Here is a 56,955-nt window from a genome sequence, read left to right as displayed (position 1 = left end):
CTCACCACTGTCTTGGAACTCTGCCTTCACTCACTCCTTTTCCCTCAGGAGCAAGCCTAGTGAGGGTCTGAGAGAATGACAGGGAGAGAGAGTGAGAGTGAGAGTGAAAGAGAGAACGAGAGAGAGAGAGAGAGAGAGAGAGAGAGAGAACGAGAGAGAGAGAACGAGAGAACGAGAGAACGAAAGAGAGAGAGAAGACTCAGGAGAGGAAGTTTACACAGCCAACTTTGGAGTGCTGCAGGAATATGGCTATTTATAAAGCGAGCATTCCCTTGCTAAAAACGAATAAATATGCACAATTGAAGGCATCCTGTTATTTTACGGTGAGGACTGAGGAAGTTATTTTGTGGTACACTGATAACGTTGGTTAGAACACCAGGCTATAAATACGGTCAGTGCTGCTCCCTCTTTCCAAATGAAAAACAGTTGTTGGACAACAGCAAAAAAACAAAACAAAAAAAAAGGCATCAAGTGGGTCATAAAAAAAAGATATAACATTTACAACTGAGCTCCGTCAGTCAATCTCCATTCGTGTCAGATTCACTGTCACAACTCTGCTGTGTAAGACCCCACCCACCATGGCATTGAGAACACATGTTGTCACTACACGAGGCCTGCCAAGAAATTCTTTCAAGGGCATGTTAATATTCCAGATGCTTTTGCATATAAACAATGGCAAATCGCACAGCGGAAATTTGATTTGGAAGCAGTGCAGCGTAGCAATAAAGCGATGTCTATCACATCAGCAGCCTGTCACCAGATCTCTGTGGTTGCTCAGCCCGGCTAGTCTCTCACTGTTTGTTCAGGATAAGGTCCATGTTTGGCCACTAGCTAGAGTCTCTGGGGGACATGTTTTTATGTAGAGCACTAGCTTATAATGCCTCAGTTCAACAGAGGGTCCCTCCCTCCCTCCTCCCCAGCAGTACTTAGCCATTTAGCCACCCCACTGGCCGTCTGTCTCCAGTCTACACACTGTGAGACCCAGACACACTCCCAGAGTTCACAGGCTCCAGGAGTAAACTGAGGGCAGCATGCCCCACTGAAAACAGTGAGTCCAGGGAAGGGGAGAGAAGGGCAGGGGAGAGGAGGGAACACAAATGAGCTCTGACCCTAGTTTGGGAACGTTAACAACAACATATGTTTAATGACTAGGTTATTGGGCAAGGAGTCTTTCCTGATTATGTGACTTGACCTGACCAGGAAAAACTCCCGCCTCTGGCTATACCCTATACCAAGGGCCCAGAGTTATTTGTATCAGGTCACACATGGTCAGGGAAAAACTCCTCAGGAATGACAGCCTGTGATTCAAACCTGGATCTAAGTTCATCTAAGGTCATTATCATTAACAGAGATTACACTGTTGAGCTCCCTCTCATGAACCCATCTCTCCTACAGTCCCCTTAAAGATTGATTTTCCACTGCACCGCAGGTGGCAGCCTTCCTTTTCCATGGTGAGGCAGACAGACGTCCACGCAGACGTTAACTACCGGCAGTGGCTTTAGGAGGTCCACCCAGCTGGAACATTAGCACCCTTCCCCATCCCTCCCGTGCCCCTGTCTCTGCCCCCGGCAGCAGCGGGTAGCCTAGACGCCATGACCCCGGCCTGTTGCCGTGGGATATGAGCTGGAGCCAGCCAGGCTTGTTTAAGCCTTGTTTATGGCCTCTGAGCGGCAGGAAGTGCCGTGAGGGATTCCTGTTGAACCTGTCTTGTAGTTAATTTTACTGCCACGTTTTATTTACAGATAGTTGCGCTGGGGCCTTGTCATTCCGTAAGAAACAAGCAAGCCCTTTTTAACCCCCTCCTTCTCCCTCCCCCCTCCATCTGTGGAGGAGGATGATAGTGGGAAAGCCGGTCGGGTCAAAAGGAGATGCTGGTATCATTCGTTTCAATCAGCAGGTTTTGTCCTGGGAGTTATCCCCGGGCATCGGAACTCTCTGTTTATTCCTCTCATAATATGTTTAATTCACTGGGGGACATCTTGATTAGCCAAAATGTCTGTTTTTCATTCAAGACTTTAAAAAAAAGAGACAAGGCTAACCAAAAAAATCATGTCGTATATGCTTTTGTAATGTCTGCTAAAGCACGAAAGTAAAGCTTGACTAATCAAGGTTACATTAAGCTATGGACTAAAGGTTGAATTACAGTTCACATCTACAAAGCTGCAGTAAGACCAAGAATAATTGAAATCAATGACACAGTGGCTTACTTTATTTCCCCTCACAATACAGATGTTGATTTCGACATAAATATCAACGTTTGTTTGTGTTTACGCCCTGTGAAGGACATGCGCACGTGCGTGTAAGATGTAAGCGTCAATCGAATTGGTCCAAGAGGCTTCGCAGAGAGCGGATTTCCAGTGTTCACGTGGCGTCCGGCGCTATCCCAGGGTGCCCCACTCAAGGGCCATGTTTATGTGACTGGGCCGCACTCACGTGACAGATAAAGACTGGCAGCGTAAACAGCAGTGGAGATACTGTACTGATAGAGTGTTCCCATGCTTCCGCTACCTTCTATTTACCATCTGATGAAGTGGGCAATAAGCCACGGCGAGGTGTGTGCTGTGTGTTGTGTGTGTGTGTGTGTGTGTGTGTGCGGGCATGCATTCATATGTGTGTGTGTGTGTGTGTGTGTGTGTGTGTGTGTGTGTGTGTGTGTGTGTGTGTGTGTGTGTGTGTGTGTGTGTGTGCGGGCATGCATTCATATGTGTGTGTGTGTATGTGTGTGTGTGTGTGTGTGTGTGTGTGTGCTGTGTGTTGTGTGTGTGTGCGGGCATGCATTCATATGTGTGTGTGTGTATGTGTGTGTGTGTGTGTGTGTGTGTGTGTGTCTATGCGTGGGCCTGTATTTGTGCACACTGTTGTGTGCACTGGCCTGTTGGAGCAGAATGCCTGCTGCAACAAAAGCCAATTTCAACCTGGAGTGCAAGTATTGTCCGATGGGCATCAAAGTTAGGGCCAGGGTCAGACGGTGGCACTCGGTGGAATTCCCCTCTCCGCTCCTCTCCACTCCTCTCGTCTCCTGTCCTTCCCTTCCCTCCCCTGCTCTCATCTGCTCTCTCCCTCCCCCCAAGTTGAACACTTGTCCCGGGGAGACAGACGCGGATCCCCGTCCCACAAGGTAATCAATCTCAATGAAAGCACAGCCGAGCTGAGCCCAACACAGTTATCCTCATGTCCAAAGAAAATAGCAATTAGCAGCCCAGAGTTGAACTGAGGGCAAATATCCGGTAGCACCTCCGTCCTCCTCCCACACATGCTTTAATGATCACCTGAGAGCTGCTGCTGCTGCCGAGGCACGTGGAGGGCTGGAGTGAGGCAGTAGTCAAAAACACCAGCCTTATTGAAGGCTAAGGTTATCTCATCCATAGAGTCTCCTAAATGCACTCTGGCTTTGGGTATGGAGGGGTCTTGACTTGTCTGATGCTTGAGGGATCTGAACAACATAGATCATTCCTCTTAGCTCATACCTCAGACTGTTGATGTCTTTCTCATTCCTGACTTATACAGGTAACTGCCAAAATAAAGGAAACATTTGAGTTTTTTGAGTTGCTGTGGTGTGGGGTGCATTTTCCTGGCATCGGTTAGGTCCACTCAACCCCTTAGAGGGCAAGGTATAAACAGCAATAAATAAACAGCCATTCCGAGTGATCACCTTCAACCTGTGGTGAAGCATTCCTATCATGATGGGAGTGGTCTCTTCCAGGATGACAATGCCCCCATCCACAGGGCACGAGCGGTCACTGAATGGTTTGATGAACCAAGCGTGTTCCACCACCATCAACAAAACACCAAATTATGGAATTTCTCGAGGAAGAATGGTGTCGCATCCCTCCAACAGAGCTCTAGACACTTGTAGACTCTCTGCCAAGGTGCATTGAAGCTGTTCATGTGGCCCGTGGTGGACAAATGCCTTATTAAGCATTACTTGTTGGTGTTTCCTTTATTTTGGCAGTTACCTGTATATTAACCCCATTGGCTACAGCAACATCAATGTAGACAGATCATATTCCCTGTATAGTGCACTGCTTCTAACCAGGGCCCATAGGGAAAATAGTGCACCATATAAGGAATAGGATGCCATTTGGGATGCCCTCTGATAGGAAGAGCACTTGCACCACGATCCCAGTAGCCGGCGTCTCCATCATCGCAGCACTCTGTGTCGCCACATTCCATCCCCAGGCACCGGTGCATGAAGAGCCATGGCGTGAAAGAGGAGGGCTACCAGACAAAAACGTTCACAATCCTTCACCAGGGACACCCTGTCCTGCTCTTGACCGAATAACCATTGTGTTCTCTCAGACCATGGGAATAAAGTCCATGTGCATAGCGACTTCTTTGGGGGTTGTGATAAAGGAGAGAACACATCTTTGACTTGTTTTTGTCATTTCTGCAGTGGGGATATTGCTGTAGACGAGATGATGACACATTCTAAACCTTTATTTAAGCCAACAAAGGAACAAATGAAACAACCTACTACTAAATGGAGGTGTACAGCCTCAGTGGGGAAATAGAAATTCCTCATGTCTTGAAGGGCCGATGTGAGGCCTATCTAGGGAAGTGGTTGACTGGGGCTGGATGTGTAAGAGCATACAGGCAGGCAGGCATGCAGGCATACAGGGAGGTAGGGCCTTATTGCAAACAGGATGCATGTTGTGGAATATTTTTCTTCTGTACAGGCTTCCTTCTTTTCACTCTGTAATTTAGGTGTTGTTGATCCATCCCCAGTTTCCTCCTGTCACAGCCATTAAACTCTGAAACTGTTTTACAGTCACCATTGGCCTGAAATCCCTGAGAGGTTTCCTACCTTTCTGGCAACTGAGATAGGAAAGACACCTGTATCTTTGTAGTGACTGGGTGTATTGATACACCATCCAAAGTGTAATTTATAACTTCACCATGCTCAAAGGGATATTAATGTCTGTTTATTTTTTACCCATATACTAATAGGTACCATTCTTTGCGAGACATTGGAAAACCTACCTGGTCTTTGTGGTTGAATCTGTGTTTGAAATTCACTGCTCAACTGAGGGACCTTACAGATAATTGTATGTGTGGGGTACAGAGATGTAGTCATTCAAAAATCATGTTAAACACTATTATTGCACACAGTGAGTCCATGCAACTTATTATCTGACTTAAGCAAATGTTTACTCCTGAACTTATTTAGGCTTGCCATAACAAAGGGGTTGAGTCCTTATTGACTCAAGACATTTCAGCTTTTCATTTTTTTAATGAATTTGTAAACATTTCTAAAAACATCATTCCAATTTGACATTATGGGGTCTTGTGTGTAGTAGGCCAGTGACACAGATCTCAACGTAATTAATACACTTTCAATTCAGGCTGTAAAACAACAGAATGTGAGAAAAGTCAAAGGGTGTGAATACCTTCTGAAGGCACTGTAACAAAACAGGTTATAGGGGGCACACAGACCCACTGTGGCTGGAGTAGGGTTGGCACATGGGGTTTAAAGGCCTTGTTCTGTCCGATCCAAGAAAAGGAGAAAGAGAAGAAAAAAAAGACAGACAAAGCTCTGCCCAACCCAGCCACCTGCCACATTCCCCAGTAAGGACAGAGCCAGCGGAAGGAGCCATTATTCAGGAAGCCCAGGCGGCTCAGGAGATCCTCTTAAACCCATTACCAGCGAGGGAGCCAGCACGCTTGACTTGAGCGTTTCAAAGCAGGAAAGAGCTAGCCGCCACCGTGCACATTTAAGGGGGGAGGTAGGAGGGTAGGTAGGGGTAGAGGGCAGGGGTGGGGGGGGGGAGACACAAATGGATTAAAAACAACCATTAACCTCACCGGCAAGCTCCCACACCTGCCTCACCTCAGAGATAGCGGGCGGGGGCGGTTTGGGTTTGGGCAGACTCCCTTACGGCCTACGAAATAGGAGAAACCCCTCCTCTTAGTGTTTGTGAGGGAGCAGAGACAAACTTTATCGGAAGAGAGGAATTCTGCAGAAAACTTGATAGTATTATCAATCCAAGACATGCTCACAGAACGGTCATTTCCTCAAATGTCTTATATGATGAATAATAGGAAATTGTTCTGATCATTTTTTTCATCTTTATCCTCTTCTTAGGCAAAGAGCCAGACACAGGCCCTCTGGTTTATTCACACATACACACCCCAATCCAACCCCACAACTTAAGCAAGAGACGTGATATTGGTTACTATACCCAGCCATAACGCTGATTGGTCATTCCCTACTGGTGACAAAATGGTTAAATCAATGTTGTTTCAATGTAATTTGTTGTGAACTGTTACAACTGTTGTTATGTCCACTATAGACTGGGCAGCACCTCCTACTGGAGAGTTGATAAATTTACAGCTATTCAGTTAGTCTCCCGTTCAGGGTTTTGACCAAGCCCAGCTTTGCATTGATATTTGTCACTGACTACTACCAATGTCCTATCATGAGAATGAATATTGAGATACCTCTTAATATCTAAATAGATTCACTGTTGCTAATCGAAGTCATTCCAAAAGATAGGTTCACCAGAGCAAATAAAATGTGCATTTAACTTAGATGTTTAGTTCAAACCAGGGTTCAACTAAAAAATAGGCAATACATATAGGGCTAGGGTTTCAAGCTTGAGTTGATTTCAAATGTAATCTTTAAGTTAATCATTAATATGTTGGTTTCATGTCAACCAAAAAATAAAAATTAAAGACTAAATCAAATCACACTTTATTTAAAGTGCATTGAAGTTTTGAATAGATTTAGTCCTATTCTTTAACCTAGGTTTTTGGTTGAGATGGAGACGTGAATCCCACATATCAATAATAAATTATAAATATGTAGACAAACTGGATATTGAATTGTGTTTGGTTGTCAACACAACCAAATATCAACATTTGAAGGAGATGTATCTTCTAATTGGATAGTTCCATCTGTGCCACTGACAAAGTCTGGCTTTAATTCCAGTTTGTCTACAAATTAATCATTGATATGTTGGATTCACTTCTCCATCTCAACCAAACATCTAAGTTAAAGAATAGGACTAAATCAAATCAAATCAAACTTTAAATGCACTTTACAGAAAGTTTAATTTGATTTAGTCTTTGGTTCTTGGTTGAGATGGAGACGTGAATCCAACATATTAATTATTCATTTGTAGACACACTGGAAATAAAGTCAGACTTAGTCAGTGGCACAAATTATACATCTCCTACACCTGTGTGTTTAACAACCAAACACAATTCAATATACATTTTTCAATACAGAAAATAGCCTATCAACTTCTCGACATGTTAACAGATTATACGTTGGATTCATGTCTCCAAACAAACCAAAAATTAAAGTTAAGGAATGTGATTAAGTCAACGAAACTATCCAAGCATTACGTATCCTTTACATGTTAATATTTGGTTGCCTTGTCAACCAAACACAATTCAATATTACTCTAGTAAGACAGTAAATAGCCTAAAGTTAAGGCTACCTTACAAACTAATGGAACCGTATTTATTTAACCTTAAAATGAGTAACACATCCATGGCCCTATTTTCAGGTTAACCTACCAGTAACTATACAGTAAATGTCTTCTTATGTAATCGTAGAAAGCATGCATGTTCAACATATCATGCAAAGGTTGCAGGACTGGAGATCGTCACAAATGCTGTAATAATCTGTGCAGGACCTCAAACAGCATTGATCACTTGCACTATGTACTTTTAATGTAATCTCAACAGCAATCCAGGTCATTTGGTTCTGCTATTAGATGAAGCACAGTGATAAACACAATAACTTGTTGTATAAATAATCAAAATATCTGACATTGTATTCCCATTTGAATTTTATTGTGCTATTAAATGGTTGAAAGCGCAGTGATAACACATTTAGACGACAACTAAAACCAAAAATATGACATTGTTTTCCATTGGAATTTGGTTGTGCTTTTTGACCGTTGAAAGCATCGTGATAACCCACCGGGAACTCAACAAACTTCTGGCTGTCTTTTTTGAGTGGGTGAACAAAGGCTGAAAACTCATTGATCAACGTCTCAAACAAATGTTACCCACATTTCCACGCTGAAATGGCGTGGCGTGCCCATTGAGGTGAGGAATGCCGGATTATCAGTATCACCATGAATGCAGAGCCCTCTGATTTATTAACAAGGATTTCCATTGTTAATGCCTATACATTTAAGAAGTAATAAAATCCACCTCCCCTCTCTGTGCAGCATATATGAAGGACTTACATACACAGCTAAATTAAAACACCACCATTCAACAAGCCTTGGGAGGCAGCAGGGAAATGTGAAAACAGTGCCTGTGTCTATATGTTTAAAGATGACAGTCTGGAATCTTAAGCACTTTGAAATTCGTTACATATTCTTCCGAATTGCAAGTATAATTGTTTGTTTTTACAGGACGTAACATATCATACGAAATGGCGTAGTACACAATTGTGCACAATTTTCAGGGACTGGTTTCGGCTCGTGAACACTTCTTTCAAAACTCTACAAAATCTCTGGAGAATCTCTTAAACAATGCTCTTTTTCCTCCAGGTTTTCTCAGTCATTTAGGCTGATTTAAGACCATTAAAGGCCACTCAAAGACTCCAGCTTAACCACTTAAGATTAGGACCTCTCCCATTTCCCATCGTTATCCACCACATCAAGGAGCACACCAGGACAGTCAGGCCCACCCTCTGTGCAAGACGGGGATCCATAAAAGTACCCTGTTTTCAAGTGAGGTCACTGCCAATTAGGGCCCAGCCCTGGGCCTCAATACACACCCTCAACCCAGGAGGGGCTCAGCAACAAAAACCACGGCCCTAACTCTCGCACTGACAAAAACCTCTCTGATCTCTCTTTACACACCCAGCCTGCATGGAGTGTACCTCCAGCCCCCAGTCTCCCACGCCCTGCCTCGCAAGTTCTCCCCTTGTCCCTGCACTCCACACCAGTTCAGCCTCAGCCCTCGCACTCTAACCCCGCCTCCAGCACCTGTGCCCCTCCGGAGGGGGAGTTCCGGAGAGGAAGCCCTCCAGGCACCTCACAGATGGTTCCCAAATTACACCTTCATTATCCTTCCTGGCCCTCCGCCTCACCCTCCTCCTCCAGCCAGCACTTCCTCTCAACGCCGCAACACTTCACAATGACTGTTACTCCAACACCTCAGCCGCTGATAGCTCACTGGGGGCACAGAGCAGGCAGGCTGTGGTGGACAGCCTCCCATCTACCACTCTCTCACCCTGCTGGCCCAAACACAACAACAACCCACTGTGGTGACTGGCGTCTATCAATCGGATGATTTAATTACAGGCTCATTAGAATGATATTTCCTTGGATTTGATTCCTTAGGCCTTTTTAGGCCAGTGGAGATATCAAAAGGACACAACACTCCTGATGTCATGAGAGTGGAATGTGAGTATGGAGAAATAAAACGACATACACTTATGGCTGGCTATTCAGTGTGTCAGATTGTAAATGTGGATCTGAGGCCGTTGGAAGAATACCTGCCTTGTTTGATAATGACAGTTAACCACTCTGAGTATGTATCTAAATTTCCAACCTTTTAACGGGCCAACGTGAAATCACAGGGCCCAGCACACAGCACAATTAGTTCGGGTAGGAAAGCAGAAAGAATATGCACATATCATGCATGACCTAGTGCCATTTCCAGGAGTTTATTGTAAAATGAATGTAGCGTGGCTAAGTCCCCCTTCCCCAAGCCTTCCCTTTCACCTTCACATTCCCCCCGCAGGGAAGTGGGCTGCCTGTACTGCCTGCCTGGGCTACATACAGGGTGCAGCGGAAGGGAGAGGAGGACCCTGAGGGCCTGGGGTGCCAGGCAGCCAGCCAGGCAGTAGGGAGGCAGACAGTAGAGAGGCAGGCAGGCAGGCAGTAGGGAGTCATGCAGGCAGTAGGGAGGGAGGCAGGTTGTAGGGAGGCAAGAGGGAGGCAGACAGGCACTAGGGAGGGAGGGAGGCAAGCTGTATGCCGGAGGGAAGGCAGGAAGTAGGCATGCAGGCAAGAGGGTAGGAAGGAGGGAGGGAAGCAGCCAGACAGTGGGGAGGGACTGACTGATGACTGACCACTACTGCAGTGGTATGACAGTGGGAGTGGTTGGATGAGTCATAGACAGGGCTATCTTATGGAGTGCATACATACATACATACATACATACATACATACATACATACATACATACATACATACATACATACATACATACATACATACATACATACATACATACAGTGGGGCAAAAAAGTATTTAGTCAGCCTCCAATTGTGCAAGTTCTCCCACTTAAAAAGATGAGAGAGGCCTGTAATTTTCATCATAGGTAAACTTCAACTATGACAGACAAAATGAGGGAAAAAAATCCAGAAAATCACACTGTAGGATTTTTTATGAATTTAATTTGAAAATTATGGTGGAAAATAAGTATTTGGTCACCTACAAACAAGCAAGATTTCTGGCTCTCACAGACCTGTATCTTCTTCTTTAAGAGGCTCCTCTGTCCTCCACTCGTTACCTGTATTAATGACACCTGTTTGAACTTGTTATCAGTATAAAAGACACCTGTCCACAACCTCAAACAGTCACACTTCAAACTCCACTATCACCAAGACCAAAGAGCCTTCAAAGGACACCAGAAACAAAATTGTAGACCTGCACCAGGCTGGGAAGACTGAATCTGCAATAGGTAAGCAGCTTGGTTTGAAGAAATCAACTGTGGGAGCAATTATTAGTAAATGGAAGACATACAAGACCACTGATAATCTCCCTCGATCTGGGGCTCCACGCAAAATCTCACCCGTGGGGTCAAAATGATCACAAGAACAGTGAGCAAAGATCCCAGAACCACATGGGGGGACCTAGTGAATGACCTGCAGAGAGCTGGGACCAAAGTAACAAAGCCTTCAGTAACACACTACGCTGCCAGGGCCTCAAATCCTGCAGTGCCAGACGTGTCCCCCTGCTTAAGCCAGTACATGTCCAGGCCCGTCTGAAGTTTGCTAGAGAGCATTTGGATGATCCAGAAGAAGATTGGGAGAATGTCATATGGTCAGATGAAACCAAAATATAACTTTTTGGTAAAAACTCAACTCGTCGTGTTTGGAGGACAAAGAATGCTGAGTTGCATCCAAAGAACACCATACCTACTGTGAAGCATGGGGGTGGAAACATCATGCTCTGGGGCTGTTTTTCTGCAAAGGGACCAGGACGACTGATCCGTGTAAAGGAAAGAATGAATGGGGGCATGTATCGTGAGATTTTGAGTGAAAACCTCCTTCTATCAGCAAGGGCATTGAAGATGAAACGTGGCTGGGTCTTTCAGCATGACAATGATCCCAAACACACCGCCCGGGCAACGAAGGAGTGGCTTCGTAAGAAGCATTTCAAGGTCCTGGAGTGGCCTAGCCAGTCTCCAGATCTCTACCCCATAGAAAATCTTTGGAGGGAGTTGAAAGTCTGTGTTGCCCAGCAACAGCCCCAAAACATCACTGCTCTAAAGGAGATCTACATGGAGGAATGGGCCAAAATACCAGCAACAGTGTGTGAAAACCTTGTGAAGACTTACAGAAAACGTTTGACCTCTCATTGCCAACAAAGGGTATATAACAAAGTATTGAGATAAACTTTTGTTATTGACTAAATACTTATTTTCCACCATAATTTGCAAATAAATTCATTAAAAATCCTACAATGTGATTTTCTGGATTTTTCTTTCTAATTTTGTCTGTCATAGTTGAAGTGTACCTATGATGAAAATTACAGGCCTCTCTCATCTTTTTAAGTGGGAGAACTTGCACAATTGGTGGCTGACTAAATACTTTTTTGCCCCACTGTACATACATACATACTTACTTACTTACTTACTTACATACTAGTGGTTCTGGAGTGTACAAGTAAAGAGGTGTAGGCTAACAGTGTTAGCATCTATGAAATCCTCCTGAAGTAATTACAACATTATGGTTGCTATATATATCGTCAGAGTGAGAGACATATAAAAATCAGAGATCTTTGACACAGTACAATTGAGGCCCAAATAATAGGACAGTCATTGCTTGTGACATTCCAAACTACAGCTGAGCTTGCTCTCAAGAGACTACAAGCTCTATATCCACCCTGCCCCTCACACACATGCACTTCCTCTTCCTCATCCCCTTCATCTCTCTCTCTTTTCTCTTCTTTCTCCAGCTCTCTATTGCAGTGGTTTTCAAACCTCTCCTCTTGGACACCCAGACGTTTCACAATTGTGTTGTAGCCCTGAACCATCTCACCTGATTCACCTAGTCAAGGGCTTGATGGTTAGTTGACTATTTGAATCAGGTGTGCTAGATTTTTTTATTTTATTTTTATTTTTGCAGAATAGTTCAAATGCACGGATCGGCTGGGGGTCCCCGATGCAAGGTTTGAGAACTTCTGCATCCAAGTTCATTTGGTTAGATCATCGCAAGACAATAAGCTATGCAGGCAGCTAATAATAGGCCACACTGTGGAGCGGAGGGCCGGATGTGACAGCATGCAGCGTTAGTGTCAGTGCGTGTGCGTGCGTTTGGCCAGGCTTACAGCAGGAGATAAATCCTAGCCCCTCCCACAGAGCACTGCAGCACTGACTCATACACGATCAAGGCAGAGACGGCCAGGGTCTGCTGACTGACAATGAGCACACGCAAATCCATTCCTCTATCAGCATCACACAGGCACAAATGCGTGCGCACACGCACACAGACACACACACACACGCACACACACAGCCTCACAGCCTGCTGAGCACAGCTGGTTATCCAGGGAAAGCTTCAAAATACATTAACGTAATTGTATCAGCAATTCATTGACAAAAATCTTCCACGCTAAACTGTTATGAATGAACGTCATGTCATCTAGAATTCTAGACTCTTTAACTAGAAAGATTTTCCTTTCGGTCAATGTCAGACGTGCCTGCAGGTTGCAGCGGATACAGGACAAAAGTCACGGAGACAGATATTCACATCCATGCAAGACAACCAATATCCACAGGCATTTCAGTATGAATGAAACTCTCATTCACAAATACTGTACACACACACACACCTACGTAGGCGGCAATGGATGAGATCAGCATACAACTCATTTCAGAGCTATTCAGCCCGGCTACTTTGGGAGCTCTAGCTTGCCTTCTTTTTTTATTTGTGAATGTGTGACGCTTTGCTGCTTGGCTCCCCCCCTCCTCTCCCCCTCCACCCAGTGAAAGGAGAGCGGGCCATTCATGCATTCAGTCAGCTGGGAGGGAGGGAGGGAGGGAGAGAGGGAGAGAGGGAGAGAGAGAGAGAGAGAGAGAGAGAGAGAGAGAGAGAGAGAGAGAGAGAGAGAGAGAGGAAGCGGGGGAGGGCTGTGACGAATAGGTCACCTGGATTACATCACTGCTAGAGCAACCAAGCGATGGAAGCAGTGGGGGAGGGAGAGGGATGGGAGGAAAGAGCAGACCCCCTTCCCCTCCTTCCCTCCTCCCCTCTCCCTGCTCCTCCTCACCCTCCTCTCCTGACGGCATGAGTCAGAGGCAGCCCAGTTCCCTTGATGCACTGCGGAAGCCTAGTGTGACGTCTCCCCAGCCATGCAGCCCCCCCACTCTCCTCTCCCAGGCGCTGTCCGGTGCCTACACAGACCTGAGGACCGACTCAGCACTCTCTCTCACACATACTAACACCACAGAGCATAAAGTATCATTCACAAATACATTATCCTTACAAGTGAAATGACAAATGAGATGCAGAAGACAAGGGAGGCGACAATCCAAAGCACTTCATTCATGAGCTACATTCAGATATGTCCTGCCAGATTTAGCCCAGAGATGAGAAAAAGGCATTCACCATAACAATGTAAGCCTTTTTTTAAAGTGATGCCACTGGAGAGGAGGAGTGAGTCAGAGTGGTGAGGAAGAGGAGCTGGTAGGGATGAAGATGAAAGCGAAGCTGAGAGGGTGTGCTGAGCGGAGCGAGCATGTGGGGGGTAGGGAAGCTCTGGGCTGAACTACCTGCTGTCTGCCCCATGGCAACGGCAGCCCGACGATGAGTCACCGCTGCTCATCCGTCACCCTCAGGCAACCAGCCTTCCCTCCTCCCTCCTGCCACCAGCCAGTGTGAGCTAACATCCTATCCTCTCTTCTCCGCCCACTGTCAGGCTGACCTTATCAGTACAGAGTCAGCCCCTGCCTCCCATCCCCCAACAAACTGTCACACACACACACACACACCAAATTACTCATATGAAGGGCAGGGAGGGGAGGAGAGGAGCGATGGGGAGGGCCAGCATGATGTCAGTAGCGACTGGCGACACCCCCTCCTCCACACACAAATCTGCTCGCTTTTACAATCTGGTGATCAGCCTGCAATTTACTTGAGGCTGAATTTATTTTATTTTTATATTACCTTTATTTAACTAGTTAAGAACAAATTCTTATTTACAATGACGGCCTACTCTGGCCAATCCCGGACGACACTGGGCCAATTGTGCGCCACCCTGCTCCAAATCACGGCTGGATGTGATACAGCCTGGATTCGATGCCTCCTGCACTGAGATGCAATGCCTGAGACCAACGCGCCACTCGGGAGCCCAATGTGGTTTGACGATCAATAGCTGGGTCGTTCCACGAAATGGGTGCCTTTTGCGTCCCTTTTATATTTTAAGTAGAAATTGTGTACCAACATATAATTTGAAAAGCCTTTTAAGTTATCTTTAATATAGACCACATGGAGAATTACATGAATCATACAAATTCAGCATTTTGACATGTCCCTCCATTAACCATTAACCTGTGTCACTTCTAGGAAGATTTCATCCCACTTAATCAAACCATTTCTCCATGTTTCACCATTATTTTGCTGCTTATTGCACAGGGTTGGGGAGTAACAGATTACATGTAGTCAATTACGTGTAAGGGATTACAAAAAAAACAATAACTTTAATCAGTTACATTACCTGCCAAAAAATTGTAATCAGATTACAGATACTTTTGCAAAACTACATGATTACTTTGAGGATTACTTTTACATTCAGAAAGGATGTTTGCGAAATAAATCTTTGACACGTCTCTGTTTTCTGAATGACATTCAAATCAGGCTTGAAAAAGGTGTTCATGTAAATTTGTTCCAACTGAGCGAGTTCGACCACAAGTCAGAGACCAGTATGATGACACACCAAATGTGTTTGATGGATCGTGGGGAAAGAGCAGGAATAGGCTTTTGTAGGCTACAGTCCAAGCTAAGTCTTCCAATGGTGCGACTGCTGTCAGCATCCAAAGATTATCCAACTTGAATAAACGCTTGGAGGTAAGGACGACTGCAGTGGTGTAGTCAACGGCGATACGGCTATCAGTTATTATTGATATCTACATAACGCATTGTTTTGAGTCACAATTTTTATTTATTTATTTATTTATTTTACCTTTATTTAACCAGGTAGGCAAGTTGAGAACAAGTTCTCATTTACAATTGCGACCTGGCCAAGATAAAGCAAAGCAGTTCGACAGATAAAACGACACAGAGTTACACATGGAGTAAAAACAAACATACAGTCAATAATGCAGTATAAACAAGTCTATATACAATGTGAGCAAATGAGGTGAGAAGGGAGGTAAAGGCAAAAAAGGCCATGATGGCAAAGTAAATACAATATAGCAAGTAAAATACTGGAATGGTAGTTTTGCAATGGAAGAATGTGCAAAGTAGAAATAAAAAAATAATGGGGTGCAAAGGAGCAAAATAAATAAATAAATTAAAATTAAATACAGTTGGGAAAGAGGTAGTTGTTTGGGCTAAATTATAGGTGGGCTATGTACAGGTGCAGTAATCTGTGAGCTGCTCTGACAGTTGGTGCTTAAAGCTAGTGAGGGAGATAAGTGTTTCCAGTTTCAGAGATTTTTGTAGTTCGTTCCAGTCATTGGCAGCAGAGAACTGGAAGGAGAGGCGGCCAAAGAAAGAATTGGTTTTGGGGGTGACTAGAGAGATATACCTGCTGGAGCGTGTGCTACAGGTGGGAGATGCTATGGTGACCAGCGAGCTGAGATAAGGGGGGACTTTACCTAGCAGGGTCTTGTAGATGATATGGAGCCAGTGGGTTTGGCGACGAGTATGAAGCGAGGGCCAGCCAACGAGAGCGTACAGGTCGCAATGGTGGGTAGTATATGGGGCTTTGGTGATAAAACGGATTGCACTGTGATAGACTGCATCCAATTTGTTGAGTAGGGTATTGGAGGCTATTTTGTAAATGACATCGCCAAAGTCGAGGATTGGTAGGATGGTCAGTTTTACAAGGGTATGTTTGGCAGCATGAGTGAAGGATGGTTTGTTGCGAAATAGGAAGCCAATTCTAGATTTAACTTTGGATTGGAGATGTTTGATATGGGTCTGGAAGGAGAGTTTACAGTCTAACCAGACACCTAAGTATTTGTAGTTGTCCACGTATTCTAAGTCAGAGCCGTCCAGAGTAGTGATGTTGGACAGGCGGGTAGGTGCAGGTAGCGATCGGTTGAAGAGCATGTATTTAGTTTTACTTGTATTTAAGAGCAATTGGAGGCCACGGAAGGAGAGTTGTATGGCATTGAAGCTTGCCTGGAGGGTTGTTAACACAGTGTCCAAAGAAGGGCCGGAAGTATACAGAATGGTGTCGTCTGCGTAGAGGTGGATCAGGGACTCACCAGCAGCAAGAGCGACCTCATTGATGTATACAGAGAAGAGAGTCGGTCCAAGAATTGAACCCTGTGGCACCCCCATAGAGACTGCCAGAGGTCCGGACAGCAGACCCTCCGATTTGACACACTGAACTCTATCAGAGAAGTAGTTGGTGAACCAGGCGAGGCAATCATTTGAGAAACCAAGGCTGTCGAGTCTGCCGATGAGGATATGGTGATTGACAGAGTCGAAAGCCTTGGCCAGATCAATGAATACGGCTGCACAGTAATGTTTCTTATCGATGGCGGTTAAGATATCGTTTAGGACCTTGAGCGTGGCTGAGGTGCACCCATGACCAGCTCTGAAACCGGATTGCATAGCAGAGAAGGTATGGTGAGATTCGAAATGGTCGGTAATCTGTTTGTTGACTTGGCTTTCGAAGACCTTAGAAAGGCACGGTAGGATAGATATAGGTCTGTAGCGGTTTGGGTCAAGAGTGTCCCCCCCTTTGAAGAGGGGGATGACCGCAGCTGCTTTCCAATCTTTGGGAATCTCAGACGACACGAAAGAGAGGTTGAACAGGCTAGTAATAGGGGTGGCAACAATTTCGGCAGATAATTTTAGAAAGAAAGGGTCCAGATTGTCTAGCCCGGCTGATTTGTAGGGGTCCAGATTTTGCAGCTCTTTCAGAACATCGGCTGAATGGATTTGGGAGAAGGAGAAATGGGGAAGGCTTGGGCGAGTTGCTGTTGGGGGTGCAGTGCTGTTGTCCGGGGTAGGAGTAGCCAGGTGGAAAGCATGGCCAGCCGTAGAAAAATGCTTATTGAAATTCTCAATTATGGTGGATTTATCAGTGGTGACAGTGTTTCCTATCTTCAGTGCAGTGGGCAGCTGGGAGGAGGTGTTCTTATTCTCCATGGACTTTACAGTGTCCCAGAACTTTTTTGAGTTAGTGTTGCAGGAAGCAAATTTCTGCTTGAAAAAGCTAGCCTTGGCTTTTCTAACTGCCTGTGTATAATGATTTCTAGCTTCCCTGAACAGCTGCATATCACGGGGGCTGTTCGATGCTAATGCAGAACGCCATAGGATGTTTTTGTGTTGGTTAAGGGCAGTCAGGTCTGGGGAGAACCAAGGGCTATATCTGTTCCTGGTTCTAAATTTCTTAAATGGGGCATGTTTATTTAAGATGGTTAGGAAGGCATTGCTGCTCTCTAATTTAGCTATTTGCGCCTTACGGATTGTGGTTGTTGTGGATGGCTGTTCACAAATCTAAATGTGTATTTGAACCCAATAATGGTTGAATTCAAGAAGTTTAAGCTTCCTATCAACCATTTTTTTTAAACCAGTGGACAGCCAGTGAAAAATGCATTCCAGCAACAGCTGCATAGTGCGGATCCCAGTCTATGGAATAAAAGTGAGGCTTTTATTGCTCAATCTAATTCATGGTGATATTTTTTTTATCCATAGTCCTAATGGACACATGCTCAAACTCGCACAGAATCTGTTGTTGCTACACCCATTTTTTGACTTATAAATTATATATATATATGTATTTATTTTATTATTTAACCTTTATTTAACACGGCAAGTCAGTTAAGAACACATTCTTATTTACAATGACAGCCCACCGGAGAACAGTGGGTTAACTGCCTTGTAAAGGGGTAGAAAGACAGATTTTTACCTTGTCAGCTCGGTTACTGGCCCAACACTCTAACCCTTAGGCTACATGCCCCCCCCCCCCCATTGCTTTCATTGATTCTTGAAGAATATAACTTAGAAATGGCTCATAAGCTTAGTTCAACTGTCACACTCCATGAGAACATTTAATATAAGCTTGTTTTCTCCAATGTTTGTAAACATTGTAAATGTAAACAAACACTGTATAGCCTCATAACATGGTTAGAACAATCATGTTGATATCTTGGATGGTCTGTCCTTGCATGCATAGCTCTGTCTATTAATCTGAGAGTGGTTACATTTCTCCAGGCAATCCCTCAGCTTTTTACCAAAACAGAGGTGGGGCAACCATTTTGTTATTGTTTCAATGTGGACCTGCCTTTTAAACAGCTGCATATTATCAAGATATCAAAGTGCCAACAAAAAGGTAAACAATGGGCCTATAGCAAATGCAGCATATGGCATTCATTTTTCACGTGTAAATAACACTTTTCAGTAGAGCTCAAAGCATGCCATTCCATCAGAGAAGCATTTATTTTTCAACTCAAATCAATGAGCCCAATCAGTCCTCCATGACAACAAAATAAACAACAGAGTAGGGCTGGCTAATAAATCCTTAGTTTTGGGGTTATACTCAAGTAAAACAATTTGGCTAATCTATACTTCCATATTTCCAAGTCCTATTCTTGAAGATCAAGGGGTATAACATTTATTGGAATGTAAAGATATAATTTAATCGTATTATTATATGTAGTAGAAAGCGATGGGTTAGAAGAAGCCTAAATAAATAACCCAGAAATTCAAATTTAACATCCCCATATATGTCCAGCTATGTAAACTTTAACATTGATTTGTCCTGCAATGGATTTTGTTCAATAAGTAACATACATTATTGTCTTCTTCTAATGCCTCTTAATAAGAGGAAAGTAATCTAAAAGTAACTGAATGTAATCAGATTATGTTACTGAATATTTATTTTTTAATTGGACAGGTAACTTGTAACGGATTACATTCAGAAAGTAACCTACCCAACCTTGTTAGTGCATGCTCTGCAAACAATACAACAGATGAAGGTGTGGCAAGAGCGTGGTGAATGGATAGACGTGGTTATGGGCAGCGAGGAAGAAAGTAAAGATATGAGTGCAGAGGTTAGATGTGTTTTGAGGAAGTATGGCGCCAAGTACAAACCACACTCTGCTGTCTCTGATAGCTTTGAAATTTAACCTGACAAGAGTGAGGATGAATTACCTGTGGTTGTAGGTGTGGCGAAGGTTAAAACATTATTATTATTATTTTAAAGATCTCTGAGTCCAAGCCTCACCCTGATGGTCTTGTAAAGGATGAATTAGGCCCAGTGGGAGTGGTATTTTTGGAGAAAGTGGATCCCTGCTTTTTGTCTGGCCCATATGTAGGCTCAGGGTGGGTAGAAAATAAGTTGGGTACTGTTAAACCGGTGAAGGTAGTTCGAAGTGGTCTTGTGATGATTTTCGGTGTTTCTTCCGCACAGAGAGAGCGGGCACTTTGCGACACGTGCATTGGGACAAAACCTGTGACTTGCTTTGCTTTCAGGAGCAAGGAACCTTTGAAGGAGTGATTACTGGGGTGGCGTTAAGTGCTGTGGAACAACTGAAATTGAAGATTTCCTGTGTCTGTGATGGTGAAACTGAGAACCCACTGTCTGTCATTTTTTTGTTTTGAAGCAGAGTATTTACCTGACAAAGTAATGTCAGGATATGTCAGTTATCCCGTGAGAGCTTTTGTGCCAAACCCACTAAGGTGTTTTAGATGCCAAGCTTATGGTCATATTGCAGCAGTGTGTAGGAGGGAGATTCCGAGATGTGAGAAGTGTGCAGGAGGGCATGGGACAAAGGAATGTGTAGCATCGGTGGGAAAAAAATGGTGTCAATTGTGAAGGTGCCCATGTTGCTGGGGATCAGAAGTGCCCGGTGTGAGATAGACAGGTTGAGGTTGCCAGAGTCAGAAGGATACAGGCTGAGATTGCCAGGGTCAGAGAAGAACAGAAGGTGTCGTGTGCTGAGGCAGTAAAGAGAGTAGAGAATGATGGGGTGAGTATTAGGCCTAGGCTAACACAGAGTGATACAATTTTGTGCTTCAGTAAGGTTGGCTTCTTAGCATTCAATGCCATGGTTATCAACTGTACTATAGAAATGGATGGTAAATCACAGAAAATAGATGTTGTGGTGGCAGCTGCAGAAAATTGCTTGGGTGAAGAAGGGTCACTTTTGATGAAATAGTGGTATATAGGTGTACGGTTAGTTGGCGGTGCAATTCTTTCCTTTCTCGCTTCCTTTTTATTTTTGTATCAAAATGTAACATGATCGACCACACACAGTAGGTGGCAGGATGCACAAACACAAACAAATGCCATGATACCAAATAATAACAATAATAAGAGATCAATTGGGTTAAGATTTCTAAAACTAGATCCTGTCCAGAAATTTTCCATACGCACAGAAACCTATTTCTCTCAAATGTTTTGCAAAAAAATGGATTACATCCCTGTTAGTGAGCATTTCTCCTTTGCCAAGACAATCCATCCACTTGACAGGTGTGGCATATCAAGAAGCTGATTAAACAGCATGATCGTTATACAGTTGCACCTTGTGCTGGGGACAATAAAAGGACACTCTAAAATGTGCACTTTTGTCACACAACACAATGCCACAAATGTCTAAAGTTGAGGGAGTGTGCAATTGGCATGCTGACTACAGGAATGTCCACCAGAGCTGTTGCCAGAGAACATAATGTTGATTTTTCTACCAGAAGCCGCCTCCAATATCGTTTTAGAGAATTTGGCAGTACGTTCAACTGGCCTCACAACCGCAGACCACGTTTAATCACGCTAGCCCAGGACCTCCACATCCGGCTTCTTCGACTGCAGGATCATCTGAGACCAGCCACCCGGACAGCTGATGGAACTGTGGGTTTGCACAACCGAAACATTTCTGCACGAACTGTCAGAAACCGTCTCAGGGAAGCTCATCTGAGTGCTCGTCGTCCTCATCAGGATCTTGACCTGACTGCAGTTATTCGTCGTAACCGACTTCAGTGGGCAAATGCTCACCTTCGATGGCCACTGGCACCCTGGATGGAGAAGCGTGCTCTTCACGGATGAATCCTGGTTTCAACTGTACTGGGCAGATGGCAGACAGTGTGTACGGCATCGTGTGGGCAAGCGGTTTGCTCAACGTTGTGAACGGAGTGCCCCATGGTGGGGTTAGGGTATGGGCGGGCATAAGCTACAGACAATGAACACAATTGCATTTTATCAATGGCAATTTGAATGCAGAGATACCGTGATGCGATCCTGAGGCCCATTGTTGTGCCATTCATCCACCCTCATCACCTCATTTTTCAGCATGATAATACACTGCCCCATGTCACAAGGATTTGTAATCAATTCCTGGAAGCTGAAAATGTCCCAGTTCTTCCATGTCCTGCATACTCACCAGATGTCACCCATAGAGCATGTTTGGGACGCTCTGGATCGACGTGTACGACAGTGTTTCAGTTCCCGACAATATTCAGCAACTTTTCACAGCCATTGAAGAGGAGTGGGACAACATTCCACAGGCCACAATCAACAGCCTGATCAACTCTATGAGAAGGAGATGTGTTGCACTGCATGAGCCAGTTTCATCACAGCGCTTGATGGTTTTGCGACTGCACTTGAAGAAACTTTCAAAGTTCTTGACATTTTCCAGATTGACTGACCTTCATGTCATTAAAGTAATGATGGACTGTAGTTTCTCTTTGCTTATTTGAGCTGTTCTTGCCATAATATGGACTTGGTCATTTACCAAATAGGGCTATCTTCTGTATACTACCCCTACCTTGTCACAACACAACTGATTGGCTCAAACGCATTAAGAAATTCCACCAATTAACGTTTAACAAGGCACACCTGTTAATTGAAATGCATTCCTGGTGACTACCTCATGAAGCTGGTTGGGAGAATGCCAAGAATGTGCAAATCTGTCAAGGCAAAGGGTGGCTATTTGAAGAATCTCAAATATATTTGGATTTGTTTAACACCTTTTTGGTTGCTACATGATTCCATGTTATTTCATAGTTTTTATGTCTTCACTATTATTCTACAATGTAGAATTCAACACCTCTCGCACTGAGATGCAATGCCTTAGACCAACGCCACTCAGGAGCCCAATGTGGGTTGACTATCAATAGCAGCGTCATTCCACGAAATGGGTGCCTTTAACGTCCCTTTGATATTTTAAGTAGAAATTGTGCACCAACATATAATTTTAAAAGCCTTTTAAGTTTCTTTAATATAGACCACATGGAGAATTACATGAATCATAAAAATTCTGCATTTTGACATGTCCCTCCATTAACCATTAACCTGTGTCACTTCTAGGAAGATTTCATCCCACTTAATCAAACCATTTCTCCATGTTTCACCATTATAGTTATTTTGCTGCTTATTGCACAGGGTTGGGGAGTAACAGATTACATGTAGTCAATTACATGTAAGGGATTACAAAAAAAACAATAACTTTAATCAGTTACATTACCTGAAAAAATATTGTAATCAGATTAGATACTTTTGAAACACGACATGATTACTTAGAGGATTACGTTTACATTCAGAAAGGATGTTTGCGAAAACAAATCTTTGGCACTTCTCTATTTTACATGATTCCATGTTTAATTTCATAGTTTTGATGTCTTCACTATTATTCTACAAATGTAGAAAATAGTCAAAATAAAGAAAAACCCTTGAATGAGTAGGTGTCCAAACTTTTGACTGGTACTGTATCTGTGACCAACAGATGCATATCTGTATTCCGAGTCATGTGAATTCCATAGATTAGGGTCTAACAAATATATTTCAATTGACTGATTTACTTACACAAACTGTAACTCACAAACTTTTAGATATTTTTGTTCAGTGTAAATGAACGGTTATCTTAGCCAATTTGCCTGGGATTCTCCTTGAAATGTCTGAAATGTACTCAAACCCCTAGCTACAAGGTTCCAGTGCATTCCTCCACCACTGTATTTACTAGGATTCCCAGAGTAAAAATTAATCATTCTGTTTTCTCCACATTGAAGGCTACATCTTGAAAAGACTAACTTTAATTTCATTATCATATACATCCAATAGATTTCACTCAATGCTCCTATTCACAGACATAACTCTATGGGTAGTTCCACAGGGTCAGCATAGAGCCGAGCTGTCTCCATATCAAACACTTTGAAAGAGGACAGAGAAAAAGACAAAGACTGCCCCCTATTGTTTAACAGGAACAGTACATGCCATTGTTAAACAGATACAATTTGATTTATATCATTTGTATTATTTGTCACATGCGCCAAATACAACAGGTGTTGACCGTACTGTGAAATGCTTACTTACAAGCCCTTAACAATGCAGTTAAGAAAATATTTACTAAATAAACTAAAGTAAAAAAATTATAATACAGAAATAAAACAATAAAATAACTATACTGAGGATATATACAGGGGGTACCGGTACCGAGTCCATGTGCGGGGGGGGTACAGGTTAGTCTAAGCATTGTTTATACGTCACAGACTTGATTCCAAACAGCACTTGAAATAAACCACTAATGATTGAATAGTTACAGAATTGTCAGCATCCACTAGTTTACATCAAGAGACATAGAAATGATGTTGTCCAATTTATCGGCAGCAAAACAAGAGGTGTTTCCTCTCTGTTTTTCGTGATGGAGTTGAGGCCAGACGGCAAACTTTTCTAAAGAAGAGTTCAGATTTCCCCTTTTAGTAGATGAAAAGGACTCTGGTTCGCGGGAGACTAGAAAAGGAGTCTGACATTTTACGGATCTTGGCGTAGTTGATGAATCCTCTGAGGAAGAGCAAGAATCCTGGAGGACAGAGAATACAGTAGATTGGGGCAATAAGGGTCACTGTTATTTTAGCAGGATTTAACAGTAGTTATTTTTCTTTTTCAATCATGTTTTTTGGGTTAGCACTTCCCAACTCCCAGCAGCACAAACAAGATAGTGCACCTTTAAACACACACTATGCCGAAATCGCTCTGCCATTTCCCGGTTCGAATAGTTCGCCTAATTTCAGTTCGTGACAAACCCACCACAGCCAATGTAGAGAACCATTGTACTGTCTAAACCACTGAAATATATTCTCAAGAACCAAAAATATTGTATTTTTAGCTGTTAGAAGCTGGTGTACAAAACTGAAAAGTAAAAGACGCAAAAACAAAACTTAAGAACGAGAAGCATAGAAAGTGCACATAGAACACATATGCCGCTTCTTTGACTTGCTTTCAATGAGAATGACGCCTCTATAACACACATTTCTATGCGAATTTGGTTGAGTCTCCCAAAAAGTTACATATTGCAGCTTTAACTCTTCTATAAGGGTCATTGTCATAATGTATTGGATTTATGCACACTATCCATTGAATAGATACCTTTACACCAATGCTACAATGTTTCTGTATTTACTTGTCTAGTACTACAAATGAGAAAGACAGAACTGGTTGTACTTACCCAATACCAGGAACACCCACCACAGCCAGTACTGCCCATCAAAGTACCCAGGGAAATAGGTGGAGAACTGGGGAGAAAAATAAATAAATAATAATCACACAAACATAAAAGATAAGTGGACTGGTCATAGTAACCATGAATGTGATTGATCTTGGGCTCTGGAAGAGGGAAACCATGATCATGATCTGATGCTTTGCCATCAGATCCCTGCCACTAGATGCTTATGTTAAGGAACCACAATCTACTCTGACCAAAATCTCATTACATATCATTCTAATAAAGTATTTCTTTGTTGTATATAAATACCAGGGAAACCTTTGTCTACCACCTTTACATCTCAGGGAGGGTTGGTAGGGAAATCTTACCCGGACAATGAGGATCCACTTGATGAGTGACAGGCCGAAGCCAGAGATGGCCCCGTAGCGGCCTGCTGCCGACGTGGTCAGACAGAAGGACAGGAAGAAGCCGATCCAGTTGAAAAGGAATGCCACTAAAGTGGAGGAAGAGAGGGAAAGAGGCTGTGTATATGGTCTACTAGGATGTGCTTTCTCCTCACAATATAACATTCTACGATCACATCACAGATCCATCAAATACCTGTATCGGGAAATAAATACATTACATGACTGTTCTTCATTTCGCTGTTGTGTAGTATACCAACCCCCGTCCCAACCAAGGAGAAGATCTTACTTCAAGATGTGACTTACTAAAAAAGGTCAACATGAAAATGCCATCGTTCCCTATCCGCAGCTGGTCTGCATCCTCAAAGTCGTCCCTGGCTACAAAGTCTTCATCCTGCAGAGATAGAGATAAACATACGGTAGAGATCATTATCAAGTCATTTTATGATGGAAATCCCATTAAAGAAGGCTATATCAACCAAGAAAGGAAACACTCCCGCTACAAAGCACAACTCCTTCTCTTCATTGACCCTTCGCTTTACATTTCTCTAATGTCGTGGATGGAGAAGGCATTTAGCTGGAAAGTTGCTTCAATTTAGTTGAAAGAATAACATTTGATGTGCTATCAGGAAATGCGCCACTAATACGCTACAGGTCGACAGACAGGTCTGACAAATGACTGCGACATCTTTGCCTAACGGTACTATTCCATTCCACACACTTCAAATTTAAAAAAAAAAATCAATTTTTATTTGTCACATACACATGGTTAGCAGATGTTAATGCGAGTGTAGCGAAATGCTTGTGCTTCTAGTTCCGACAATGCAGTAATAACGAACAAGTAATCTAACTAACAATTCCAAAAAACTACTGTCTTATACACAGTGTAAGGGGATAAAGAATATGTACATAAGGATATATGAATGAGTGATGGTACAGAGCAGCATAGGCAAGATACAGTAGATGATATCGAGTACAGTATAACATATGAGATGAGTATGTAAACAAAGTGGCATAGTTAAAGTGGCTAGTGATACATGTATTACATTAGGATGCAGTCGATGATATGGAGTACAGTATATACGTATGCATATGAGATGAATAATGTAGGGTAAGTAACATTATATAAGGTAGCATTGTTTAAAGTGGCTAGTGATATATTTACATCATTTCCCATCAATTCTCATTATTAAAGTGGCTGGAGTTGAGTCAGTGTCATTGACAGTGTGTTGGCAGCAGCCACTCAATGTTAGTGGTGGCTGTTTAACAGTCTGATGGCCTTGAGATAGAAGCTGTTTTTCAGTCTCTCGGTCCCACCCCATTACTGTACCTCCAGTGCACAGCAAGTTAGTACATCATCAAAAGTCTCCAGTTGTTCCCTGTGCTGTACGCAAGGCAAGCAGTGTGTGGCAAACACAGACCAGTCATTTAAATGAGATGACAAGGTATGGCAAAACATTTCCCACTAGAGGGCATAGATGAGCAGTCTCAATATCTGACAGTGATTATTAGGGTGTCTGCCGACAATGTATGACTCACCATTTCAATACACTATACTGAGTACAGTATATCTACACACACAACCATAGTTAAACAGGTTAGCTTTGATATTATATGCAATTAGATGCAATGGGGTTCATGATGTTATATTCAGAAACTAGCCTACCTCCAGCTCTAAATGTAAACAGTACACAAAACAGAAGTGAGGTTGGTTGGGAGATCGGCCACACCTTTAAAAAATAAATATATATATAAAATAGTCTGGCAAAACCACACGGGAGGATTACGTGGAGTTTGTAACGGTGGGACACTCACCCTTCCAGCTACCAAGGGAACAAGGGCTTCAGCCTTGGTTCTCTCCGCCTCGTCATAGGAAGGAAGCGTTGTGGCCACGTTGTATGATGGTGGATTGGGGAAACTCCCATTTTCTTTGTAGTCAAAATAAGCTAAGAGAGAAAAATAAGTGAAATTGCAGAGCTTAAGCTGCTGTGTTACACTTCAGTGATATCTATCCCCTTATGGTGGGCTAATTGCTGTAACAGCATAGGTAAACCTAACGCTAGAAGGGGAAATCTCCTCTGTGTCCTAACAAAGATACTTGATGGTCATAGTCTAGTTCTGGACTGTGTAATGTCCAATGTCTCTTGGAGTAAAGGTAAGGACATTGATTCCCAGGCCAAACCATAGTGCTGCACTGTGATGTGTGTGTGTGTATTGTGCTTTTACCTGCATTTTCTTCTGCAATGCTGCTGTAAGGGGGTGGGGCATCAGCTGCCACCTGGAGAGCCTCCTCTGGCTCCTCTTCATTGGGCAGCTGCATGGGGGAGGAGTCAATACACTGGTTAGGCCTAGATGACCGTGACAACGTCAACATGACGTAGAGAAGAAATCAGTCCAAGCACTATTGAGATGTAGCCTAAGGAAAACAAGCTAGCTAAGCTACAGGGTCAGGCGACTCCATATTATAGCAGACTTATGGACAAGACACATCCTAACGAACACCGGACGTGCGCAATATATCACCTGCTGGGTGTCAATGAACGATGGCGATTCAGCATGTAGAATCGTCAGAAAATTTACTGAAAATGAAGGCCAATGTTCGGTGGTCAGATGAGATAGGACGGTCGCTCGCTGCACAAGGTCGACGTTGAGATGGCATTTTCCCTCTTACAGGGTCACGCTAGGATTCAGCCAAAGATAGTGGATAAATAACAATGTCTTACTCAGGCTGTTTATCATTGAAGAAATGTTCAAGTTCTGGTCTGCTTGTTAACGGGGTAGTTCTCCCATAGCGCCAATGCAATAGCAGCTAGGTCTGGTTTGCTTAGTTCATTTACTTTCATTGAACCAGAAAGAAATGAGCAAGTGGGATGTTTTACTTCCATCTCTGGTTCAGCATTACTCTTTGATCAGACCTCACATGACCTAGCTACTCATGTAACAAAATGGCAAGCAGACACCCACTGTTCTCCATTTTGATTGTATAACAGAGATTGTTGAACTCTTCACCCCCCCCCCCCCCCCCCAATAAATGTTTATACTATTTTGTATCAGTATGCAGGCCCATCAGTTGTCATGTTAACTCATTACTAACTTCCAAGAGGATTAGGCTCCAGAATATTGGTGAGTTCAGGCAGAAGAATACAGTCCATAGATGGGGCCAGCTGTCAGCTACACTGTATAAAATGGTAGAAATCACACCAAGGAATGTCACTTGTGATAATGAGCTAATATTGTTGATAAGGGCAGTCATCAGTTTCCTACTTACACTAAACCTAGCTGTAATGGGAGATAAAGGGATCAAATTCATGGAGGATATTGCACTAGCCCTCAATAGACTTCACCTAGCTACCTGGTTAGTCCATTCACAGACGCCAACTACCTTTACCGCTTATTGATGAAGGCATCTTTTTATTAAGCGCCCTGGTACTCGCCCTAAAACATTAACACCCATCACTTGCGGTACGGTTTTGGAAACATAAGGAATGTACACTACATGACCAAAAGTATGTGGACATCTATTCGTCGAACATCTCATTCCAAAATCATGGACATTAATATGGAGTTGGTCCCCCCTTTGCTGCTTGAACAGCCTCCACTCTTCTGGGAAGGCTTTCCACTAGATGTTGGAACATTACTGTGGGGACTTGCTTCCATTCAGCCACAAGAGCATTAGTGAGGTTGGGGACTGATGTTGGGCGATTAGGCCTGGCTCGCAGTCGGAGTTCCAACTCATCCCAAAGGTGTTTGATGGGGTTCTTCCACACCGATCGAGACAAAACATTTCCGTATGGACCTCGCTTTGTGCATAGGCGCACTGTCATGCTGAAACAGGAAAGGGCCTGCCCCAAACTGTTGCCACAACGTATGCTGTAGCGTTAAGATTGCCCTACACTGGAACTAAGGGGCCTAGCCCGAACCATGAAAAACAGCCCCAGACCAAATTTTACAGTTGGCACTATGAATTGGAGCAGGTAGCGTTCCCCTGGCATCCGCCAAACCCAGATTTGTCTGTCAGACTGCCAGATGGTGAAGCGTGATTCATCACTCCATACAGTGCGTTTCCAATGTTCTAGAGTCCAATGATGGCGAGCTTTACACCACTCCAGCCAACCGACGCTTGGCATTGTGATCTTAGGCTTGTGTGAGGCGGCTCGGCCATGGAAAGCCATTTCATGAAGCTCCAGACGAACAATTATTGTGCTGACGTTGCGTCCAGAGGCAGTTTGGAACTCGGTAGTGAGTTTTGCAACCAGACAATTTTTACGCTCTACGCTTCAGTGGTCCCATTCTGTGAGCTTGTGTGGCCTCCCACTTTGCGGCTGAGCTGTTGTTGCTCCTAGAAGTTTCCACTTAACAAAAACAGCATTTAATGTTGACCGGGCAGATCTAGCAGGGAAGAAATTTTACAAACTGACTTGTTGGAAAGGTGGCATCCTATGACGGTGACACATTGAAAGTCATAGCTCTTCAGTAAGCCAACTCTATTGCCAATGTTTGTCTATGGAGATTTTATGGATGTATGCTTGATTTTTATACACCTGTCAGTAACGGGTGTGGCTGAAATAGCCGAATCCAATCATTTGAAGGCGTGTCCACATACTTTTTTGTGTGTATATATGTATGGGCAGGCATAAGCTATGGACAACTAACACAATTGCATGTTATCAACCGCAATTTGAATGCATAGAAATACTGTGACCAGGTCCTGAGGCCCATTGTGAGGCCCATTTATTTATTGTGAATTTTACCACTTTTTCTCCCCAATTTCCTGGTATCCAATTGTTTTAGTAGCTACTATCTTGTCTCATCGCTACAACTCCCGTACGGGCTCGGGAGAGACGAAGGTTGAAAGTCATGCGACCTCCGATACACAACCCAACCGCACTGCTTCTTAACACAGCGCCATCCAACCCGAAAGCCAACCGCACCAATGTGTCGGAGGAAACACCATGCACCTGGCAACCTTGGTTAGCGCACACTGCGCCCGGCCCGCCACAGGAGTCGCTGGTGCGCGATGAGACAAGGATTTCCCTACCGGCCAAACCCTCCCTAACCCGGACGACGCTAGGCCAATTGTGCGTCGCCCCACGGACCTCCCGGTCGCGGTCGGTTACGACAGAGCCTGGGCGCGAACCCAGAGTCTCTGGTGGCGCAGCTGGCGCTGCAGTACAGCGCCCTTAACCACTGCGACCAACAGATGCATATCTGCATTCCCAGTACATAGATTAGACTTAAATGTATTTCAATTGACAGATTATTTTTAAATTGTTGCGTTTAAATTTTTGTTCAGTATATATGGTGTGTGTAGGTTACCTGTTAGATATTGGGGGCTACCTGGGATGTGTTTTTGTATGTTATTGCTGTAAGAGCGAGCTAGCATGCTTTAAATTGTAACAATCGCATTAGCCCCTGCTAATTCAGTTATTTCCATGCTAACAGATGAATCACGGATCTACAGTGTCATGACTGGCCTGTTCGGGTCTGGTTACCGTGGACCATAATCCTACTGAGATATCTCTCACACCCACCAGCGGGGAAGAGATCGAAAGGTATGGTGGCGGGGGGTTATGACAACTCCCGCCCATTGTAAATCTTAAGGCAGCAGACAAAATCCCTTCTGTCCTGTCAGTATGGAGGGATGGAATGTATGATGGGCCTATGGAAAATCTACCTCTGCACAGTAACATACAATAAATGGACTTTGGGACAATATGTTTCGTCAACCAAAACGGTAGTAGTGACGATAGATGAAACACGAAAATTAATGTCGTTTTTGTTATGTTATTAAAGGTTAAATGATGACGTTATAATGAAAACATTGTAACTTGAAGAGTTCACACTATGTACTTGATGTTTGCATACAGTACGTTGTGTGGAAAATGTCCAGATCAAAGAGAATGTTTTTGTATAGACGAAATGTGAAGTTAGTTGTCTAAATTGGATCTGAGTAAAATCCAGACCTTGCCTCGTAACTAGTTACGCCCAGAGAACTTGCCTAGAGGCGGAAATGCCCATTTCTGACCCAAGGGTATAAAACATGTGAGTTAAGAATTAACATAGCAGACCAATACCCTGACTACACTGCTTGCGTCGAGTGTGCGAGCGTTGCAAAATAAATTTAGAAATCTATATTATTCAATTATTGTGTGCGCCAACGAGCGTCTGCGTTGCCAAGGGCTAAAATAGAAGTCAGTTCTTTTTGTGATGCAGATCGCACTGCAAGTCCTGCCTCTCCCATCTCCTCATTGGTTTATAGAAGCAGGTACCCACGTGCCATTTCCTCATTGGTTATACTCACGTGGGTGACTGTAAGACGAACGAGGTCGGTGGCAGTAATGCACCTAATTTATGAAAGTTGCCAATCGCAATATAAAGTCCAGAGAAGAAAAAGCCTGGAAGGAGGATGACTAGATTCGGTTGATCGTTTGTGTGGATTCATTTTCGGAGTTGACGACCTTGTGCATTTCATGTAAAATAACAACTCAATGTTTATATCCCAGGACAAATTAGCTAGCAACAGCAAGCTAGCTAGCTTGCCATAAATGTTTAATGCTTTTCGATCTGTCCCCAAATTAATGTAATTGGTTCAGAGTTAGTTTTGATATTTTAACCTGTGTGTCGTGATCGCGTTTGGTGTGGGGGGGACAAAATAAATGTATGGACGATGGCGCACGCGTTTGGGTTCCATGTAAGTGACCACGGGCTGCAGCCAAGGTTCGAATTAGTTGTAAACCCAAAATTCAACATGAGGTTGAAGAAGACAAAGGAACCTTTTTACAATCTATGCTACGTGTCTAAGAGGGTGAATTCAAGCAGGACCACCCAGTTACCACTCTCCAAGGAATCGTGTGTCTACACTGCTTTCATTCCAATGCTGGAACCATCTACACTGCTGATTAGCTGTCCTCCGAATAACCCTTTTCAGAGCAAGGGCAAGGAAAAAGACCACTAAGACAAAGGACACTGACATCGTGAGGACAAACAGAGCTACACCCGGTAACCGAAGACGTGAGGTCATCAGAGAAGTCGGGAACCCGGTCCACAAAGAGACACCCCATCTGAGACCTTCAACATGTAATTACATCATTATATTCTGACCCATAAGAGCGGCAGTTCGAGGCAAGGTTAGGGTTAAAATCAGCATAGTTGACAAATGTACACAAGTGTGCTTTTCTCTCGCTCTCTTTCTCCTGCTTATGAAATCCCCATTTTGTGTAACGTGTCATATTGTGTTGGCCCGCTAGGGACCTGTTTCAGTATACTAAGTTCTAATCAAAAGCCTAGACTGTGTGTATCTTACATTATCATTTTAGCTTGTTAGTAAATAAATAAATCAACTCAATTGGTGTGGTACGGACTTATTTAGTGGAACTCGGGTTTGTGTAGATTCCTGGATTATGCCGTTCAGAATGAGACTGTAGAGTAACTTAATTAATTAGCGACTGTTGTAAAATTCAATATTCTTTGAGTTAATTTGGGAAATAGAAACCCAATAAAGCCAAAACTTTTGCATGGTGCTCCAGGTTAATTAATTGAATCACGTAATTGTAAACCATTAATAATTTGATGTGCAGCAGTCGTCACATTAATCAATACAAAGTTATGACAACAGCCATCAACATAGACTGAGTGTACAAAACATATGGTACACTTGCTCTTTCCATGACAGACTGACCATGTAAATGCAGGTGAAAGCTATGATCCCTTATTGATTTACTTGTTAAATCCACTTCAATCAGTTTAGATGACGGGTAGAAGGCAGTTTAAAGAAGGATTTTTAAGTCTTGAGACAATTGAGACATGGATTGTCTATATGTGCCATTCAGAGGGTGAATCGGTAAGACAAAATATTTAAATGCCTTTGAATGGGTTATGGCAGTAGGTGCCAGGTGCACCGGTTTGAGTGTGTCAAGAACTGAAACGCTACTGGGTTTATCACGCTCAAGTTTCCTGTGTTTATTTAGACTGGTCCACCACCCAAAGGACATCCAGCCAACTTGACAACTGTGGGAAGCATTGGAGTCAACGTGGGCCAGCATCCATGTGGAAAGCTTATGAAACCTTGTAGAGTCCATGCCCCAACGAATTGAAGCGGTTCTCAGGGGAAAAAGGGGTGCAACTCAATATTAGGAAGGTGTTTAATGTTTTGTACACTTAATGTAATGTTGTCCTGTACATCTAATGTGCTTCCTTGTGTCAATCGTCAGATACTTACATGTAATTGTATACTATTTTTGTCATTGTTATGTTTGATTACAAAATACCCAGTCTGATATTTTCATGCACGCATGAATCACGAATCTACAGCCATTGTCAGAATAAACACCAATTAACTGTGGTCGCTGGCTGAGTAGTTATTTCTTTTCTCTAGCATTTTAATTTAGCTATAAAGCATCATGACGTGTTGATATTAACTTGTAAACTGACGTTGCAGTCATGGTGCCTTCACAAAACAATGAGGCCTAGATCCAACCCATTACCCGTGTTTCTTAGTAAACAAACCACAGTTAGCTAATGCTTGCTAGCTGAAACAAACACGATAAACTTTTTTACTCACCTGCTGATATCTAGCACACGGCTCAGCCATCCTAATATGAACAGACTCAAATCTTTGAATTTAAACAAGCGATTGTCAATGTATTCAATACAGAAAGTATAACGGAAACTATTGGGACGCCGTCTGCTCAAGTCCCTCCCCTCTTTCTCTGCGAGCTTGTTACGTCAATACTCCAAAACTAGGTCACGCATCCGCTCTTTACTGTACTACCCCCACAAAAACACAGGCATTGACAGTAAAATAATAACCATCCAGATTCCAGTTATTGTACATTTTGGCTTAGAGTGGCAATACTATGTGTAGCCTACTCACTGTATTCCACTATTCAAAAACTTGAAAGGTGAAATAATAGAGGTTACCTCTGAAGATGACATGCTGTGCTGCCAGTTCTTTTAGTTCAGCAATAATGAATACAGCAACATAACACGTATTCTTGTAAGATGTATTGTATCTTTATTTAAAAATAAAAAAGACTAAAACAATACTCACTTGGGTGAGAGTGTATTTGAGTCCTGTTTGATTCGTTTTATTGTTTTTTTGGTTCATTTTGATATTTCACAAGAACAGGGTAAGTTGTGCCAATATGCTTCTGGTTGTAGTGGTGACAGACAATATCCACCTCATAGATACTGAAGAACACTTTGACACGCTCATTGGGTGAGACCAGGAAACACAGGGTATAAAGGGCAAACTCAAATTCAGGACTGACACCAACGAAGATGCTGCCTTTGGGTTTAATTCCATTCTTCCAACTGAACTGTAGTGCCAGGATATGCTTGTTCTCGTCAGGCTGGTTTTTAAATAAAAGAGAGAAGAGAGAGACAACAATAAAGACATACAGGCCTACACCCATGGGACAGTCATTCAATAGGTTTGAAAGTTCTCACATCATTTCCAAGGAAATGCACTGGAAATGTTATCTACCATCTCATCACAGTCACTCAACATGATAATCAAAAGATACATTCATAATTTCAGTATTTTTTATCTAACCTGGGGGGAATTTGCGTTCACACTGTAGCCTTTGTAATCAATGTGTCCCAGCTTTTCTTGCAAATACAACTGAATCCAGTTATGAAAGCCGATGACTGTGCGGCCCCCTCTGGTCTCTCCGACAAAGACATGCTCAAACCCTGAGGAGTCTGGCCTGAAGGAACATGGGAGAACATCATGAGGCTGGAACACAGACTACTGATTTTTACACCCTCTTTCTGAAGGGATGATATTGGGTAGGTCTAATGGAAGCTCATCCACCACTTGAGTGGTAGTGCACATGATGAAATTACAGTACAATCTGCACGTTAACATACAGTATACAGTGCCTTGCGAAAGTATTCGGCCCCCTTGAACTTTGCGACCTTTTGCCACATTTCAGGCTTCAAACATAAAGATATAAAACTGTATTTTTTTGTGAAGAATCAACAACAAGTGGGACACAATCATGAAGTGGAACGACATTTATTGGATATTTCAAACTTTTTTAACAAATCAAAAACTGAAAAATTGGGCGTGCAAGATTATTCAGCACCCTTAAGTTAATACTTTGTAGCGCCACATTTTGCTGAGATTACAGCTGTAAGTCGCTTGGGGTATGTCTCTATCAGTTTTGCACATCGAGAGACTGACATTTTTTCCCATTCCTCCTTGCAAAACAGCTCGAGCTCAGTGAGGTTGGATGGAGAGCATTTGTGAACAGCAGCTTTCAGTTCTTTCCACAGATTCTCGATTGGATTCAGGTCTGGACTTTGACTTGGCCATTCTAACACCTGGATATGTTTATTTTTGAACCATTCCATTGTAGATTTTGCTTTATGTTTTGGATCATTGTCTTGTTGGAAGACAAATCTCCGTCCCAGTCTCAGGTCTTTTGCAGACTCCATCAGGTTTTCTTCCAGAATGGTCCTGTATTTGGCTCCATCCATCTTCCCATCAATTTTAACCATCTTCCCTGTCCCTGCTGAAGAAAAGCAGGCCCAAACCATGATGCTGCCACCACCATGTTTGACAGTGGGGATGGTGTGTTCAGGGTGATGAGCTGTGTTGCTTTTACGCCAAACATAACGTTTTGCATTGTTGCCAAAAGGTTCAATATTGGTTTCATCTGACCAGAGCACCTTCTTCCACATGTTTGGTGTGTCTCCCAGGTGGCTTGTGGCAAACATTAAACGACACTTTTTATGGATATCTTTAAGAAATGGCTTTCTTCTTGCCACTCTTCCATAAAGGCCAGATTTGTGCAATATATGACTGATTGTTGTCCTATGGACAGAGTCTCCCACCTCAGCTGTAGATCTCTGCAGTTCATCCAGAGTGATCATGGGCCTCTTGGCTGCATCTCTGATCAGTCTTCTCCTTGTATGAGCTGAAAGTTTAGAGGGATGGCCAGGTCTTGGTAGATTTGCAGTGGTCTGATACTCCTTCCATTTCAATATTATCGCTTGCACAGTGCTCCTTGGGATGTTTAAAGCTTGGGAAATCTTTTTGTATCCAAATCCGGCTTTAAACTTCTTCACAACAGTATCTCGGACTTGCCTGGTGTGTTCCTTGTTCTTCATGATGCTCTCTGCGCTTTTAACGGACCTCTGAGACTATCACAGTGCAGGTGCATTTATACGGAGACTTGATTACACACAGGTGCATTGGATTTATCATCATTAGTCATTTAGGTCAACATTGGATCATTCAGAGATCCTCACTGAACTTCTGGAGAGAGTTTGCTGCACTGAAAGTAAAGGGGCTGAATAATTTTGCACGCCCAATTTTTCTGTTTTTGATTTGTTAAAAAAGTTTGAAATATCCAATAAATGTAGTTCCACTTCATGATTGTGTCCCACTTGTTGTTGATTCTTCACAAAAAATATGTGAATATGTTTGAAGCCTGAAATGTGGCAAAAGGTCGCAAAGTTCAAGGGGGCCGAATACTTTCGCAAGGCACTGTAAGTGTTAACTACTGAAAATAATAGACTACTCTCCTTCTCCCCCGAGGAATAAACAAAGCTAAGTGCAAATCAAGTCCAAGTCATGCATTGTAATCTTAAATCAAGTCCAAATCATGCATTGTAATCTCAAATCAAGTTCAAATCATGCATAGTAATCTCAAATCAAGTCGAGTCGAGTAACAAGTGTTTTTTTCCCCAAGTCTCTAGCCTGAGTTTCATTTGGTAATTTTTTCCCCTAGATATAATGACTATTTTTTATTTATTTTTTATTTCACCTTTATTTAACCAGGTAGGCAAGTTGAGAACAAGTTCTCATTTACAATTGTGACCTGGCCAAGATAAAGCAAAGCAGTTCGACACATACAACAACACTGAGTTACACATGGAGTAAAACAAACATACAGTCAATAATATAGTAGAAAAATAAGTCTATATACAATGTGAGCAAGTGAGGTGAGATAAGGGAGGTAAAGGCAAAAAAGGCAATGGTGGCAAAGTAAATATAATATAGCGAGTAAAACACTGGAATGGTTGATTTGCAATGGAAGAATGTGCAAAGTAGAGATAGAAATAATGGGGTGCAAAGGAGCAAAATAAATAAATACAGTAGGGAAAGAGGTAGTTGTTTGGGCTAAATTATAGATGGGCTATGTACAGGTGCAGTAATCTGTGAGCTGCTCTGACAGCTGGTGCTTAAAGCTAGTGAGGGAGATAAGTGCTTCCAGGTTCAGAGACTTTTGTAGTTCATTCCGTCATTGGCAGCAGAGAACTGGAAGGAGAGGCAGCCAAAGGAAGAATTGGTTTTGGGGGTGACCAGAGAGATATACCTGCTGGAGCGCGTGCTACAGGTGGGTGCTGCTATGGTGACCAGCGAGCTGAGATAAGGGGGGACTTTACCTAGCAGGGTCTTGTAGATGACCTGGAGCCAGTGGGTTTGGCGACGAGGATGAAGCGACAAGAACGTACAGGTCGCAGTGGTGGGTAGTATATGGGGCTTTGGTGACAAAACGGATGGCAATGTGATAGACTGCATCCAATTTATTGAGTAGGGTATTGGAGGCTATTTTGTAAATCGCCGAAGTCGAGGATTAGTAGGATGGTCAGTTTTACAAGGGTATGTTTGGCAGCATGAGTGAAGGATGCTTTGTTGCGAAATAGGAAGCCAATTCTAGATTTAACTTTGGATTGGAGATGTTTGATGTGAGTCTGGAAGGAGAGTCTACAGTCTAACCAGACACCTAGGTATTTGTAGTTGTCCACATATTCTAAGTCAGAACCGTCCAGAGTAGTGATGTTGGACAAGCGGGCAGGTGCAGGCAGCGATCGGTTGAAGAGCATGCATTTAGTTTTACTTGTATTTAAGAGCAATTGGAGGCCACGGAAGGAGAGTTGTATGGCATTGAAGCTCGCCTGGAGGGTTCTTAACACAGTGTCCAAAGAAGGGCCAGAAGTTTACAGAATGGTGTCGTCTGCGTAGAGGTGGATCAGAGACTCAACAGCAGCAAGAGCGACCTCATTGATGTATACAGAGAAGAGAGTCGGTCCAAGAATTGAACCCTGTGGCACCCCCATAGAAACTGCAAGATGCCCGGACAACAGACCCTCCGATTTGACACACTGATCTCTATCAAAGAAGAAGAACTAATGTTCAAGTAGCTGTCTTTCATCTACTCATTGAATGAAATAGCGGCCAGCCATTTCCATTTGTCTCATACAGTAAAATAAGATATACAATTCTGACAAAGCGGTACAGAAACAGGCATTTTTAAACAATCCTTTCGAGTCATCAGTCTCAAGTCAAAATCGAGTCCCGAGTCTTGAGGCTCCAAGTCCAAGTCAAGTTTCAAGTTCTTTCCTGCCAAGTCAAGTCTCAAATAATCAAATGTGTGGCTTGAGTCAGACTCGAGTCCAATCTTGAGTTGCACGTCCACACTCTTTGCCATTTGAATAGACTGACATAAAGACAACGGAAAAGAGAGTCTGAGGTGATGATACAGCTTTCTCTAATCGTGAATGGATTTTATATTTACTGAGCCTAACCCTAACCAGGGAGGAGAAAACATTTAGCTGCATAATGATGAATTATTTTGACATCTGAAAAGTAATAGTTATGTAGAGGAGAGTTCCACCCACTTGCTAGCTCCTCGTCTGGCGTACAGCTCAAACCAGATACGGTAGAGCTGCTTCTTGAATTCCGGTAATCCCTCTGGGGAGAGCTGTTTCTCTACTAGGTACTTATGTGCAATCTAAAAATGAGAGAAACATATGAAGACAATTTCAATCATGGGATGTTGATTGACTCACTTTCGCTGTTGACGTTCCAATTTGGCCATGGTTCTCCCTGTAAATTGATGTCAATACATTTAAAAATTAAAAATTAACTTTTTCTGATCAAATGTATCTGTGATTTGACTTATGTTCCTTTTCATCTGATCAAATAAATACAGTTTTCTTTTTATCGATCTCTCCACCATATGTTTTAACTGGTACCTTCATGGTGGGCGTTCGAAGCATGCAGTCCAGAAACTTGTGGTTTTCTGCTTCCTCCTCTGGGGTTACAATCTCAGGCTCACCCGTATCACTTTCATAGTTATCCAGTAGAGAGATAAAGGCTGGAAGAAGACATCCAGTTTAGTTTAGAGTGTAGCGTGTGTTCTGATCTTGTAAGATCCCAGCAAACATGACCTCATTGGCCCCATGTGGGTATTTGTTGGGCAAGGTGGGCAGGGGCTCTCCCACACAAAGCCCAAATCAGCCCAACATGGGCTAGCCCACAACAATCCCAACATGGCCTCGCCCACACCAAGTCCAAACCAGCCCGACACGGGCTAGCCTACACCAACCCAGCAAACTAGTGGACACCAGCCCAACATGGGCCACCCCACACCATAACCAACATGGGCTAGCCCACACCAAGCCCACACCAGACCAACACGGGCTAGCTTACACCAAGCCCAGCACAGGCTAGCCTACACCAAGCCCAGCACAGGCTAGTCTACACCAAGCCCAGCACAGACAAGCCCACACCATAATGTAGAAGTAGGGGCTCATTCGAATATTTGAAGGTGTGGTATACAAATACCCCATTTCATGTTGTTAAGTAAAAAATAATACAAGATAAAAATGGCTGACACCATTCAAACCAATGAGGGTTCAGAACTTTACAGACAATTATCTTTTAATTCTATTTTTTTCCCAGTTATAAACGTATAGCTATACGTTCACAAGTTATTTTTGTGCAACCATTACTGAGTGTTATTCCAGTTTAAGTGTTCTGTTGTGTGAAATCAACAAAAAATTTACATTGTACACTGCCAGTGATGAATTGGCTGTGTTTACACAGGCAGACCAATTCTGATCTTGCTTTCACTAATTGGTCATCTGACTAATCAGATCAGCGTAGAAAAAGATCTGATGTGAAAAGATCTGTTGTGATTAGTAAAAAGGCTAATTGGTGGAAAAAAGATAAGGATTGGACTACCTGTGTAAGCGCAACCTTAGATAAGTGCATATGACATAAGATAAACAGATTTTTCTCTGGTAAAAATATGTATGACAGTAACAACTTTGTTTTCTTTCTGATACAATGTAACTTGCAGCCGATCCAAAGGGTGGGCTTATTTCAAGTGACGTGAGGCCTGCCCTTGCGCCCACCTGCCCTGGGGCCAATGTGGAGTTTATGGGTTAAAGGCACATCGGCCCAATGTGGGCAGCCTACATGAGGCCAATATTTTAGCCCACACTGGGCCTACATCGTGCCAATGTGGACATGTTTGCTGACAGGACTAGTTTGTTTTGTCTATCCACTCCCACTGAAGTCAGTACACATCCTGTTGTATCATGTTTAATCAGTGGTGACCCATCATTCAGGTAGGGCTGAGCCCCACCTGTTTTGTGGCCAGTTTTGCATGTTATTTTGGTATTAGTACGTGTCACATATCAGTTTGCAAATAATATTAAATAAATAAATAATTTAGTTAATAAAGCTGCATACAAACATGGTCTCTTTTTTGCTTTCTTGAGTAAGGCAGATCAAAAATGCAGGTGTTTGAGCCTAGCTCAGTGCTTTCTGTGGTTGTAGGGCAGCCAGCGGAAAATACAGACCATAGAGGTTGGTAATGTTCTCTAGTTACGCCATAATTGGCATCACTGCAAAAATCTACAGGGGAGAGCTCGAAAATTCAAGCCCCTTGGGTGCTGCATAGATTTACATTAGAAGTGCCCATCCAAGAAGGCTTAAGGCCATTGGCATCAGATAAAATGATGTCAGCTCACGTTATATCAACCGGTAGCTTTGATTGGACTGATCATGACAACATCATACCTTCAAAATCTTAGCTAGCAAGCTAGACAAGCAGTCATCGTCATGAATCAAGTTGACAATCTACTGGCAAATTCTTCAATCCTTGTCATATGAAGAGAAATTATAGATATATCGTATCGGTGCTCATCGGCCATTGGAAATAAACATTATACAACAAGTCAGAAATCGCAAATCCAAACATTGAATGTTTTGGAAGGAATCGGTGGCTAACTGCAAGCGTTGCAAAGCAATCACTAGCCTTCTATTCAGTGGAGAGGGTTTGTGGTCCAAGTCTGGGTTTAAGGGTCTCTTTTCCAAGCTTAAAAGGATAAACATTCACATGCAACACCATGGGCCAGAAAAGGTTGAATACAGTGGCCATGCTGTTAATCCAGGTGAATTCTACCGTGTCCAAAACAACTGGAAACTCAGAAATATCGGACTTCAGTGAGTTCAAGACAACTGGAAACTCTGAAAAAAACTAGCTCCGACTGGTGAAATACATTTTGAACAGTCGGAAGCATTTCAAGGTCCTGGAGTGGCCTAGCCAGTCTCCAGATCTCAACCCCATAGAAAATCTTTGGAGGGAGTTGAAAGTCCGTGTTGTCCAGCAACAGCCCCAAAACATCACTGCTCTAGAGGAGATCTGCATGGAGGAATGGGCCAAAATACCAGCAACAGTGTGTGAAAACCTTGTGAAGACTTACAGAAAACGTTTGACCTCTATCATTGCCAACAAAGGGTATATAACAAAGTATTGAGATAAACTTTTGTTATTGACCAAATACTTATTTTCCACCATGATTTGCAAATAAATTCATTAAAAATCCTACAATGTGATTTTCTGGATTTATTTTCTCATTTTGTCTGTCATAGTTGAAGTGTACCTATGATGAAAATGACAGGCCTCTCTCATCTTTTTAAGTGGGAGAACTTGCACAATTGGTGGCTGACTAAATACTTTTTTGCCCCACTGTATATTGTAGCTAAGAAAGTAATACTAGGTGTATGTTGTGTAGTAAGCTGTTAGTGGCCCATGTGCCTCACCCTAATAATTTTGTCCCTTTCCACCTCATAACTTAGCCTACATTTCTGACTTGGTGTTGCACGTGTAGTCTATAGCCTGTTTTAGAGAAATATCATAACTGAATATTGTAAGAGCTTTCATTGTTTGCTTATATGCCCCCTTTATTTATCATATGGTTCTGACTTGGTGTACAGGGAAAATACTGTAAGAATAGCCCATGTTCTGAAATCTGTCGTTTACATTTCAAAAGTGTTGAACAAATATTTATATTGATTAAGTCCGCTCATTAATGTCTTAATCAAAATTACAGATTGCCTCTTATCCGCTCATCGTTCCCTTATGCCACAACCCACATTTGTTTAAGCAAGTCAGCCATATCAGCTATGTTTTTAAAAAATGCAGTAAACAAGGCTAAACTAACTGTTTCGCTGCCAGACAAGGCTATGCCGATAGCCAGGTGTAGCAGTGGTAAGGATTCACTCCTTGGTGTTGGAAAGAAAGCTCTGCTGTTGGGACAGCTTTATGTAGGCCCTAACAGTTTGTGGGCACCGCTTGTCACTGTTATAGTGCAATTAATGTATTGTTAGTGTTGTGGCTTTGCTGGCATGCATTAAACAAAATGTTGAGTTTGCTTCACCAAGATTTTCATGCTAAAATCGCCACTTTGTTCAATTATACTCGAACTCCTGCTACTCTCTGCTTATGTAATACATTGCAAATATGGCAGAATTTCCAAAGGAAAATAATGAGGCAAAAGTTGATCCCAAAGCTCTAACCCTCACACGTCAGGCCCTTACCTAAGAAAGACTCCTTTTTGAAAATGCGTTCATCGACAAATGAGAACAGAGGATATCCGGCTCCATCATTGTCATCATTCATGTCATCATTCATGTCAGCATTCACAGGCCCAGCTTTCCCCTGCACAAAGCACAGCAGAGGAGGAAGAGCAAATCAGTTACATACAGTATTCCAAATGTCTAAGCACTCCCACCAATGATCCAGGAATAAATCGTTTTTTTTTTTTTTACATTGTAACCCCTTGATGGAAAAGAAACATGACCCAGTGCCCTATAAAGCTGCAACTCCGGAGTTTTGTTTATGAGAGCCAGGAAATTCTAACAACAGCAGCATGTTTTCACTTGACTTGCATTCTCTCTCTCTGTCTGTCTGTGGCAGCTCTCTGTCTGTGGCAGTGTCTAACATGCTATTGTGTCCTTCAGAAAGACACCACAGAGCAACAATCTAGAGCATTTTAGAGGTCTAGATTTGTTCAATGTGCTCTGACCTTTCTCACCAAACAATGCTTGTGGCCTCAGGATGTTGTGCAAAAACATCCATTAGTTCATTTGGAGTAAAACGCCTCTGTACAATTTGTCACGGGAATGATGTGTATATATATATTCATTAAAACATCCACATACAGTAGTGCCATTTGGATCGTTTTCAGTTTTGCTACCTGCAGAGAGATCCGGTAGTCTGTCCCTGGTTTCAGTCTGTTGACATCTTTATCCCATATATCCTGCACCATGGCTGATAGCTCTCGGTCAGCTTCAATCATGATGTGACTGGTTGGTCCCTCTGTACTCTGCAGGCTACAGCTGGCTGGGTCAGGTTCCTCTGGTGTAAAGAAATATCACATCATGTACAGTAACTCCTATGCTTACGTTGCTATACAACTCTGAATGGTGTTGTCAATCCTGCATTCCAACATCTGTACATTATACATCTTCTCAATGTATGAATTACACATAGGCCTACTAAGTGTGGTAAATATCCAAATATTTTTTTTATACCCTCCATAAAATTGAACAAACACATTTAGTGGTCAATCAAGTTATCACGGAGAAAAATAATTCTGTGTTCATCAAGGTAAACAGATTAAGTGTATGACAATTAAGTAAATAATACATTTCCAGACATGTTATCACTGAATCATTCAGTGAACTGATAATCAACACACCAAAAAAAGAGCCAATTTCAAGCTAAAATTATTACATCAACAGTTTTAGTTCAACATTCAGGTTTTGATTGACACTATCATCTAATCAGTATCTCACCATCGACGCAAGCTACTCATCATATATTACTGACCTTGTTCAGCTTTGGCCTGCTCACCGGCGTATAAAGAGAAGTGGTCTGTGGGTTTGGGGCAACTAAGGGGATTCAGTCCTGTGGCCGAATTTGTGCGTGTGGAACTGGCCCGTTTGAAAGCATAAATCTTTACTAACATGCTGGGGGGGCGCTCCTATACCACGAGGCATGACAGGGGCCATTTTAAAGGGTTATCCACTGTCAGCAACTTTAGCCAAAGGGATTAAACTGTGTTGTACTGATGGCTTTTGAATCACTTGCTACAACATGGACTCTCTTTGTTTCTTTAGTACTGTTTTGTTCTTCTCCGGTCTCTGTGTCCTGTCCCTCCATCACCCTGTCCCCTTCCCAAGTGGAAACACATGGTAATAGTGTGTAAATAAGATCAACTATTGTGTGTAATAAATAAGGTCCCTTGATAGGCATGGAGACCAGGGAAGCTGCGTTCTTGCTGAAGGACAGATTAAAGGGGCCAGTTAAATCAAAGACAACAGTTACATTGTAGTCTGTGTCTGTAATATCATGACAAACAGTTACAACAACGCTCTCAATGCTCAAACATTTTGTAGATGAGGGGCATAAATCCAAAACATGTTTTAATACACATCTGTTAAACTCATGACAGGAAATTAAAATATGTTTGCATTCTAAAATCGAAGGTTGACTTCAATAAAAGAAAGGCTGATTAAGTGATCAGGATTTAATCGAAGTCAGAACATTTGATTTCAGAATGTAACCATAATCAGCAACATGTCTAACACCTCATGTTAGTTCAGTAATTTTGGACCAACAATCATTCTTGGTTTCCTCTGCCACCTGTTTGACTCAGCAATGCCTTCTGTGTTAAAGACAATGACACCACAGCCCTTGCACACTCTTGTGGAAGGAAAAGGCATTGTATGTTCTCGTTGGAAAGGTTGCGTCCTTCGGATGGGTCTCATCTCATCACTAATTCAGCAGTCAGAATTTCAGCAAAGCCAACAGTGAACTTGCAAGGGAGGCAATATAACTAAAAAGAGTAAGTACTTTGATTAAAACAATACCAAAAGGCAGAATTTCTACCAGCAGATGAGTGTGACTATGGGACAAGATATAAGGAACTATAATTGCATGCAGCGGTATCAAGGTACAAGCACTTTTGCAAGTATAGGAATGGACTGGAAGTGATTCTGTTAACACATGTTCACTCTTAATACAGTGTGACAAAATAAACAAGGGAGTACATTTCTGATAACTTCATAAAACATGTATTGAGAAAAGGAACACATGAAGAATGTCCTAAAACCCCCAACATGGGAATGAACACTAAAACCAAAGGGTTATTTATGTATGTTTATGGTTATTACAACACTTTTTAAATTCAGGACTACTGCAAATATTAAAGACTGTCCCCCTTCAACATTAACAGATAAAAGTGAAAAGCACAATATAACTATTTTAAGAGCAGGACATGTATTTTGAATGTGATTTACATTGATGTCCATTTCCAAATTAGCCTCACTTTCTGAAAAGTTTCAATGAAGATCATAATGCGAGTAGGGAGTAACTAGCAAATGTCAGGGTGGTTACGGACATATCTTTTGTACTGAAACAATGCCATATTTAACCTAATCAACAGTGTGCGTCAGAGGAGGCTGGCGGGAGGAGCAATAGGAGGATGGGCACATTGTAATAGCTGGAATGGAGTAAATGGAATTGTATCAAACATATGGAAACCATGCATCAACCCATTGTATTACCATGTATCAACCCATTGTATTACCCATTGTATTAATTGTATTAATTCCATTCCAGCCATTACAATGAGCCCATAATCCTATAACCCCTCCCACCAGCCTCCTCCTGAGTGTGTCCCATTCAAACAAATCATGTTACATGATAAATAAAGTGTACCTTTTGGTGAAAAAGGAAGAAAAACATACAAAAAAGGACAATAGTGTGTCTAAAAATAATTTCTTGATGGCCATTGGATGAATGTCACATTTGGCAAAGCTTTATTCACCCTTTTTTTTTTTTTTTACATCAAGCTGTGAGCTCATGGTTTGGATGGTATCCGGGTATACAGAGAGTTAACTCATCATGATTAAAGTGGTTCTAAAGGACAGACATTAAATTGTACAAACATTATCCCAAAATGTTGTCCTCTGTACTTGATTGAAAGATTTCACCCCCGGATCCCTGAATTTCCTTTTCATATTGAGATTGATAAAACATACCAACGTTATCTGTTCAAATCATCTAAACACACTGTAACCCATTTGTTTTTGGTACACTCGCTCACACTCTCTTCACGAGTATTCTTTCAGAAAAATACTGGCCCTGAGTATTTGACTGCTGTTTGGAGTAAGGTAATGTGCCTACTTCTAACTGGAATTGCTCTCCGCTAGCCATTCAACCATCAGAAATGACTGATGTATTTTGGGTAAGTAAATGCCTGATCAATGATGGTGAGAAATTGTATTGGCTAAATCCATGGGCGGTTAAAGTGCATACAAATGAAGCACGCATGGGAGGTATTGCACATCAGTCCTCTTCATCACTCCAAAAGGCATCATCTTCATCAATATCCACACCCTGGAACAGCCTATAAAATAACAACAAAGAAACACAAGAAATTAGTCATTATTACTCATTAATTAAAAAGGTTAGATAGACATTCTATGGGGCTGATTCAGACTTTGGAAATGTACGCCTTTCGTACGCACTTCAGTAGTTGGTATTTAGAATGACCTTATGGGAGGTGCATGACGAGGTTTGCGGGCGTGGTTCCCTTGCGCGCACTAAATACATTTAATTCAACCCCAGAAAACACAATTTGATCAGTGAGTTTTTGTTCAATTAGTTTCTGTTCATTTATCTAAAGCAATCCCTTTAAATACGGTGTTCATTTATTTTGATTGGCCCAAGACTTGAATGTATGGAGAACGTGGTCAGAATATACAAAGATAGCCATGAAAACATATGCACATTTGTCTCCGTTTCAGAACCCATGGATAGATTTAAAAACAAAAACAAATATTACATAAGTGCTCCCGAGTGGCGCAGCGGTCTAAGGCGTCACAACAGTCCCTGGTTCGATTCCAGGCTGTATCACATTCTGCCGTGATAGGCAGTCCCATAGGGCGGCGCACAATTGGAAAGAGAAAGGGGGATACCTAGTCAGTTGTACAACTGAATGCATTCAACTGAAATGTGTCTTCCGCACTTAACCCAACCCCTGAATCAGCTTTGCGGGGGGCTGCCATAATCGACATTAATGTCTTCGGCGCCCAGGGAACAGTGGGTTAACTGTCAGCTCAGGGATTCGATCCAGCAAGCTTTCGGTTACTGGTCCAATGCTCTAACCACTAGGCTACCTGCCCCAGCATCGTCAGGGTTTGGCCCGGGGGAAGGCAGTCATTGTAAATAAGAATTTGTTCTTAACTGACATGCCTAGTTAAATAAAAAATATATATGGATTTGGAGTCACGAGAGTGCGATGAGCCAAGTAAAGCCCCCCCCCCCCCCCCCCCCCCCCCCCCAGCCAAACCCTCCCCTAACCCGGACGACGCTGGGCCAAATGTGACTCCCGATCACAGCCAGTTATGATACAGCCTGGGATCGAACCCGGGTCTGTAGTGATGCCTCAAGGACTGCAATGCAGTGCCTTAGGGCGCTGCGCCACTCCTTTTCCACACAAACGGAAAAAAGGTGGTTTGATTCATTCTGAAAATTGACACATTAAGTTCATTGGAAGTGGTGTAGCCTACAATATAATTATAATATGTAGAATAGTATTAAAAAAAAAACACCCTAGTTGCCTGCACTGATCATGGAACTGTATATTGGAAAAAATTAAGTAGATGCTTTTTCCACTTGGAACCGGCAGGTTAACTCAACTGTATTCACCGTTTCCTTGTGCATAAAAAAGTGGTGGAAATATTAGGGAATTAAGTCCAGGTTAGAATAGGATGCATCTGTAGACACACCTCTGCCACACCTGTTTCTTTGATCTCCACCCTAAACGCTTACCTTGCTGGCACTGGTAATTTCCCCATGCTTAAATTCAAGTTCAGAATATGCATAGAGAGAAAAGTGAAATTTAAATTGATGCATATGTAACTCGCGTCTGAATCCCCCCCTTTGTGCATAATCCTTATGTATCCTACACCTCAAAAGGACACAGAGCCAATTGTCAGACATAGCAAAGCCACTCACTGGTTAAAGCAAGGCGAGGAGGGGTTGTTGAAGTGGCTGTAGGGGTTGACACGTGTGAGCTGGCCCAGACACAGCCAGCAGAAGTACTGCTTACACGAGGTGCAAGTCATCTTGTTGCAGCCATCAACCTTCTACACATAAAGACAGAACAGAGAAGATGATAGATTAAAATCATGTAGGAGCAGCAAAACATATGCATACTAACTAGTTATAAAGCTGTGTAGTGCGGAAAGCAACATACCTGTATATTAGTGCCACAGCGAGGGCAGCCTTTACAGTTCTCATTAAGCCAATCCCTGCTGAAGGATTCCTCCACAGCACGCTGGATGACCCGCTTCCCAAAGCGCTGCTCCATGAACTTCTTCCCCTCAGCACTGGCAGATATATACTCATCCCGCAGGCCTCGCAGCTCATCTACAAGGCAGGAGGTAGAGAGACCACTCTCAATACCATAACCATTACTCTAACCTACATTTAGATTGATCATCTTTAGTGTATAGACTGTGCACAGCATATACCTCATTACTTGTCAGGTAATATACTATATAAACTATGTAATACAATGTAAACTATTTCCTTTACCTGCTGTGACCTTGCAGTGGGACAGGCCGTGGTATCCCCGTTTGCAGAGGGTGCAGAAGGCGTACTGGCAGGCTGGGCAAATGCCCATGGTGGTGTCTGGCTCCACCATCACAGCCTGGCAGCAGGACTGGCGAGGGCAGTACACCACGTCAGCCATCAGATCCAGGCTGGACTGAAGCAGAAGGCGGTCATAACGCGCAAACAACTCCTCCCCGACAAGGAGCTTGACCTGTAAAAGGGGCAGTGCATTAGTCAGTGCTCATAAGATTGTCACAAGAGCTCATTAATGTCACAAGAGTCAAAGTTACCTGTGAGGGTGTAGCCAAGGAGGTGCACTTGGGCTCGGGGCAGTTAAGGCACTGAACGTTGCCGTCGCGGATCTGAATCTGGAAGTATTCCGTCATGCAGGTCTTGCAGTACACATGCTTGCATTCCTTAAAGCACAGGCAGCCCGAGCCCAGCTTCTCCATGAAGCAGATACCACAGCAGAACGCCTTGGCGTCAAACACCTTCTGCCGCTGAGCTTCATCAAAGTCCAGGAGCTGAGGTAGGATATCAGTACGGGGGTCAACCACCAGGACAGCACGGGGGTCCAGCTCCAGCAGGGGCTCCAGTTTATCCTTCTCCCCGGTTAGACTCCCCGCCCGCTTCACACCAGCCTCACTCCTCTTCCATTCCACCGGAGCGTTGCCCCCCTTGACCACCTCCAGGGGAGACTTGACGTCGAGGAAGGCAAAGGCCTCCTCCTTAAGGAACTGGATCCATGTGAAGAGAACAACACAGCCCTGGTTCTCCTCCCACAGCCCATCCAGGCGCTTGCATAGAGAAGTCATCTGAGGGGGAGAAAGAGAAGGGTTGGTGAGGAGCCTGTAGACCCAACGTTGAATTTCGTTGAATTCTACATCGGGCATGAGTGAGAGTTTAGATCAGGAAGGTTTCCTCTCACGACGTCTACAAATCAGAATGCTGAATAAAATTAGATTTGAACTTACTTTACCTGTTGTCCGTGCGGTTGGTCCTTTTGCAGGTAGGAATGTGAGAATATATCCACAGGAAAGTATAATTATATAGTGCTTTCCGATTTTTATCACCTGAAGCATGCATAGAAGCATGTAAATACGTACACGAGCTTGGCAAGTATGCATGCATCTCGTGCATGTATTTTCATCTTGTGCGCATGCTTCACATAATAGAAACCTGAATGTACTACCAGCGCCTTGAAAAGTTGATGTAATCATACTTTCCCTGAGGATATATTGTCTGACTTTACTACCTTCAACAGGACCAACCGCTCAGACAACAGGTAAAGAAAGTTAAAATATAATTAGATTCAACATTCTGGCTTGTAGAGGTCATGTGAGGGACATCGTTCCTTATCCAAAACGCTCATTTATGCCCAACGTAGAATTCAATGAAATTCAAAGTTGGGTTTCCAAGCTAGAGGACAAGGGGAATATTGTTGAAACATGTTATGTGATTTCTTGTCATGTTGATGGGTCTACCTCACCTGGTCCCTTGACAGCCATTTGGAACTTAGTGTATAGACCGGAGATGAGGAAGAAGGGTAGTCAGCAGGAAGTTCAAAGTTAAGCACCAGAGGAGGTAGGAAAGATATGTCATATTCGGTCTGCTTGTTTCCTGCCAGAAACATACAACACATTTGATTGTTCAGGTTTTAATGCTGATTGACAGTTGATTCATTTTAAAAAGGGACACTCAGTATTAATGGAGAGGAAGGTAAACAGCCTTACCATCGACTATCATCTTGAAACTAGGAGGAAGTTCAAGGCATAGTTGTATCTCACCGCCCTGTGCAGATTTGGCTCTGTGAAACTCCTCTTCATCGTAAATACTCGCTAGAGCAAGCAACTCATCCTCCTGGGCTTCCTGGTCCTCCGACATTTACATTCCTGTGCGGCAACAATAGTAAAACATGTGAGGCTCTGCGTGATAGTCAATCTCATTTTGATTGGTAGTATATTGGCAATTTTTTTGCCAAATAGCTAGCTAAGTATTGCTTCAATAATACAGAGAAGTATAGCACCAGCAAATGAACACAGCATTAAAGATAAAGTGAGAGGTAACAAGGTTAAATAAACTAGCTCTTACAACGTTTCATAGATAGAGCAGCATCATCATAATAATAATGCATGGGTATTAGGTAAGTTAGCTAGCTAGCAGGCTGATTAGAGTCGTCTAACGTTAGCTAGCTAACAGTTACCTAGCTAACGTTATATGGTTTCAACTAGAGAACCATAGTCTAAAGTGACTATGTAACAAATCTAGCTAGGCCCTGATCTCAAGGGCTGACGACGTTAACGTAACGTTAGCTAACTTTAGCTAAGTGCCTATTTAATAATAAGATATCTATCTATCATGACTAATCAGTCACTGGCCGAGATATATAAAATGACTATCACAACTAGCTATCATTTTCTTAGATCATGTTGTGTTATTTACCTTTTACTTCAGCCACCACAAATTACGTTTTGGTTTTCACTAGTTAACACAGCCACAAAGTCGTAAACTCCGCCTATTTCTACAATTTATCTTCTTACATTTTAAACCAAACCTTAACCACACTGCTAACATTTTTGTTTTCATAAATGTTTACCATATTGTCTTTGTGGCTGTGTTATCTAGAGGAAACCCCGTTTTTGGATGACCACTGAGGTTTAACGAATAAAACATGTTTTATTAACAACAAATCAATACAGGAAGTACATGTGGGAACACAAGTATATATAAATAATATACATTACACAAGGACCTTAAAGGACATACATACACTTATAATTCGAACAGCTTTTTTGTTAGTAGAGTATTTAATTGTCTTAAAGTGTATTACAGTTCAATTAATTTTTGTAAGGTAAGAAAACGTGGTATTTTGTTTGTAAATTTACATTTGTGAATATGACATTTGTCCAAAAGAATAATGAAATTAATTACATAAAAATGTTTCAGCTTATTTCTATTGTAGGTAAAGAATCCAAGCAGTACATCTCTCCACAGGAGATGGGAAAACTCAATTGGAATCGTATTAACGCCATTGCGTACGTTGTCGACGTGTCGTCAAAGGGCCGCGGGGTGCATTCTGGGCGATACTGGGACAAGGAGCGCTGTCAAGAAGTGAATGGGAATCAATAGGTCTGGGGTCAATTTCACGCCATATGTATTGAATTCAAAATAAAATAAATCGTGAACATGAAAAATAAAGCTGAGAATGTAAATATTATATTTTCGAGGACGGGTGAAATAATGGATGAAAAATTTTTATAATAATTGAAAGCAAAATCAAAAAACTCGTAATCAAATAATTTTAAAGCGAGAGAAAAACACTATTATGACAATTGATTTTAAACAATATTTGAAAACGAATGCAAAAATCGTTTTCGGTTCAACTTTCCCAGCAAGCAATCCTATTGAATAAATTTTGCCTATGCTCTTTTTAAAATGATATATATATTATTTTTTTTATTTTTATTAACAACAAATCAATACAGGAAGTACATGTGGGAACACAAGTATATATAAATAATATACAAAGGACAATTGGGCTAGGGTACAATATCACATTACACAAGGACCTTAAGGGACATACATACACTTATAATTCTAACAGGTTTTTTGTCAGAAGAGTATTTAATTGTCTTAAAAAACAGTTCAATTTATTTGTGTAAGGTAAGAAGATGTGGTGTTTTGTTTGTAAATTTACATTTGTGAATATAAAATTAGGCCAAAAGAATTTGAGTTTATGTTTTCCTTAAACTTCTTCATATAGTGGTTGGCAGGGTAATATTTATGAATAATTTTAAAGGAAACTTCCTTCATTTTGTTAACAAGTAGGTATGTGTGTGGCAACAGCCAAACTTTTTTCCAACAGATATTATCAATAAATACGTTCCAATAATGCCTACACTCTTGCCTGCATGTACTACCTTTTGGTTACGCTACTCGTATCTTTGCCAGTATCTCTGACAGTTCGTCTTAACACTATCAACGAACACAATCAAGTATTTGTATATTCCACAAGTATTATCAAATTAACTGTAAACACCCAAATAGACGGTCTGACGTCACCACTACGCGCCAAATCTTCCCTTTCTATACCCGGATGTTCTGAACATGGCGTGTGTGTGTGTGTGTGTGTGTGTGTGTGTGTGTGTGTGTGTGTGTGTGTGTGTGTGTGTGTGTGTGTGAGAGAGAGAGAGAGCGAGAGTGAAAACCGTGACAACCCTAAATAGCTATTCCAATACCTGATGTCGAGACCAAATCTTGCCTGATACCAGCTGTTTGGTTGACATGATTTCAAATTACAATTTTCTTATGTCCTCACAGTCTATGGGGAGGCACATTATGGAGACGCTCCTGTACAGATTACAGCAGGCTATGCAATGCCTTCCTCTGGTCCTTGATGACTTAGTTTGTCAGCACCATTGAGATTATATTTATCAGCTCACGGGTGGGTATAATTTGTGGAACATTCCAACAGGAATCTGTTCCAAAAACAGTGGCCGAATAAAGTACTGTGTAGGGAGTGGACTATTTCATTAAGTTTTCACTCACCACATTTATTCTGAAAAAGTTCTCAAACATTAAGAATAAGCTACGTGGTGAGTTGATGCCTATTCAGCTATAGTTCGCTAGGTGAATTGATCATGCTACTTTGTATACGTTGCTTGTACTTTACCAAGTTTTTGGAACAGATTCCTGTTGGAACGTTCCACAAATTATACCCATCCTCCGCTCACTAGCAAATCAAGTAGACTTGCCGCAAAAGGTAGTGCAGGGTCTCCCCAACCTGTATAGTCTAGTCAATGCTGCAATGGAAGAAATATGTGCCCCATCAATTGTTGTTGAGTTGGATGGAGAAATGGGACGTCTTAAACTGATTGTCAGAACAGCACCTTCAACAGCTGATTGAAATGGATCTGCCTGTATCTTGCAACTGCTTAGCATCTCAACACAAACTGACCAATGCAAAAAAACACGTTATCGTGGTGAGGGAACATGCAGCCAAATGATAGATGAGGAGCTGGACAATCTGGTGGACACAATCAAGACAAGTTCACCACAATCAGGATGGTGAGAGAATGTCTGAAAGTAGTGGGTCATCGAGTCAGTGGACCCGAGTGTGGGACTCAGCGCATCATGTCGATGCTGCAGGAATACAGCAAAGAATGGCACCACTTGGTTGTGTTGTCAGAACATACTCTGTCGGTGTCCTCTTTCCGTCATACATGTGGACACCAACCACACGTTGATCAGGTAAGCTAAAACCCCTTTCTGCTCAGGGGTGCACATTTAGTCATAACTCCTAGCCCATACTATGCTGCCTCTGTATTTCACTGCAAGGCTCCTGCTTTCGCAAGTATACAAAACTGTCCAATGGTCTTTCAACAGATATGGCTTTTTATATTTGGTGGTATAGACAGCTTCTCAAGAAAGTTAACCGATTGACCTCCCATGGTATTTGACGTTTGTCTGACTCAATGTGGATAATCCAATGCTTTCTATTCAAAATGGGTTTGAATTATACAACAGCCCCTCTGTTTTTATTTACATGTTATTTTTTTGTATTACACAATCAGTTTCATAATGATGTCCTATAGATCATGTACACAGTGCAGCAACCAACAACAAAGCATCAACTGCCATTGGTTTCTTCCTGGAGTCTGTAGAGAAACTTGGCTTTCCATTAAGGTAACCGCATCATTCCCTCAATAGTGCTGTGTAGAATCAGGCACTTGTTTGTATATGGTCTCGAATCAGACCATATGCCAGGTCTGCCTGAGGCCTTGTCTATCAAGACAAATATATATTTATGTTGACCAAGTTTCATACATCACAGAGGAGAGTGACTGAATTACACCTTGAAATATGACGAACAATTGTCTTTATTATAATCCCAGTGTCTGTCTGTCAGCCTCCAGGGTGAGGACAGACTAAGGAGTGGAGAATGTGGACATCCCAAGATGCATGTTTCATGTCTGTGATTGTGGCAAGGGGAAGCTTTATCTCTGGTAAAAACATTCACAATCAACATTAATTTCCACCACTATTTGTATGTGCTGAATACATAGATTATGACCACTTTATTGAAATTTCACTAAGACTATACTTAGACAAGTGGCCTACACCTAAATTATAATCCCTACACGGAGTAGAGAAGACAAGCTGTGCTGTTTCATGCATAACTGGTATTTAAATGCTTTGCAAATGAGTGCTCTATAGACAACGTTTCCATTCAGTTTTTATGCAAGTACTGTATAACAAAAATGATGACAGCTGTGATGGAAACAGACAGTTTCGGTACAACTTGATAAATGCCGACAGATCATTTGTTTGGACATGGTGCGGTCTTGCCGGTAAAATTCATTGTGTGATAAATGGCTGTGGAAATGCCTTTGTGTCAATATTGATATAATAACCATCATATCGAAGTAAACTTGGAGTCACGTGATGATAGTGTTGTGTGGTTCTCCCACTATGCCTCTGGAAACCATGCAGTTTATTAGACTACAGATTAAATCAATTATGAGCATCACAGGATGGTGAAAGTGCACAGTGATGGGGTTGAAACGGGTCAATTCAACTGGAGACGGTGAAGTAGAAATGCAAAGTGCCTTAGAATACTTTGACCAATTACATCTCCTTATGCTCAAAGGTTAACATTTGTTGTTGGACAGGACTGGCTATGATGTTGAATGTTTCATTATGTTGCTTCAAATGCTCTCTCCTATGCTAACGGTTATGGTGGGATGTATGGATCGCCGTGTCAAACATTTTACAATGTCCTACAGTTTGGAAGATGAGGGCTCCCTTGAAGGCTGTTTGACGGGTCACCTATTCTGTGTGCACTGTGTGCCTCCAAGCAGACCTAGACACCTTTACCAATGGATGGGATAAATATCCTCTGCACACCGAGCAAAATCTAACCCCCAACCAGCTATGAGAAAGTACAGAATCCTGTCACCTTCCCTGGCAATGTGGAGGTATAGATTTTAAAGGAGCCACTATGAAAATGTAAGTCTTATCTAAAAAATATATATATTTTAAAAAGTGGTTGTAAATGTAACATGATTTTCCATTTTTTCAGGATTTAAACAGCTTGGACGATGCCTGCCTGCTGGAGGAGCATGGCCAGGGAATTGAGGTCCCACCAGTGGAGTGCCCAGGATATGACACTGCTCAAAGCAGCCATTGACCCAACCTCACCATCTCGAGACTATGGACAAGATATTTATGCATCTGTTTTGAAGTATGTGCTGCTACTTTTGGCTGTATTATCCTTATACCGCTGCTTGATACTGTCGCAAGGAATAAGTCTAGTCCAGTAATTCAAAATGAGTCCAATTGGCCTATTTATAAAATAAATAATAATAATAATCTATTTTTTTATTAAATGTTATTTGTTTATTTTTATGTGTTTTTGATTTTTTTGATTGGATAGAATTTTCCACAACATTAGTAACCAAAGATTCAGGCAGACTATTTTAATTGTACAATAGAATAGTCTTCAAACAAGGAGCTGCAGGGAAGAACTCAGAGTAAATGGTTGCATGTCCCTTTATGTAGTGAGAGGTAATAATACAATCCTATTGTTACAAGTTATTTATACAAGCAACAGTTCCAGAACACAATGGCATAGTGTTAGGGTGCAGACATACTAGGAGTCTATGAAAGGCATATCACAGTCCAACACCGAATAGGCTACAGAACAGCTCACCCCAAATTCTGCCACCACACTATGGACAAAGTTTATTTAAATAACTAAAATAGCATCACTGTACGTGTTTACATGCTTCTATGCATGCTTCAGGTGATAAAAATCGGAAAGCACTATATAATTATACTTTCCTGTGGATATATTCTCACATTCCTACCTGCAAAAGGACCAACCGCACGGACAACAGGTAAAGTAAGTTCAAATCTAATTTTATTCAGCATTCTGATTTGTAGACGTCGTGAGAGGAAACCTTCCTGATCCAAACTCTCACTCATGCCCAATGTAGAATTCAACGAAATTCAACGTTGGGTC

At 42.3% G+C, this 56,955-nt stretch overlaps 4 protein-coding genes across 5 annotated transcripts in view; 1 reads left to right on the top strand and 3 right to left on the bottom strand.

Moving 5' to 3' along the window:
- Positions 1-22,833: 22,833 nt before the first annotated feature.
- On the bottom strand, positions 22,834-33,944 carry LOC109892977 (NEDD4 family-interacting protein 1-like). The gene is made up of 7 exons (XM_020485916.2): positions 33,776-33,944; positions 27,442-27,529; positions 27,031-27,161; positions 25,522-25,609; positions 25,180-25,304; positions 24,815-24,881; positions 22,834-24,169 (listed from the first exon to the last, which is right to left on the bottom strand). The coding sequence occupies exons 1-7, from the start codon at positions 33,803-33,805 to the stop codon at positions 24,066-24,068; spliced, it is 633 nt and encodes a 210-aa protein (XP_020341505.1). The 5' UTR covers positions 33,806-33,944; the 3' UTR covers positions 22,834-24,065.
- Positions 33,945-34,279: 335 nt separating this feature from the next.
- On the bottom strand, positions 34,280-44,639 carry endou2 (endonuclease, polyU-specific 2). Its single transcript, XM_020484610.2, has 7 exons — positions 44,136-44,639; positions 43,501-43,661; positions 42,842-42,962; positions 39,205-39,326; positions 38,848-38,960; positions 34,769-34,922; positions 34,280-34,565 (listed from the first exon to the last, which is right to left on the bottom strand). Exons 1-7 carry the CDS (start codon positions 44,272-44,274, stop codon positions 34,302-34,304), a joined length of 1,074 nt encoding a protein of 357 aa, XP_020340199.2. The 5' UTR covers positions 44,275-44,639; the 3' UTR covers positions 34,280-34,301.
- Positions 44,640-45,221: 582 nt separating this feature from the next.
- On the bottom strand, positions 45,222-51,629 carry LOC109892976 (E3 ubiquitin-protein ligase RNF14). Of its 2 annotated transcripts, none has more exons than XM_020485914.2 (8): positions 51,375-51,629; positions 50,666-50,824; positions 50,422-50,552; positions 49,223-49,747; positions 48,915-49,143; positions 48,574-48,746; positions 48,333-48,463; positions 45,222-46,719 (listed from the first exon to the last, which is right to left on the bottom strand). In XM_020485914.2, exons 2-8 carry the CDS (start codon positions 50,814-50,816, stop codon positions 46,659-46,661), a joined length of 1,401 nt encoding a protein of 466 aa, XP_020341503.1. In that variant the 5' UTR covers positions 50,817-50,824; positions 51,375-51,629; the 3' UTR covers positions 45,222-46,658. The 2 variants fall into 2 exon arrangements, with proteins under 2 accessions (XP_020341503.1, XP_020341504.1); XM_020485915.2 differs by lacking the exon at positions 51,375-51,629 and adding an exon at positions 51,024-51,353.
- Positions 51,630-56,901: 5,272 nt separating this feature from the next.
- Positions 56,902-56,955, top strand: part of LOC109891847 (E3 ubiquitin-protein ligase RNF14-like) — a 958-nt gene continuing 904 nt past the window's right edge. The window contains exon 1 of the mRNA XM_031825950.1: positions 56,902-56,955. This exon is cut by the window's right edge and continues 564 nt beyond it. Within this exon, the coding sequence (XP_031681810.1) occupies positions 56,917-56,955 (39 nt within the window). The 5' untranslated portion in view covers positions 56,902-56,916.

Source organism: Oncorhynchus kisutch, linkage group LG6 (assembly GCF_002021735.2).
Source record: "Oncorhynchus kisutch isolate 150728-3 linkage group LG6, Okis_V2, whole genome shotgun sequence".
Classification (NCBI taxonomy): Eukaryota; Metazoa; Chordata; class Actinopteri; order Salmoniformes; family Salmonidae; genus Oncorhynchus; species Oncorhynchus kisutch.
The sequence above is the reverse complement of the archived record's forward strand: the minus strand, read 5'-3'. Positions and strand labels throughout refer to the sequence as shown.

Excerpts from the sequence above, each read along its gene's own strand:
- LOC109892977 (XM_020485916.2), bottom strand. The coding sequence starts at position 33,805 with ATGGCTGAGCCGTGTGCTAGATATCAGCAG. Across the intron at positions 27,162-27,441 it reads CATTGCAGAAGAAAATGCAG|CTTATTTTGACTACAAAGAA; the intron begins GTAAAAGCACAA and ends TTTCTCTCTTAG. Across the intron at positions 25,610-27,030 it reads TTCCCTTGGTAGCTGGAAGG|GATGAAGACTTTGTAGCCAG; the intron begins GTGAGTGTCCCA and ends CTATCTCTGCAG.
- endou2 (XM_020484610.2), bottom strand. The coding sequence starts at position 44,274 with ATGTTAGTAAAGATTTATGCTTTCAAACGGGCCAGTTCCACACGCACA. Across the intron at positions 39,327-42,841 it reads CAAAAAGGAGTCTTTCTTAG|CCTTTATCTCTCTACTGGAT; the intron begins GTAAGGGCCTGA and ends GTCTTCTTCCAG. Across the intron at positions 34,923-38,847 it reads GCCAGACGAGGAGCTAGCAA|GCCAGACTCCTCAGGGTTTG; the intron begins GTGGGTGGAACT and ends ATGTTCCTTCAG.
- LOC109892976 (XM_020485914.2), bottom strand. The coding sequence starts at position 50,816 with ATGTCGGAGGACCAGGAAGCCCAGGAGGATGAGTTGCTTGCTCTAGCG. Across the intron at positions 48,464-48,573 it reads GCTGTGGCACTAATATACAG|AAGGTTGATGGCTGCAACAA; the intron begins GTATGTTGCTTT and ends CTTTATGTGTAG. Across the intron at positions 46,720-48,332 it reads TCCTCGCCTTGCTTTAACCA|GCTGTTCCAGGGTGTGGATA; the intron begins GTGAGTGGCTTT and ends GTTATTTTATAG.